Raw genomic sequence first — 72,089 nt, forward strand, 5'->3', positions numbered from 1 at the left:
TTCAATGAAGTTCTATCACCCTCGGACCGTGGCAGTCAGATCATTGATCACATTAGTTCCCAGCATTTCCATGATTTCATTAATAAGCTTCAATTGATTGAAATCTCCCCATCCGAAGGATGGTACACTTGGTTCAGGGGGACTTCAATGAGTAAATTGGATCGGGTATTCGTGCAGACAGAATGGGTGTCCAGATTTCCCTCACTCAATGCAAAACTTCTTAATAGAAGAATATCAGACCATTGTCCTCTCCTAACCAAGTCTTGTGACTTCGAATGGAGTCCTAGACCGTTTCGGTTCCAAGATGTATGGCTCACGAATCCGGGATGCTTGGAAACGATAAAAACATCATGGGCAATGTCTAAGGACTTGCCGATCATGGAGAAATTAAGAAAGGTGAAAGTAGACTTGAAGGAATGGAATAAGAGGGACTTTGGTAACATTGAAACCAACATCTCTCATTTAGAGGCAGATATTCAAAGGTGGGATAATTTAACTAATTCTCGAACCTTAACTGTTGACGAAGCTAAGGAAAGATCTTCCTCGCAATTGGAGCTTTGGAGTTGGCTCAGAAAAAAGGAAATTTACTGGGCTCAAAACTCACGGGTGCAGTGGTTAAAATTGGGGGACAAAAACTCGAAATTCTTTCACACTCTTGCTTCCTTGAGAAGAAGCAGGAATATGATAACATCACTGAACATTGATGGATCAAAAATTACTGAGCCTGAGACAATTAAAATAGAGGCTGTGAAATTCTATGAAGCACTTTTCTCGGAAGAATCACATATCAGACCTACTTTCCAAGGTCTGGACTTCAAAAAGCTTTCGGAGGAGCAAGCTCGAGATTTAATAGCCCCAATTACAACCCAGGAGATTGATAATGCGGTGGCTACTTGTAATCCATCAAAATCCCCAGGACCTGATGGATTTAATTTCAGATTTATCAAGTCCTCATGGGAGATTATAAAAGAGGAGATTTACTCGATTGTTACGGAATTCTGGAAATCGGGAAAGCTTCCAAAAGGAAGCAACATTGCCTTCATCGCGCTCATCGCCAAATCAGCAAAACCTATGGGCCTACAAGACTACAGGCCAATCAGTATGGTTGGAAGTATTTACAAAATCATCACTAAAATCTTAGCACACAGACTCAAGCAGGTAATGAACTGGCTGGTTGGTCCCCAACAAACTTCCTTCATAGCGGGAAGACAAATTCTCGACAGTGTGCTCATTGCAGAGGAACTTCTTGAATCTTGTAATCGATCAAAAGTACCGGCTATTCTTTTGAAATTAGACTTCCACAAAGCATTTGACTCGGTCTCATGGTCTTTCCTCACCTGGGTGCTAGAACAAATGGGTTTCCCACCACTCTGGGTTATATGGATTCGCTCATGCATCTCCTCAGCAGCAGCGTCGATTTTATTAATGGTTCCCCACAAAGCCTTTAAACTGCAAAGGGGCCTCCGGCAAGGAGACCCCCTGTCACCCTTCCTCTTTGTACTCATAGTAGAGGTACTGAACCTGTTGATAAAGAAGGCGACCGACTTGAATCTCTGGAAAGGAATCGCGGCGTGCAAAAACGGCCCTGTCATCTCTCACCTCCAGTTTGCGGATGACACGGTCCTATTCTCCTCCCCGGATATTGCTGCTCTTAAAAACATCAAGAAGATTCTCATATTATTCCAAGTAGCCTCTGGCCTTCAGATTAACTTTCACAAGAGTGAGATTATAGGGATAAATGTTGATGAATCAAGAATGCAATGCCTCGCAACTCATCTCTGTTGCAAAGTGGGCAAATTCCCCATAACTTATTTGGGCCTCCCTATTGGAGGGAATACATCCAAGCTCTCAATCTGGGATCCACTTCTCGAAAAGATGAATAAAAAAACTAGCAGGGTGGAAAAGCAAACTACTATCTATGGGGGGAAGACTAACCTTAATCAAAGCCTCCCTCTCGAATCTACCAATCTACTACATGTCACTCTACCCCATGCCTCAGGGAGTGATTGAAAAAATCACCAAAATTCAAAGAAGATTTCTTTGGAACGGGGAAGTGGACAAGAGGGCTCTTGCCTTAATCAAATGGGAGATAATTCAACTACCTCAAGCAATGGGTGGCCTAAATGTGAGTAATCTCCTCCTGAGAAATATTGGTCTTCTATTCAAATGGGTTTGGAGATATGTGCAAGAACCCAAGTCTCTCTGGAGACTAACCATTCAAGCAAAATATGGCTATCCCTCAACCTTTCGAATGAAAGACATGGACTCACTTCCTAAAGGAGGCCCATGGAAGAAAATTTGTAACCACCTGTTGAAACATGAGAAAGCAAAGAACCTCCTAAAAACTGGGTCCAAGATTACTATTGGGAATGGGGAACACACCTCTTTTTGGTATGATGTATGGCTACTGGACGAAGCCCTTAAAGACTCCTTCCCAAGGCTTTTTAGAATTGCATCATCGCCCTCTGCATCAGTGGCTTCTTCGGGGCAGTGGGTAAATTCAGAATGGGTCTGGGGCATCTCATGGATCAGAAATCTAAGACCACAAGACAAGAATGAATGGGCTCAATTGTTGAACCTGCTTCAGCACTTCTCTATCTCAAAGGAGAAAAAAGACTGTTGGATATGGACCCCCAGCAACTCTGGGGTTTTCTCGGTCAAATCATGCTACCTTGCCCTTATAAATGGGCCTGAACCTCTATTGCAAACTGTCTTAAACAAGCTATGGGCTGGGCTTGTACCGTATCGCATCGAAATATTCTTCTGGCTGGCACTATTAGACCGAATCAACACCCGCAAGAACTTGGTAGCCCGCAACATCATATCAGCAGCCGAGGCCTTGTGCCCATTTTGCAACATGGTAATTGAAGATTCGGCCCATCTTTTATTCACTGTTATTTTGCACAATCTATCTGGTGCTGGTGGCTCAAAATATGGAATCTCTCCTGGGTTTGGCCCTCAAACTTGGAGAGAGCTTTTGCTCAGTGGTCATTTTCTGGAAAAAGCAGATTCTTCAAAAAAGTGTGGATTGCTTCCTTCCAAGTGATTTTGTGGTCACTTTGGAAAGAAAGGAATGATAGAATCTTCAATCATGTCTCCAGCTCTTCTCAGTCAGTACAGAATATGGTTATCCTCCGCCTTTGTTAGTGGATAAAAGGATGGAAAGAGCCATTCCCCTATTCACCTGAAGAAGTCATGAGGAACCCATTGTGCCTTTTTGGCGTCAACCGCGCCCACTTCATCCCCCTCAAATACCTCTAATACTTCCCCTACCGAACCCACCCGGCTTAAAATGGGCGGTGGAAGCTTCCCTTTTCCCCCGTCAAAGTAGATCTGTCATTGGTGGCGCTCTCCGTGACGAAAATGGAGCTCTCCTCTGTCTCTTCTCAGGATCAACACCACTCATGGACATAAACTCAGCTAACATTCTGGCAATCCACAGATCAATCCAAATCACACTAAATAATAACCGCTTCAAATGTCAGCCTCTGGAAATTGAATCCGAATCATACGTCGCTGTGAATTGGTGCTCCAACTCAACTGGTGGACCCGGAAACCTAAATCTCCTTCTCAATTTCATCAGATCAACGCATGGGAGAGGCCTCAAAGCCTCCTTCTCCCACAAACCCCGGCGCCAGGAACCAGTCTCAGTCACCATAGCCAAAATGAAGCTCTTTAGAAACTCTGATTTTGTAGTTTGGTTGTAATTTTATTTCATCTCTCACACATGTATTAGCTCTCTCAATTCTCCCAATCCCCTTCTCATTTAATTTTGTCAATTTATGATGTACCAGTATGTGATGTACTGTCTGTAGGTGCTGTACCTTCCTCTAAATCGGGTGTACTAAGTACTATGAAAGTTTCCCTTTCTGAAGGGAATACCTGGTTTTTTGATAGAGGGTACTTCACCTTTATTGGATATGAATAAAATGCAAATTATCAAAAAAAAAAAGATCTGCGTAATTGATGAATCATTTGCATCGGATGTTCAATAGGATCCGACACAAATCGCCTGCTGCACCAGGCTGGGATTTGGGTGATTTGCGTCGAACCTTTATCCCAACCGACGTAAATCATTCACTTTATTATAAAAAAATACAAATGGTGCGACGAAGATGCGTGATTTGCGTCGCACCATTGGCTATGTGCGACGCAAATTTCCCTTCTTTGTTGGGCTGGGGAAAGCCATCTGCGTCGCACCGTATACAAGGTGCGACGCAAATAGCTAAACGATCTGCGTCGTTTCCGCATACGACGCAGATCAATTATAGGTCATCTGCGTCGAGACCTGTGCCGTCGGACCCATGTTCGATGCAAATAGGGGTCTCAGGTCCGATGCAAATCGACGTTTCTCTACTAGTGGTACCCCATCCCAACTCTGATGAACCCTTTTGTGCTTGGTGTGTGGAATGATGACAATTGACGACCTTTGAGGCAATACCTAAAACATAAAAACATAAAAAGGGGTGCATTACTAAGCTCTTAAATATAGCCAAAATGCTAATGAATAAAAGGGTTACTATTATGAACGAACGAAGTTATCGTATGAATAAACCTGGTTACTCTAGCGAATGAGATTAAAGGGTCATCATATCATTAAATGTGGTCTTCCCTAACGGATGAGGTTACTCTTAAAAATAAAAGGGATTACTCTAATAAACACACGGGGTTACTTTTATAACAAAAGGAAATATTAATTAGTTTACTCTTATGAACGAACGTGTTACTAATATGAATAAATGCAATTATTTTTGTGAACATTTGGGTTACTCGTCTGATTAATTGAGGTTATTGATATGAATAAATGAGTTTTTTTTATTAAATAGGGATACTCGTAAGATTGAATGAGGTCACTTATATGATTAAACGAAGTTACTCGTATGATGAAACGAGGTTACTCCAAAAAAAACTTGGGGTTATTCATATAATATATTTAAAGTTACTCATAACAATTAAAAGAGGTTTACTCTTATAAATAAATAGGGTTACTTTCATAAACAAAAGGGCATACTAATAAGCTTACTCTCATAAACAAATCGAGTTACTCGTATGATTAAACGTAGTTACCTTTGATGGATGAGGTTACTCTTAACAATAAAAGGGGTTACTCTTGTAAACAAACAAATTGGATCAACTTCAAATGAACATTTCTCACAACATACTCAACATTCTTGGAAGATCCAAGTTAGATATATCAAGGATGTCTTGGCCTAGTGGTTAAGATTGAGGTATTGTGAATGATAAGTCACACCGTCACAGGTTCAAATTTCCCCTTCCCTTCTTTGTACTTTGTACCACCTTCGTGGATCATATGGATAAAAAAAAAATAGATTCAAGTTGGTGATAAAAATTTGACTCGATATCTTTTCAACTTCAGATCCAAAACTCAATTATGATAAAAAAAACACAAACAAGATATGACCTTTTAAAAATAAGCCGAAAGTACCCACGCAGCCCAAAAACCACTTGTAACCCAATTACTAAACTTCACAATTAAATATCAAAAAAAAAACTAAACTTCACAATTTCCCTTTTATATTAAAACGTCAAAAAAAAAAAAAATCAATCAACAAACAAACATAGTTAGGGTTTTACAGACTAAATTAAAATTCCGCCGTCGAGTGTGAAATTCCTCCATTGTTAGGGTTTATCAAGCTTCCATAACAATGGTTTGTGTTTCTCAAATCTCTCTCCATCTTTTTACTCTTTTTTAAATTGTAATTTCATCTTTTTCTTGATTTTAATATTTCTTTTTCTGTGTTTTGATCAGACTGTCAAGAGGAGAAATGGAGGTCGCAACAAACATGGTCGTGGTCATGTCAATTTCATTCGTTGCTCCAATTGCGGAAAATGTTGTCCTAAGGTATTATGAAATTAAATTTTCTCTCAATTTTGCTAAATTTTGATGTTTATATCATATTTATAGTTCTTTTTAATTGATTATCAATGTTGTTTGTGAAATTTTACTTAACTTTCATGTGATTGTTACTGATTTTGTTTAAATTGGATGGTTTAGAGAAATATTTAGATTATCAAGGTGAATTTTTGTAGTCTAATTTGGTTTCTTTGATCGAAAAATCTAGTATTTTTTGTGGAAATTATAGTTTTGAGAACCCTAGATGAGATTAAAAATTAGTCTTTATGTGAAAGGAATTGATTTCTGTAAAAATTGGTGACCTGATGAAAATTTTCGTGTCAATAGAACTAATAAGAATTTGAGTTATGGTGAATGGTATTTTGCTTAGTTCATAATGGATATAAACAATATTTGTTCATAGCATTTTCTGAAGTGGATATTTCATTAAAAACGTTGTGTATATTAAATTACGAATGTTATATAAAGAAATCGAAATTGACACTGTTTCAATGTAGCATATAGATGAATTGATACCTTAAATTGTACATATAACATTTGTGATTCCGCATAGTATAATACGACTCAATGTAGCTGAAATTGTAGCTGAAATTGTAGCTTATAGATGAATTGATACCTTATAGATGAATTGATGCCTTAAATTGTATATATAACATTTGATTCTGCATAGTATAATACAACTCAATATTCAATACTAATTGCCGGATGTACAATCAGAAAATGTTTTGAACGAAAAAAGGTTCATAATCCTTATGAGTTAGGAATTTCCTTGTAATGGTTACCTTTGGGTAGCTTAGTCAGCAATCAATTTCTAGAGTACTTTAGCTATGTGAGTTGGTTGATAACGCAGTGATAGTAATTTCTTTTTGAAATTGTTTCCTCTTGGGATTAAAGGACAAGGCTATCAAGAGGTTTCTTGTGAGGAACATTGTGGAGCAAGCTGCAGTTAGGGATGTTCAGGAAGCCTGTGTTTATGACGGTAACAAGTTTGCATCAAGTTTTTTATCTTTTGGTTTCATCTCTTTGCAAGTTATGTCACTCTTAAAGGTATGGTTCTTTTGATGCGACGTATCTTTTTTGTAGGTTACGTACTTCCTAAGCTCTACACCAAGATGCAATATTGTGTCTCCTGTGCCATCCACTCACATGTTGTTAGGGTTCGCTCAACTGAGAATAGAAGGGTTCGTGAGCCACCACAACGTTTCAAGCGTCGGGTATTTGTCTAACTGAGTCTTTAGCTTTCGAGTAGTTTGAAACTGCTGCAATTTGCTTGAGTTGTGCTCTGATTTTTTTTGTATGATTTTGCAATCTCTTTTCCAATTCTGGCACACTGATCTTATGGCTTCTTTATCGTATTGCTGCATCATCTTTATTATATGTACATGATATTATGTCTGATCTTAGCTACCACTTAGTACCCGTACTGAGCTCATATCCTAGTTAATAGTCCTTGAGATACTGTACTCTTAACATCTTTAATACCTGTCTAATTAGTGGCTGTACCATTTGCGCCAAACCAAATGGGTGTAATAATTGATAGCGAGGTAGCATTTTTTTTTCCGAAGCTAACTGGGCAATTGTAATAGGGTGGAGAAGAGAGTATGAATTGGATGATTAGTACTTTGCTCTCAGTTAACTCCTTATGTTCTTATAAATTGTGGAAGGGTTTCACCCACATTTTCATAATACGAAATAATCATGCTAATTTAATATTTTGATGTTTTGTCATGGTTCCTTTTATGTTTTATCATAGGAGGCTATGGCTCTATAAATCAGCTATTCATGTAGGATATATGAAATAACACATCTATCCTTTTATTTATCAGGAGGACTCAAAGACTGGTCAAGCGCCTCGCCCTGGTGCTACCGGTGGTGCACCCCCTGCTAGAACATGAGCAGTTTTAAGTTCTTATAGGTGAACAGCTGCCTCTAGCAAATTTATATTCTAATCTAAGTTATGAAGCTTGTTAAACTCCTTCATGCTATTAGTTTGAACCATGCTATGGGCTAATATTTTTTTTTTTTAGGAGTAGTCGGTTTTTCTATTAATTTTGGCTCTATACCAAATTTTGTGTTTTAGAAGCGCTATATACATAATACATTCATTTTTTTCTCCTCACGCTTACTACATCCTACAAAGCAGGTATTATTACCATTATTTTCGGATTTGGCATAATTAATCAATTACTAGAAACAAATATTTGTCCTTGTGTGATTAGTATTTGGTGCACCAATGAATGGGGAGCTATAACTCTTTTTTCTTTATTCCAGCGTAGATGTGCATCTATTTGACTTGAAGAGATGCACATATATTTTACTTACACTAGTACATCTATACTAATATATTAAAAGGTGTGCGAGACACCGTCGATGCGCCACGTGGCACCCTCCTCTTATCACCAGAATTTGCCACATGTAGCTGAGTCAAGTGTGTCATTATTTAAAAAAAAAAAAATTCGCTTAAGTCCAGATTCGAACTACTGACTCAGTAGTGAAGAAACCCAAGTGCTTCACCACCTGAGCTAACCTTCTTTGTTGATTTGTGTTTTCATAAATTTATAGGTAAGGGTTTAGTTAATAATGTCAGTTTCAATACTTACTTCCAACTTTCCAAACTTCCATTCATCCCCTCCATTTCCCTTTTGAAATCCACCATGAACATTAAAGTGTTCTTCACCTTCGCAATTAATGGCTTCCGAATATTTGCTTCTAATCCACTCTTATTATTGCTGCTGGAGAATACGAAACAATCAATGGAGTTCAAAGGTCGGATTTTGGAGGGCAACATCATAAAGGTTAGATTGTTAATCTTAGCACAATAATCCCGAATTAATTCACGAATCACTCCTAAATCTCTTAATATTCTCATTGTACATTATTGAAGTTCAATTATACATTCAATTAATGCATAATTTTGTAACTGAAATATCCCCCTATCTCTATATATAAAGAAAAGGGTTAATGTATGATCCTTACATGTATGTTATTTCTCTTCAAAAAGGTATTATGTAATCTGACATTTGTTTTCAGGGATAGATTGAACTTAAATTTTCAGTTCTCTTTTAATTTGGTTATTTAATTAATTGGTTTTCTCTTCGTTTTTTTTTTGGGCAGAGGATTTTTGCAATTACTTAACTTTGCAAGGTATTATTTTCATCTTTTCCTTTGTTTCTTTTGTAGATAAGCGTTCACAAGCTTCATTGATATTGTTAGATAGTTGTGATTGTTGTAATATGTGATTTTTTATGAGTGAAGATGTAGTCAGATTGCTGGTAATTGGATGAATTGTGTCGGTATTATTTTCTCATGTAGGGGGAAGGGGAAGGGGAAGGGGAAGGGGAGGGGGAAATTCATGTGCTGTACAAAGAAGACATATAAAGGACAACTTAATTATAATATAATCTAGATCTTATCATGTAGTAGATGAAATAAGAGTAGAAAACATACTGTCATTCTTAAGAAAAAATGTGGTTAGCTTTGTTGAATGTGTTATGGTTTTTTGAAAAAAAATCTGTAGTATGCTTTTAGTTTAACATGATTAGTGTATATTACAATCATCATCTGACAAGCTTAGTTCTAATGTAACTTCTTTTCTAGGATTGACTGAGTAGAAGTTTAATGGGTTGGTGAGTAACATAGCAAACTGAAAAAACTGGATTATTTGATCAGTCATATGATACTTGTGTACATTGGTGGACTTCCGAATTTCTTGACATTGTAAGTGATAGAGCTCGGTGAGATATTCCTGGCATAGGGATTATAAGTTCGTGTAGAATAATAGATTTTAGGAATGAGTAATTCATAATTGTGTGGTCAGTTATTTTAACTTACCTAGAATTGTATAGGGAAACTATGAGTAGTATGAGAAGAAGTCTCAAGCTCTAGAGGTTAAACCAGATGCTTATGGTTCAAACTTCCAGATGAAGAAGTTCACTGTATTTATACGCTAAGTAATAACTAGAAGGAAACTTCAAGGTGGTAGAATAGTCCATAACTAGCAAAGAAAGTAATTTAGATAACATCACATTGGAAGCCATCAGTGACAACAAACAGGAAATTGAATCTTTACAAATATCATCTACCCTAAACACAAAAATAAATCAGGAAGTGTGTTTTTCACCTTTATAAAAGATAGGTACAAGACTAATCAGTCCAATCATGTGCATAGATAAGGAGTAATCAGGATAAGTTCGGTTCAAATAAGTTTCAAGTGAAGAGAATGCACCCTTAACGAAACATGCTGACACTCTATTCCCAAACCCCCTACCCAATTAGCAAGCCGAAGATTAGACATGGGTGCAGATACTTCATAGATAGAAGAGCTTTCATTTAGTTACCTCTAGCATCTTTTGAAAAAAACACAGGTAAAAGTCAGATGATTTCACACTGAAATTAAGAGAGGATGAGTTTGTACAGCTACCACAAATTCTCTGAGAAGAAATCGGCTTATTGAGCTTAATTAAACCTCTCAGCTTCTTGGATCTTGCTTCATCCCTTTCTGCCCTTCAACAGGTCTCTGCACCAAGAATCATGACAAACAGATTAGCAGGACATGGAAAAATATGTAATATGAACTGCCTCTTCTTGTGTGGTCTTCCAATTTATAGTGATGATTCCTCTGATTCTTCACACACCAATTCTTCCTATTAGAATTCGAGCGATTCGTTCGAGTTCTTCCCAATCTACGATTTCCCACCAATAATAGACCAAATCCTCTTTTGTGGTAAGCCAATTCCAAGTAAAGAACCACCTACTTACCATGATCCTCACAAGCATAGAAAATGAACGCAGCATTTCTTTAGTAAGATCAAGAGTTTTTCTTCTTCTAAAAAAAAGGTTAATGGAAGTTTAGCAAAGAGTAATAGCTATGGCTCGAAATTTAAGTGGTGCTTTTTCATGTTTGGGTTGCAAAGATATTCTGTCTCAACAAAAATGGAGTTAGCTGATATGAAGTTTAGACAAATCAAGAATAATAGCACAAAAACAGTTGAGATGCTAATAAGAAATAGTAGTTGTACTGATAGTAATGATAAAGTAGAAAAAGGTTTATCATACTTGGAAGATCTTTGAGTTGCAAAAGTAAATATTCTCTTAATGTTCTAGATTAGAAGTTCCTTAGAGCTTTATTGTATATAGTAATACTTATGTTAGCTGTTTTTATTTGAATATCTGAGTAAACTTAATTGAAATTATGGGAAATTAGCTTAACGTATTCGGAATATTCTGAACTTATAGTTCCTGAAACTTATTTAATATGGTGAATTGGAAGCACTAAATTTCTTTTGGAGGAAATGTTGGAGATAAGCTTTTGGTTATTGCCCTTATTAGTGGGAGAAAATGTAAAAAGTGAGAACTGAAAATTTTGGTGATGAAATGTGTTCGAGAAACTGAATATGTTGTACAATAAATACACGTAAATAATTGAAAATTCATAGATCTCATAAAATTACTTTTGCTACAGAATTAATAATTTTAGTACTAGAAAAAATAAGTGACCTTTTATGTTTTGCATTATATTCGAAAAATTTGCGAATCTTTTGAGGTGGAAGGCGAATTTGCATTGATGTGGGAGGGAGTATTTATTTAATTATATTGAAATTGTTTTCAATATTAATAACTGGAAAGTTATATATCATTAGAAAAAAAATCACCAAAGCACATATATTTTCATTGTATACGAATAGACACCCATTTAAGATATACTTTCCACACTTTACATTTGATGTAAGTGTTTAGTACACCTAACTATATAAGTAGACAGTTGAAAAATGAAAAAGCATCCAAAGCAACATTATTTGATGCACACTACAAAAATAAGTGCATATAGTTTAATATAGTAATATTAACTAGGTGATATTTTCCAAAGATATGACAACCACCTTTGATGGTATGGAAAAAATAAATTATGAACATTTCGATTTACCTAAATCATTTAAAATAGAATGACATATTAAATTACGAATTTTTCACAATATACCAGTGACTAATTTTGTTTCATCATATTAGATTATACTATTTGGAGTTTTAAAGGGAACAGAAATAAAGGATTGATCCAACCCAATATAGCCTGGTAGGTCTGGCCAAAAAATAACATACAACTAAAATTTTCCAATCCAGTATGATATATACTTCCTTCAATAAGGGAAAAAAAAGTTCAATATTTCATATATTCAAATGGGATGGCTTCATATATTCACTTCACTTATTTAATATGCTGAAACTCTATGAATCAAAGTGGATCCTCAAATGTTCCTCAGAAGTAAACTATAAGGGAGCTTTACCTATAGTTAAAAAAAATGAAGTTTGGATTTTATTTTTATATATGATTAGCAAGTACTTGATTATATTTTGATGATGATTCTCCATCTTTTGGCTTTTTGATGGGTTTTGTTGAGTATAATATGTAAAATTCCAATATTTAATTGAAAGTGTTGTAAATTTGAGTATATGCTATGGAAAAATGCACTAGCATGCGGTTTTTTTGTCCTTTTTGTGTGTTTCAAGGGCTTTGACATGGGGAATTATGCAAAAATGAACTCCTAATAGAGTAGTACTTGGCAATGTCGAACTTGTATTTCTTACATCATGCATATCGTCTCTATAGATTTAGTTCAAATTTCTTAATTAATGATAGTTTATTTATTAAAGTTCATCTATTGTATACTTGAGAGGTTGAGTACTACAACTAGAATATAATACATTCCTTTGAATTTTGAAATTGTTTGAGGTTTAGTCCATGTGTGGATTGGAATTCTACAAAGTTTAGACAATGGTTGCTTTATAAGTTGAACACATTTATCTTATCTTATTGTTTTTTTCTATTTTTTTTACGGTGAATATATAGTGAGAAGTGATAATTTAAATAAGCAAATAAATATAAACAATTGGGTATTTGAGTATGTACTTATTTTTAGTTAATCCAGATTGTATGTAAGAATAATGTTTGCTTCGTACAAAACTTACTATTGATAGGATGTAGATCCACCAAATAAGGTTTGGCATTATGCCTTGAAGGATATGAGATCAAACCCCACAGGCCACTAGAGGTTATTTGGGGATTTTATTTTACTAACTAAAAAAGAATTACGATGTAAATCCTTAACATAAGGGAAGGCCAGTAAGTGGGAAAATTTTGGTTTTCTTTTCCTCTTAGTAACCCACATTATCAGGACAAACTCCTAGCGAGTGTAAATATTGGAAAGATATATCCCTTTTAAGTTTTCATTTGAAAGATACACCTTTTATGTTTTCTGTCCATTTTAATATTGGAAAGATTTGGAATAATGCATTAGGATATAATATTACATGATACATTCAAAGCTAATATATTTATTTGGAGCTTCTGTATTATTATGCTTTTGTTTTTTTTTAGTCACTCCAAATAAAATAAAAAAAAAAATAACCTTAAAAACGATAGTTGTTGAATATAAGTATATGTTCTTATTAGTGTTTCTTGAGTAATTGTATTAGACACACCATGTGATGATAAATATGTTTTAGGAGAAAGATAGAGAAATAATTAAGGGGTGCAAGGAGACTAAAGAGTAAAGAGTTCATATTTTAGGTAATTCTCCACATTTATCGTTACACTTTTATAATTCCAAAACCTAAATGTTATGAAAATTTTCATTAGCATTTCTTTTTTCCACGAAACAATAAATAATTCCTAGCTTCATAGGTAGGTATAAACATGGACCATTTAGAAATTAATAATTTAGAGCCAGATTCCCCATGAACCATACAAGGATGAATTAATAAATTGATAATAAAAAGGGTTATGTGACTTCTAAAATATGCCATGCACACTTTAGGTTCTGGACTCTGTCTTCTTTCTACAGCAAGAAAAAAAATATAATAAACTAGAACATGTGCTTCACTGGATTACTAGAAATTGTGACAAATTCATTTGAACAGCTTCAAATCATGTGTAGTAGTATAAACTAATTAGACGGTTGGATATTTTCACATATTTGTGGAGATTTTTTCTGGCCGAAAGAACTTGTGTTGGTTTGTGAGATAATTTTTCTGTCCTAAATGCGCATTCGGTGATGATCGACTAGGCCCAAATCAGGGGCCAATGTGTTACAATCCTTGTGATTGCATAAGTGGTTGCTAATTTGTGGGAGCAATCACTCACCAGATGATACATCATAGTTGCAGTCGTTGCAGTGTGCAATAAGATTGGCATGAAAATTCAACTTTAGGATTGAAATTCAGCTGCTTTTAATCAATTTATGTTATATTAGATGGTTCAAATATGTCATGATGACATCTGTTGTTGCTCTATGATGTGTATTGAGGTTCGTGTATTTGTGGAGGCTAAAGTATGAGTTCAGAATCATATATGTGAAGTACCATTGTATTATTAGTGTAAAGTAACAACTTATAAAGAGTTTAAAGTCTGATCACGTAATGTGCTACTTGGTACAGACAGTGTAGTGCGATTTAGGAACTGCATTTTGTAATGTCGGATGCAGGTCGGACTATCCAACTCCGATCCTCCTACTCGAAGTTGGATTTTTTAAGACGGATTCGGAGTCGGATTTTATTTTCTCTGATTTGGACCGGAATTTTGTGCTTCTGATCTGGTCGGATTTGGATTTTTTTTGGCCAAGTCATTAGTGTTGGTTATTATAAAAATATTGTAATGAGTGCGACTTTTTGAATACAGGAACTTTGGGTGAATATTAAACACACTAGAAATCAACACACTTTTGGATTCATCAAAAGGTATTTCATTTCCTTGAACTAATATATTTTTTTCCCTTGCTAAAATTATAGTATTGCAAGTATGCCGTATCCCACTCAACTTGCTAGAATATTAAGAACTTTGTTTGCCCAAATTTAAGTTTTGTTTCATACCTAATTAGTTTTTGTTCTTTGGTAATGCCTTAGATTATTACACGAAAAAAACAAATTTGTCATTACGTAGAAAAATCATGATTAAATGACTCAATTGTTTGATTGAATGAAAAACAATAGTTGTCATTGCGTACAAAAATGATGATTGATTAACTATATTATTTCATAATTTTTATTAATTTATCCCATGTCATTTGACAGTTTCAACTATGAATAATCCCACAAAACTATTCACAATAAGTTACACGACTCTTTTAACCACTATCATCAACTGGTATGGTTTACCGCCACCACTGTACAAACAACACTATAGGGAGCGACGACAACAATATGTAGCAACCATAAAGCTGAGAACCACAGAAGACGGTCCGACAACCAAAATAAAGAGCCAAAAATCAAAAGAATTGGTGATTGCTACTGAGCATGCAGCCCAATTAGCTATATTTAAATTGAAGGAGTGCTACCAATTTGAAATAGCTGATTTCAACCTAGAGAGTGTTCGTCGTGAGAGGAAAAAACGTCGTATAGCAGATATTGAACGAATAAAGGAAGAAATGAATTTCGAGACCTTAAAGCAAAACTATATGGATATATGCTGGGAAAACAAAGCCTTAGTTGAAGAGCTACGCAAGGCCAAGGACCTATTGGACTATCAATCTGATGCAACTTCCCAAAAACTATAAAAAGCTCCAGCTTCATGAGGAATGACTTTCATTTGCCGTTGGTTTAGGTCCAATTTTAGAGTTAGAACACAATGAACTTTCTGTAGTTTACGTGGTTCAATTTTATTACCTTATGTATGTTGGCCTAATTAATAAAACAAATGCAAGTTTTATACCAAAAGAACTAAACTTCTGCTAAAAAGAAACTTTGTGTATTTCTAACCGACTAACATCAATGAAAAAGAAATTAGGTATGGATACAAAAGATCAAGCAAGACACAATAGACTACTACGACGCTTCATTCTCATACAAAGAAGAAATAGAGCCACAAATCTTAGCATGAGCCATAATATAACGACAAATTCAAGACCAAAGCATCTACCAATCAGGTGGACAAATGCACCTATGCCCTCAAGATTGATTGAGGTGCAAAGAGCACACCAACCTACAACATTGACAGGTTGGTCAATCATGTACTAAAATAAATGATATATAACAAAAATGGAAGATACCACATAATAACAAAGTTAAATTAAAAATAAATTTGTAGGGGAGACAAGTAAAGGAATCAATAGTGAGATTGGTTCAAGTACGCCAACAAGACGACGTACAAGAACTGACAATAGAGAATCCACATCTTCTTCAAGACGTCGAGTCAATTCTCAAGTACCACCAGATGAAACTATGATGTCTACTAATGAAACACAATCTGACACACCCAGTCACACCCCAACGACCTTAACTAGAGGTACCTTTATTATATTATAGATGCAATATTAAATTTACTTAAACATGTATTAACTAACTAACTGGTTATTAAAAATGTAAAACTGTTATGTAAAACAGTGGATGGTAACACCCAACAAACAACTACAGAACAAGGTGAAACATCAACAACACATGTACTGCTTCAAAGTAAGTCCGAACATCCTAATTTACCGTTGCCAATGACAAAAAAAATTAAAAAAAAAATTTAACCCAAGTTAAGTTCACCCACGTTTTTCTTTTCTACTTCTTAAAAGGAAAGTACACAACACCATGGAACTTTGGTGGCCCCAAACATTTCTGCCTAGATTGCGGTGCAAGGGTTTGGATAGAGGAACGAGTAAAAAGAGAGAGGGCCAAAGACCATCCGAAGTACAATATTTGCTGCCAAAAAGGAAAAGTCAGACTGCCGTTGCTTAAAGAACCACCCCAGTACTTAAAGTCGCTCCTTGACCCTAACAGTGGGACATCAACGAAATTCAAGGATTGCATTAGAGCATATAACTCTATATTTGCATTCACATCAATGGGAGGGGAAGTAGACAGGAAAATTAATCGAGGAAGGGGTCCTTATATATTCAGAATCCTTGGTCAGAACTATCATAAGATTGGGTCTTTGTTACCACCTGATGGAGAACAACCAAGATTCACCCAGCTCTATGTGCATGATCCAAGTAATGAAGTAAGAAACAGGATTAGCTCATTGACGAACAATGCCCCAGGTGATCTCGACCCCCAAATAGTTGAGGGCCTTTCGAGAATGCTAGATGAGCACAATGAACTAGCTAAAGTTTTCAGAATGGCTAAGGAACGGTTCTCCGGTACCGATATGCAACCTGTGCAGGTTCGGTTAATTGCTACCCGTTCTAAAGATGGTAGACAATACAACCTACCAAGTAGCAATGAGTTGGCAGCGTTGATTGTGGGTAACAATGACAATGAAAGAGGGCCCCGAGATGTGATAGTAGAAGAGAAAAGTCATCGTCTCCAAAGGATATCAGAAAATCACCCAAGTTTCATGGCCCTACAATATCCACTCCTTTTTCCATATGGAGAAGATGGGTACAGAATTGACATCCCACACAATGATTCCCACGTCACAACTCGAAAAAAAAAAACAACTGTCACCATGAGAGAGTATTATGCTTTCCGCTTTATGGAAAGACTAAATGAGGCTCGCACACTGATTCTTTGTGGCCGTTTACGTCAACAATTGATAGTCGACGCATTCACATGCTTGCAACAAGTGAGGCTGGATTTTATACGCAACAACCAAACGACAATTAGAAAGGATGTCCTTTGCGGGTTGACTGATTCTGTGTCCAGAGGGGATACAACACCAGCTTCAATAGGGCGCCGAGTTGTCTTACCCTCTTCATTCACTGGAGGTCCTAGATACATGGTGCAAAACTACCAAGACGCGATGGCCATCTGCCGATGGGCTGGACCACCTGACCTATTCATAACATTTACATGTAATCCGAAATGGCAAGAGATTACAGAATTCCTAGCAAGCATACCTGGACAACGACCAGAAGATCGCCCGGATGTGGTGGCTCGAGTTTTTAAAATCAAGCTTGATGAATTAATATGCGATCTCACTGTGAGAGAACACTTTGGAAAGACACTGGCAGGTATTTATTGATAGATACTATGCTACGTAACTATATGAATACATAATTCAAAGTAAACAAAATAACTAACTTTTCAAAAAAATCTTATGACAGTCATATACACCATTGAATTCCAAAAGAGGGGATTGCCGCATGCACACATTCTACTCTTCTTAGATTCAGAAGATAAGCCCTCTACACCTGAAGACATAGACAAAATCATATCTGCAGAGCTACCAGACCCGAAAAATGACCATTTGGGATATGAAATAGTGGTGCAATCAATGATGCATGGACCTTGTGGATCAATGAATGAAAAATCTCCATGTATGCAAAATGGCCAATGTTCCAAATACTACCCAAAATCGTTTCAGGCAAAAACAACGCTCAGTGAAGAGGGTTACCCAATTTATATGAGGCGTGATAATGGTCAAACGGCGACCAAAAATGGTCAAACTTTGGACAATAGGTCTGTCATCCCTTACAACATCGACTTATTGGTGAAATTTCAAGCCCACATTAATGTAGAATGGTGCAACAAAGACCAGTCGCTGAAATACCTGTTCAAGTATATGAACAAGGGGCCTGATATGGCACTTGCAAGGATTGAACAAGTTACAAATAATGATGATGGTCGCACACATAATGAACAAGAGGAAGTCATAGATGAGATTAAGGATTACTTGAAGTGTAGATATGTGTCTGCCTCTGAAGCATGTTGGCGAATTTTTGCATTCAATATTCAATATAAGGATCCCCCAGTACAACGACTAACCTTCCACCTAGAAAATCATCAGGAGATCATTTTTGAGGACCATGAGCGCTTAGATGACGTCCTCGAAAGAGTCGGGACAAAGAAAACAACACTTACAGAATGGATGACAGCTAATAAGGAATTTGAAGAAGCGCACGAATTGACATATGTAGACTTTCCGACAAAGTGGGTATGGGTGAGTGAGAAGAAAAAATGGAAAAAGCGAGAACTGGGAAGAAGCATTGGAAGGATTTACTTTGCTCACCCCGCCTCTTGAGAAAGGTACTACTTGAGGATGCTTCTTAATATTGTGAAAGGGGCCACGTGTTTCAAGGACATCAGAACTGTGGGTGGAATCATCTACCCCACATACAAGGCGGCATGCAATGCCCTCGGACTCCTCGATGGAGATAATGAATGGCATGAAGGACTCTTCCAAGCAGCCACATGGAGTACTGGTGCACAGTTACGCGACCTTTTTGTGACAATCCTACTTTTTTGTGAAGTCTCGGAACCAAAAGATTTATGGGACAGGCATTGGAAAGACTTATCAGATGATATCCTCTTCCGACAACGTCAAAGGCTGGGTATTCCAAACCTAAGTTTAACTGAAGAGCAAATTCAAAACTATGCACTGTTTGAAATAGAACAAATCTTAAACAGGGAAAACAAAACCCTCACCGACTACCACGGAATTCCATTACCAGATGCGGCCTTAATGCAAGATGCTGGAAACAGATTGTTGTTGGAAGAGCTAACATATGCCACTGAATCAATGACTCAAGATTCAGCTGATCTGGAGCAAGGCTTGAATGATGAGCAAAAACAAGTGTATGATAGCATCCTTGAAGCTGTCTACGATAACAGAGGTCAAATCTTCTTTGTCTATGGTAGCGGTGGCACCGGCAAGACTTATTTATGGAGAGCCTTAATGTCAAAGCTACGCTCTCAAAACAACATAGTACTTGCAGTGGCATCATCTGGCATAGCAGCACTTCTATTAGTGGGTGGGAGGACAGCTCATTCCCGGTTCAAGATACCCATTGATCTCAACAACGACTCGTGCTGCAACATTGAGCAAGGATCTGATCTCGCAGAACTCATACGGCAAACAAAACTAATAATATGGGATGAGGCCCCGATGGTACATAGGCATGCATTCGAAGCATTAGACCGTACAATTCGAGATATAATGCAACTATATGACCCATCAGCAAAGGATAAAATATTTGGAGGCAAAACACTCGTCTTAGGAGGCGATTTCCGTCAAACACTACCGGTCGTCCAAAATGGAGGCAGAGAAGAAATAGTTGATGCATCGATTAGCAAATCGACAACCATATGGCCACAATGTACTGTCTACACCTTGAGGACCAACATGCGGCTCAAACAGAGAAACAATAACGAGGATAATAGAGATCTTGCAGACTTCTGCAAATGGGTGCTGGATGTAGGAGATGGAAAGATAAAGGCAACCTCAAAGGAAGATGAGGAGGAACCTATGTGGATAGAAATACCCGAAGATCTATTGATAAAGAGTGATGAAGATCCCATAGTTGCATTAGTGCATGAAGTTTACCCTGGAATATTGGAAAATCACATGGACCCAAAGTACCTCCAACAAAGGGCTATACTAGCTCCTAAAAATGAAACGGTGGACACCATAAACAAACACATTCAAGCACTGATTCCAGGAGAGGAGATGGTGTACAAGAGCGCAGATAGAGTGTGTCGAACAGTCATAAGAGGAAGAAATCTCGAAGCATTGTACCCAACCGAGTTTCTTAATAGCCTTAAGTTCCCGGGGGTACCAAATCATGAGATACACATAAAGGTGGGATGCCCTATTATGTTGTTGAGAAACATCAACCAAAGAGATGGGTTGTGTAATGGCACACGCCTTATTGCCACAAGATTACAACAAAGAGTCATAGAAGCACGCGTCATTACAGGTACAAAGGCAGGGGAGCTGGTAACTATACCAAGGGTGGAAATGTCACTATCTGATCAGAAGTTGCCATTTACCCTAAAGAGGCGTCAATTTCCAATAAAAGTGTGCTTCGCAATGACAATCAACAAGAGCCAAGGGCAAACATTTGATCAAGTGGGTCTGTACTTGCCAGAACCAGTATTCACGCACGGGCAGCTATATGTAGCCGTCTCAAGAGTCACTGCACGTAAAGGATTGAAAATATGCATCCCAAGGACAGATGCTGAAGATCAGCATATTGCAATGACAAAAAATGTAGTCTATAAAGAAATATTTAGAGATGTATAAAAATGAACTTATGTCAGGAGTATCTGTTATATAAAAAGCGATGCCTAAACTACTTTTTCATCAAATCATTCCCAAGTTTGTTTACTATATATTGTCACTCCCATATATACTTATACATCTCCATATTCTTTTCTAAAGTATCCATGTTGTCCAGTTTAGAATTAAACAATTGATAATTCATAATGTTGATACTAACCCTTTCTCATGCAGGAATCAAAACACTGATAAATGGAATCAAAAAGACAACATATTCTTAACTTGAAGCCCACATTCAGAGGGGGACCATTGGTGGCGCTGATAAGAACATGGGATGTGGTGTACAACCAAAGCAACCCAAGTTCGTTTGACATGCTACTTTATGACGAACAGGTAAAAGAAAATTACAGAAAAATAGTACTCTTCCTTAAACACAACATGTTCGGTTGTAATTTATTGAAGTTACGACTAATGAATATGGTCCTACTTTGCGTTCGGGAATTAATGTAATGTGCCAACACGAACTGTACGAGATTGATATTTGAAAAAAGTGAAAAAAAATCCAACGAGTAATTGAAACAAAAAAAACATATTGTTTAATAAAACTATAACTAACATGAACAAAATATACAGGGAGGACTCATTGTAGCAACTGTGAGAAGAGACTTGATACAGGCTTACAAAGATCAAATCTCAGAAGGAAATATACACACTCTAAATAATTTTGAAGTTGCTAGAAACAACAAACAACACTTGCCCGTGAAAAATGACTTAATCATCAGGTTTACACCTTACACGACTATCTTTCGAGAACAAGAAACTCAAGCTACAATCCAGGATGAAGTGTTTATGATACACCCACTTGATCGATTGAACGAGCGAAACAACAAAAGTGACTACAGCATAGGTAATTGTTTATTAATGTACTAATTGTTATGCTAATTAGAAAACTAATCCATTTTACTAACTGCATCTTTAACAACTTATACTTATTGGTTATTGATGTGCAAAATGCAGATGTTGTTGGCTTGCTAACTGGAGTTGAAGAAAAAACTTGGGTCAATGTAGGAGCAAACAAGAGTCCAATAAGAAGAATTTATATCGAAGATCCAAAGTAAGACACCTTCTTCCTATAGTAAAAACAAGGATTTTAAACAAGAAATTCACTACCCTAATGCACTAATCAACTCATACAGCAATTTGAAGGTGACAGTCACTTTGTGGGGACCAAAAGCAGATTTGATTGACATCGAGAAAACAAAAGAGATAACCTGCAAAGTAGTAATCATCACTTCGACAAAAGTGAATATGTACCAAGGTGAAAGAAAGAAAAACACAACCTCTTCATTCTCTATTACTCAAACTTGAAAACCGAAAAATAATCTTTCCATTACATATACTCATCATCTTCCTCCTTATTTATCTTTGATGTTGATATTATTGAGATTTACGAAATTCAAACGGGTGAATGATGAAAATGACGAATACAATTGAACTTAAGATTTTCTAAGTTTTAGTTTTTCTTAGCATTCACATATCTTACAGGAAGATACCAATTGAACTCAACTAGCGCAACAAAAATATACTTCAACAAAGACATTCCGGAATCAGAAGGCTTTAAACAGAGGTACGTCTCAAAAACCCAAAAATCATTCCAAATAATGTATTCTCCAAACAAACATTAATTCACACACAACTAACCAAATCATGCATGCATAAATAGGGGGGATGAAATGGAACCAATTAAAGCATTGCAACCACACCCACATGAACCACCAGAACAAGCCATGTTCCGGAACAGAAAAAAGCTAGAAGACATTTTGCAAAAGGACCCAGGAGAAAAGGTATCATATGACTCATAACATACTAATCTACGATAGTTTAAAAACTTTCTTTACCAAATATCTCAAAAAAAAAATCTCAACTAAAAATCAAAATCTACAGGAAACTTTTACTTGCAGTGCCAAAATTACAAGCATATATCTTCACAAAAAATGGCATTACAACTCGTGCGACGCATGCAAGACCAAGATCGATGAGATTCGACCTGTACCAAGTGTGATGTTGTGGTCAAATACCCAAAGATAAGGTAAACAACCACTAACAAATTGATGGTTGACAATAAACTTTCTTACAGTCTTATCCAAACCATTAAGACGAATTACTACAACATAATGTTAATAACACTTAATAATGCTTTTCTTCATAACTTTATGATCTTATACAATAGTCATTTAACTAATGTTATATGCAAAGTTTGACTTTTCTTGCTTGACCTGCCTCTCCTCTCCAATCCCATGACTGAAAAATTACTATGTTTACCTCCTCACAATTACAGGTATCTTCTAACAGTTGACATCGATGATGGGAGTGCATGTGTTCCACTCGCATTATTCGATAAAGAAGCTGAAAGAGTTATTGGGAGCCCAGTGAACAAGTTGTTGGATTTGCAGAAAAAGGTAATATGAAAATTTAGAAATATCATGCCAAGTTCAAAGATTGTGCGTCTGTGTACTTGGTCTTCGCAACACGAGGAATTCTTGACACATTTGTGATTCAAATAGAAAACTAAGAGAATATACAAAGTATAGAAGAAGTAGACAAAATAGAGGAGACATTTAGAACTTATATTGTGTTTGTTATCTAAATGATCATTACAATGAGTCTTAACTCATATTTATACAATTTAGTAGAGTAAAGCTAAATGTTAAAATAGGAAAAAGTAGTTATAACAGAATTCAACTTTCTATTATGGACTACATTTGGCACCAAAAACCCTTTTGCTTTATTCAGTACTTCTTAAGATACTTATATTTTGTACATGGCCAAATCTTAAAGCTCCATGTTCTACACACTTTTTCATAAACAACCATGATTTATAAACTAATCGACATGTCTATGTAATTGACTAACATAGAATTTTTTAAGAAGTTGGTTGTTAACTTAGTGAGTTTCTTGATTGGTAGGAAAATGGCAATGAGAAGGTGACAGAACGGCTACAAATTTGTATTGGAAAAAATTTTGCGTTCAGAGTCAAGCTCACCACAAGGAGTGAGACAACTGAGCTGATTTGCCAAAGGACATTTGAGACAAACTACCAACTAGAAAAATCATACGAGGAACAACAACACAAAGATATGGCAAGCATTAAAAAAGTATAAACCAACAAAATAAATATTTTTTTTTACCGTAAACGATTAACACATACATGATATTCATAATTGCAGGAGAAAGGACAAGATGCAGACATCATAAATGCAAAAAATCCAACAACGGTCGAAACGGGAAGCCAAGGAAGCCAAGTACTCGATGACAGTGGTGAAGACACAAATATAGAAAGTCAATTCCTTGGTGAACCAACACAAACTGAAGAAGCAGAAAATACCACAAAAAAGAGGAACAGAAACATTGTGTAAGACATTACACTCACAAAATCAATACAAACGATTACCATGACAACCATCGCAAAAACTAACCCATGTATTATACATATAACAAAAATGCAGGGAAGAAGAACAACATGACAACCCAACCGCCAAAAAGTAGCCAACCAAGTATATAGCAAAGCTCAAATCGAAGCAACAACAAAAAAGATTATGATGCTTAGCTACAACAATAAGAGCATTGTCTGCCAAAAAGAAATTGTTATGCACTTTATGATGTTTTTCAGTATTGGTTTAACACACACTTGACATATTTCCACTGTCTCAAAAGTAAGAATGACAATGAATTCTGGTCAAAATTATTCGTGCATAGAGCAACTTACTAACTACATGGTATTACAAATGATAAACACACAAGTTAAACCATATAAACATGTTAACAGTAACCCCGGGGCATCGCCCGGGCCACACACTAGTTATAACATAAAATGCGCAAGCTATGGGCAAATATCTGCTTATTATAATTATTAGCAATAGTGCAATATGAAACAAAATTAAGTAAAACTATGCATGATGGAATTACATTTTAGTTTCTAATTTGCACTATTAGGCTTCCTACAATTTGATCGTATCTCGCCATCGTTCCCGGTCAAAGGATTGATATTGCCCATCTTGATCATTGAATGAGCAAAATGATCAAAGAAAATTTTCTGGTTACTGCTGTAAATCTTGACAAGATCTACAGTAAGAGAATCAGGAGCTGAAAATAAATCTTGATCTGAGATTAGGAGGCCTTTATTTTGCACAAGATTGATGAAATAACTATTATCAAATCTTATGGGGGTTCTGAGATCAAGGCCTATTACACGATCAACATTGCTGTGTTGTGGACAGATTTCTTGCAACTTTGCTAAATATGATGAATTTAGTTCTGGGCTTCCAGAAGGAGCAAAATTGTAGAGTCGAGATTTGATTGTGGAGCAATGAGCAACTCCAATTGTATGACCACCTACACATTCAAATGTGAAAAAAGTTGGCAATAGAACATCTCAAAAAGTATTGGATTGTGACTTCAAGCTAATAGTTGCATTTCTTCATCACTAACTCGACCCGTTTATTTGATAAATTGAGAAATCTAAGTCTCCGATCGAACCAATTTATTAAATGATTCATGACCTGGAACATGGAAATGAGTGTGTTGCTTAATTAACTACTTTAAATGAATTAATTGATCTCTAGATTGTCCTCGCACAGGCTCTTACCCAGAGGCTCAAGCACTTGAAAGAAGGGGGAGTAGTAAGGGGAATTCTCCTCCAACTGCTCCTTACTAGCCACGTGATGTTGATAATAGTTTAGCAAGTAACTTCTTTTATAGTTTCGGGTTTGTGTTTGATAAATTGATCTTAACCTAATCTATTTAGTAACTACTAGTAGTTCATATTGGACAACTTGCTTATTTTCAAATCGTGTCAGTTTTTACCATTGTCATGGTATATCAATAGCCTTTTTGTCATAAATCTTTCTGTAAACTAGCTTTCTTTCTCAATACATGAAATATTGAACATTTTATACTATCTATATACTAATTTTGATGACATTAGTTTTACAGATATATGAAAAACAAATGCTATTATTTAATATTTTGATGGTTTAGTCTCAATGTATATCGTCAAAAATCTAATTTTTGTAATTTTTTTTAAACCAATAACTGAATATTAAGGCCTTGTTTGGTTGTATATAGGAAGTCATACTTCCTAGGAAGTATGACTTCCTAGGAAGTTATTTTTTCCATGTATTTGAAATTCTTAAGAAATGTGAAATTGTGTTTGGTTGATAATGGGAAGTAGAACTTCCTATGGGAAGCTCTACTTACCTAGGGGGACCTAGGTAAGTAACTTCCTCCATTTTGGAGGAAGTAGAACTTCCTAGGAAGTGCAAATTCCCATGGTTTTGTCAACCAAACAACTTCATATACTTCTACTTCCTAGGAATTTGCACTTCCCATGATTTATTTTGTCAACCAAACAAGGCCTAATTAGTCGAAGTGTAGCATTAATATAAGTGAACCTCAATCATTGGACCCGGTTCTTGCTATATCTAGGACAGCTTTCATTATCATCGTTTACTCCATCATGACCATCAAACATCCAAGTATATTATCACTATCAACTACCTGTGAGGACCAAATCTATACAAATATATTAAAGGCGTGTTTGACAATGTATATACGTCACGTGGCAACTCTGTTACTCCATTAGAATTGTGTACATAAATCATGTCAATTAACAAAAGTAAAATTAGCTTGCAACAAGATTTAAATTGATGACCTCTTGTTATTATACATGACACAATTACCATCTCAACCAACTTGTAGTCATGCTTGTGTCTACATTATTATATTTGTACCTTTTAACCGTTGAGTTTCTTTAATACTTCCTCCGTTTCTTAATAAGGGCCTGTTCTCCCCAGCTTATTTTCAGTTCAGTTCAGTTCAGTTCAGTTCAGTTCAGCTCTAATAAGTTCAGTTCAGTTCAGTTCAGCTCCAATAAGTTCAGTTCAGTTCAGTTCAGCTCCAATAAGTTCAGTTCAGTTCAGTTCAGTTCAGATCAGTTCAGTTCAGTTCAGTTCAGCTCTATTCTTTTATAACCATTTTGTTAAATATTATTATTATTATTATGTTGGTATAATTTATTTTACTAATTACTATTATTATTATTATTATTTAAATATATATCATTACTATTAAGTATTATTATTATTATTATTGTTGTTGTTGTTGTTTCTATATATTTTTTTATTATAGCTTTACTAATTATTATTACTATTATTATTAGGAGGAACATGGTTTAGGTCAAAGCACAAATAAACCCACTTTTTTTAGCCCATAAACCAATCAAATCGCGTCAAGACGGTTTATGATTTAATTTTCGCGGTCCAACCCAATCATTATTTTTATTACTAAATATTTTTAAATTATTAAATCTAATTATTAAAATAGTAATATTAATTTACTTCTTAGATATTATTGTTATTATATATCATCGTCAAGTATTAATATATTAATACAAATAATATAAAATAATTATTATTAATTATCATTACTATCATTAATTATTATTATTATTAATTATGATTATTAATATTATTTATTTATAACTATCATTTAAAGATATTCAAAATACTACTATTATTATTATTCATTATTATTACTTATCATTATAATTATTATTTAATATTCATATTATTATTGTTTAAAATATTATTATATATTTATTACATTCAATTTATTTCAAATATAATTCAATTCAATTTAATTCAATTCAATTCAGTTCAGTTCAGTTCAGTTCAGTTCAGTTCAGTTCAGTTCAGTTCAGTTCAGTTCAGCTCTGATAAGTTCAGTTCAGTTCAGTTCAGCTCCGATAAGTTCAGTTCAGTTCAGTTCAGCTTTGATAAGTTCAGTTCAGTTCAGTTCAGTTCAGTTCAGCTGTTTTATGCCGAAGAGAACAGGCCCTAAGTGCAACATAGAGAAAGTGGGGGAATACCAAGAAATGTAGAAAGAGAAAGTTGGGACCACAATAAAGTAAAGTAATTCAAGTGATGAAACAAAAAAGTTGTGGTCCCCTCTTGCTTTTTGGTGGCATATTTGTAATAATATTGAACTTTTTTTTACCATTTTGAGCTTGGTAGCACTTATTGTGACTATTCCAAATAAGGGAAATGTTGCACTTATTAAGAAACGGAGGTAGTATATGTTAATGGAAATGGAAAAAAATACGTATCAAGTTCGGAAAACAATACCAACCCAGAGCAATGTCCGGTCCCAAATACTAGTTTAACTCTCATTAGCAATAACATTTGAGATGGCTCGCTTATGACTAAATTACTATAAACTTACCAGACAATGCAACGAGGTCAGTGAGATTGAGGCCTTTATTTAAGAACTTGGAAGAAAGAGTGGTGAAGTTAGAGAAAGAAGCAGGAAGATCTCTGTTGGCTTCGGCTTGATACGCTGTCGTACTGTCTCTTCTTCCTAACATCACAGTCCATGAAGGCCCTCCTGACTGCAATAGTTAAATTAGTTAGTAACACAAATAATTCGGGGTAAATTTTATATCACTGCGTTTAGTCGCTTTTTACCATACCAAAAAAATATTCAATGGTCAAAAACACAATTTGATTGTAGAGCGAAATAAGTGACAATCTTTTTTTAGGCGTGTCCTAAAATATATAGCAATGGTGATTATTCTTTACAACGTACCAAGGGTTGGAAAATTATTATTTTACTCCTGTTTTAATGTAATAAATCACTTTAATTTATATATATGATAAGTAAGATTTTAAGTTGTCTCATATTAATTCAACGGGTGACTATATTAATTAGTATGGTAGAGATGTAGAACTTTAAACACTAAAGACTATTGTTTCTGGAATCAAGGATGTCTTGGCCTAGTGGTTAAGATTGAGGTGATGTGAACGATAGGTCATAGGTTGGAATCCTTCCTCTCCTTCTTTGTATTGTCTTCGTGGCTCATATGGATATAAAAGACTATTGTTTCTGGAAGAAAATACAAAGAGTAAGAACATCATATATATGCAGTAGTAATACCAAGGAGACCGAACTCTCGGCTGCAAGAGCAATAATATCAGCACAAGAGACAACTCCAGGACAAGAAGCCTCAATGGCATACTTGATCTTGTCAATAACATCGTAATTTTTCCCGAATTTCGTTGTTATCGAATCTTTCTCACTTCGAATGGTGGCACTATTGTCTAGCAGGATTGATGCATCACATCCCTACAACAAGAACATGCAATATGTAATAGACTAACAAAACAAAACATTATCTACTTTCAAAAAGATTGTAATAGAAGTATAGAGCAAAAGTGCACGAACATACATTAACAAAACAATCATGATATTGCTGTCTAAGAAGACCTCCGGCGATGCTAGGATCAGATGACATAACCTCTTGTACCACGTTTCGAACGATCGATTCGACGTGTGGGCAAGAATTAGCATAAAAATCTGGCCTCAGTTGAGCCATTGAAGAAGGTAGTTTGGTAAGTAACATGATCAAAAACACCAACATGTTGATAGAAACAATGGTTACGTAATTGCATGAAGTCCACATCTTTAAAATTGCTTGTATATTAAGATTGTATGTTGAGATTTGAGGATTAATGTTCCTGGTACATATATATAGTTAATTGGATTAATTAAAGTTTGGACGTTTTTGCTGGTAGACAACAAAATTATTTGGTGGGTTAACTGATGATATTCACGGTTTAAGTGCATACAATGCTTGTTCTGGTCTATGTATAAACATCTTGGTGCTATCCCCATAATGTGTCATGTATTTCCACTATGCCAAACTTACTGGAAATTTGAAATGACATGTATGATTAAACTTGTGGAATATGTTACATTGCTACCTGACCACGGAAAACAAAATCTTCGGAATACCTCCTTTTTTTCAAAAAAAACAAAATGATAAGTTAGACATTGGCGGTCTAAAAACTTGATATACGAGCAGTTGATTCCGAGATTAAGTCTCATCTTTTGTAAGAGAGGAATCGCCGATTTCTTTCTCTCCTTGCTAATATACATGATAGAATGTAAAAGGTATTTCCAGAAAAATTATTTTTATGCTTTTCTTGAGTTAATTTGTTAGTACATTTTTACTACACGGTAAATTTATTTATATTTATAAACTAGATGGTATGTATATGGATTTAAAGCAAATAAAGATTGTTTTCAGAGATCTCCATAACATTTATTACAATGACTATGTGAATCTTCAGATTAAATATAAATATTTACATGGATTTGTAGAAATTGCATTTAATTTTCCAAATATTGAACAAATATGATTTTATTGAATGAATAAATGAATTTCCAAAAGTAAAATTTTAACATATGGATTTCCAAACTGAAAGTTTAACATATCAATTTCTGGATTAATTTCATATTTTAAAAATGTTTTATAGTGTTTGCAAAAAGCCAAAAAGGTCTATATTTGATTTGTAACGATATATATTTATATTTGTATCACATATGTTTTTCAAAGGGAAAAAATCATTTGCCAACGTGGTGACATATATGTTTATTCCATGCCTCAATCATCCAACTTCTCACCCGAGTTGCGGAGTTGGAGTCTAATTACTTTCATGGTCCTTTTTCTTTGCATTCATGTCAAAATGAGGAAAATAAAACCCCAAAAATGTCACCATAATGAGACTTTAGCAAGATTTATAATAGGTTTATATAGGCTCAATAAAGACAAATATATATGAATCCAATCTGCCACTACGTGTCGAATTGGGTCGGGCTTGATGGGGTTTACGTCTATTTTGGAAAGGGTCTATATTTATTTAAGTCAATTTTTTAATGTTCAAATTTTCACTAGAAATTGGGCTCATACAAGTGTGAAAAAATTATTTATGAACATTAATATTTTTAAATATCAAATATAAAATTATAATAAAAAATAATATCAATCAGTTATACAATATGATATATATTAAGAAACATATTTAAACAGATTGATTGGTAAAATTTTGGAGATAAAGATTATTAAATTAAAATTTGAAAATAAGAATTATTAATATTTGTGTCAGTTTCTATACATTAATTAGGAGTTTTGCATCCCATATAACCTACTATCATCATCCTCAAGCTCTCTAGAAAGAATGAGTTATATAGAAACAAATTTTGGCAACAGATTTTGAGCAATATAGATTATCTTTTCCGTTACCTATTTAATAGTAATGCTTTTATCACTCTACTTTTCAATTAAATGATGACAAAGAGGCGCAACCAACTAAACTTCGATAAGCCTTCCCCCTCCACCAATCAAAAATTAAAAAAGAATAAAAAAAACTGCAAGCAAAAAAGAAGTAACAAAAAAAAGGACAAATTATAGCCTTTCACAAACTAAATATTTATAATATTCTGAGGATTCTTAACAAAGATTATAGGTTAGTTGAGTATACAAAACCTTTTCCAGCTCCTATGCAAATCCTTATAATAATGATGAGGTCATCTGAGCTATCTTGCATGGTTGTTACTCTTGAGTACTTGTGTTTGACAAGGTACGTATCCAAGTATCCGACTCAGTCATTTACAAAAAAAGTTCCACGATTTCAACCCAAAATGAAGTGTCAAAGTATCCATACTCATGTCAGAATGTCAGGAGTCTAACACCAGTTCTTGAGGAGAAATGTAGAGAGTAGAGTCCACGCGAATATAGCCAGTTCTATGTGAATTCCATTCTACAGCATGTCGATGATTTATGAACAAAGGAATTGCTTACAGGTAACTACAGCTCGAAAGTTGTGCGGATTATTCGACCTTCTCTACTCCACCAGACATATTACTATCTGCAACAGTTTCTCTCACAAACCTGGAACAGAGCAACAAAATCAAACTTCGAAATGAGGATGCCATCTGAGATAGAACTTGGAACATTGATTAGCTCAATGACTGCAAATAGAGAGGCCAGAGGACACTGTACCTTGCAATCTTCTCTTTAGATGATTGCAAAATATAGATTGACAAAGTAACTGATAGCAGAAGACCTGTTCAAAGCACAGAATAAACCATCAATTGCATGACTAGATATTGAGTTGCCCACGCGGTTTTCAATGCACACATTTGACCGTTAATATATGATATTACGTATAATTATATAAAGCTGATGAATATAACAAATCATGTGATGATGTTAAAAAAATTGACATTATTAATGAGCAATATCAATTTAAGCTCTCTAACTTTGACCACAAAAAGGTAACTAAAGAAAAGGAGGGGGTAAGTTTTTAGCGTCATTGATGCATAAAATTCACACCAAAAAGGTACAAGAACTTTACCATCCATTATGAGATTTAGTTTCAGAATGTCTTCATTGAAGATACTAAAAAGCTAGTATAGAAGTTACTTTCCATTACCTAAACAATCCATTGATTTTAAACCAGCCTGCTGCAAGGTAGGTTGGATATAATTTCACAACATTTGGGTTCTAATTTCTTGTTCAAGTGTTCTAATTAGAGAGTTGAGCACTGGAGCTTATACTTCTGCAATACTCGATGAGAATTCACCAAGATAAGGTCATTAGAATAACGTGGTAATTACCTGACCCAAAGAGGAAAAGAAATCCAGAATTGACATCTATCTCTGAGCGTTCTTCCCTGTAATGCATCACAAGACACAGAAATCAGCCAAGAAAGGAGAGACAAATTGAAGCATTCAACGTTACATCCATCCAACCAGACTATCTGCATGGAAGAAAATCTAACTTCTCGAAATCACACCGGAAGGCATCTAACAGGTTTAACACAAAAAGACTACTCCCTCCGTTTCTTTTCACTTCACTCTGGGGGAGAACCAAGGAGGAAGTACAAAAGTATGAGAGAGAAACTGAAAAGTGAGAGAGAGAAACAAAAGAGTGGGTTAAAATATTAAAAAGTGAATGACATGGGTGGAAAAAGAGGAGAAAGTAGATGTGATATGTTACCAAAAATAGAAAAAGCAACAGTGTGTAGATTAAAAAAGAAACAGACTAAAAAGGAAAATGTGTAGATTAAAAAGAAACAGAGGGAGTAGAAAGGAAAAGTGAAATGGGAAAAGTTAAAAGAAAATGGGTATTCTAGGAGCCCACATTGAAATCAAATTGATGAGAATGACTAGAGGTATCCAGTTATATGAGATAGGCTTTAATCGTAGCATATACTAGCATAGGCCTGATAATTATCTTGAATTAATGTACAGTCTAGATAAGTCAAGGAGATAGCAGTATAGCACCACCACATCAGTGCAAAAGTTTCCAAGATATCTAATGCCACAATACTAAGTAATTGAAGACTCATTTCACGTTGTAACAACACCAATAATAAGCTCATAAATGATAGAGTTTAGGTTGTGCTGGGTGCACCGGTCTAAATTGACATCACAAATAGTCTTTGTTCCTTGCATAAGTATATAGGCAACATTCTGCTACCTTAAGTGTTACTAAGAAAGATAACATGACAAGTTTCCATGCCTTCGTGTGTGCTATCAAGTCTTCATGAAACCCTACTATTCTAGTGATCAAGTTCTCATTCTGGTTACTCTATATTACCCTAGTTTTCCTCAGTGGAATATCCAGTACATATGGAGTCACTTCCATTCTTCCATGACAGCAAAGGCTCTCATTGAAAAGAGTTAAAAGTGCCTAATAACACAGAAAGAAATGGCGGAAAATACACTCTAAAGAATGAAGGTCAGAGGAAAGAGAAAGAATGTCCTTGAATGTGTTGTAAAATACTTCCCACAAAAAATTCTAGTAGATCATATTTTCATATCTCCGTCCATACCTCGGTGTAGGTCCGGGATAATCTTCTGTTCGGGGTTATTTCCAACTAGCCAATTAAGAATTCTCGGATGTACTAGCAGTGCATCAAAGATGCAGTCATTGATTTTCCCGAGAGGCTACAATTACCGCGAACATACCCAACTTGGGGGGTTGATGAAATCAACCCGATGAAATCAAACCCCCAACCAAGCAGGAGCTCTACCATTGAGCAATGAGCTCCCACTTAATTCTCTGTTTGCCTAGGGCTTCTTCAATATTATTGCGAATATAGATTCAGTTATTTAAACTAATGACATTTGTTTCTGGAAACTAGATAAAGTAAATGCTGATAATCTGTGGTCAAACTGTAAAATTAAAATGAAAAGCATAAGCATGGGTGCGTTATGAGGAAATTATTTTAAGTTCAGCATCCACACTAACCACGTGTATCTGACAAGCACATGTTTTGGCCAATGTTGGGGATCCCAGAACTGCTTACGTATGTCTGGATGAATTTCAACATCTGCAAGGAAAAAGAGACAGGTAAAAAACCAGATCAGCCTCCAGTCCAACCTCCATCTAGTCTGTTTTATGTTGCTCTGATGAAGAAAGCTTTGAAATGCACTATGACAATCTATTAATCCCAACAGTAATCACTGAATGAAAAAATCGGGGTTAGAAGACAAACAGATCATAAGATACTGTAGAGGGGGATCATCAAGGACTGCACTCTCTAAAAATAACAAGAAAAAGGGGGAAAAAAGAAAATGAGAGAGAGAAACTGTTCCGACTACCGAAAGCTCTAAATTCCCATATATAATTTATCTCTTTTAAGTGATGGAGTACAATACACAATGCTCTTTTGGCGAAAATTAGAAGTGAAAGTTTTGCATCACGATCTGACACGCAGGCCGCAGCAGCAGACAGTTTAATCTGATGTTCTATTTGCAACACTTTCAAAACACAAGCTCACTAAAGCACAATTGTTGTAGAATCAAATTATATCTCACCCAGATCCTTCTCCTATAGGATTAAGAAATACTCCCATTGTTCCCCAAATAATAGGCCACAACTTATTGACAGCTATGTAGGAAGATTTGAGTTAAGTCACAGCAACCATCCTACACAATTTCAAGCTTTACATCCCTATCAATGTAGTCTTTCTTTAGAACTCTTCATTGATGGTATCATGAAGGATAATACCAAAAACTTCAAAATTTTAACTTACTAATTTTACAAAGTGGCCTACCATAATGAAGTGTTCATCAAAATGTATATAAGTTCAACATACATAACAAACAGGATACTTTTGGAAAAAAGATACTTGGACATAATGCGGACTTCAGATAAAAAAACAAAAGTTAGGGTGCTAGAAAACAGATAAAGTGAGGCAATGAATGTGTATGGATGGGGAAAGTAGGCTTTCGACATATCTCTCCTCTTTTGCATAGTTTCTCTTACTTCTATGAACAAATCTATTTTGGATCTCTATTCCAAGTCTCTTAAGCTAGGTGCTACTGTCTCATGGGATCTTTACTTCAGAGTTCAGAAGGCAAGTTAATAATAGGGAGATAGTCTAGCTATCCTAAGCTTCACCACTAAAATCAAATATCTTCTACGACACATAAACCAGAACTTAACAAAACACAAGAGATGCTAAACAAGAAACTTCATAATGGTGACATAAAACGCATTAAAGGAAAATTTTGCTTCTATTTTTCTAGCCTTGAGACCCTTCCTTGATTGAAATGCGGAAAAAAGGGAAACCTCCTATTAGCACTTCATGAGATTATATTAGGTGGGAAGCTCAAGAGCAATATAAACATCAAAGCGAAAGGCCTATATAAGAAACTCAAACGAGAAGTCAGCATTGATTAATGATACTAGACTTAATGAGCTAAATGTTGTCAAGAAACATGCGAATATATTACTGTCTCCAAGTTATTCAAATGAAGGATGTGTATGATAGATCTTGCTAACCTGAAAAAGATACATTGTCTCATGACACAAAGAATAACAATAAGAGGAATCATCAGTACAAACATACTCTTCTTCCCTAAAGATCAAACAACTTAGGACATCCATTACCAATATGAAAAGTGAAAGGGAGAATGAATCTGTGATGCACAAAGCCACCTAGTAAGCCTAAGACCAAGCCACCATACCGTTATCCCAAAGCCTCCAACAATGCTTCCAGTGAACATAAGAAAAATGTTTGTTAAAGAAGTCCTGTCTCATTTCATGATAAGCCTATACATAATCTAACTCAGAAAAATTTTCCACCTAATATCAATTACCACCTTATAATCTGTTGAAGCTGCATTGAAAAACTTGCAGACCTCCAGATACCCACTTTCTTGCAAAGAAATAATTATGGTAAGCATAAAAAGAAGCCAAATTGAAAGCACTTTGACCATAATCTTGTACACATCCAAAATTGAGACTTATAGGTCCGAAAATTTGGACCACAATGACAGTCACTTAGTAACAACTAACAAGATCACTGAAGTGAAGTTTGTACTCATATCCAGTTACTAACTATTCCATTATAATTCATAAAACAGACTTCATCCTTTGAAACACTATAGACTCCTAAACTTGTCATGTTTAGACAACATTTCCATCTCTCTATCAAAAACAACTTCTATGATCTTTTGTCTGAAAGGCCTCTCTCTCCCTCATCCTATACCTCTCAAAGATGGAGCTACAATCAAAACCATCTCAACATATGTTATTCATCAAGCTCAAACAAATTATTCTTATTTTAAAAGGTGAATCGACCTAAATTACCCTTTTCCATCCAATTCAACCAATCATCATCTTTAAGCTCTAAGTCTAAGCATGGATTATAAAAGACACTGTCATCCAAAAATGAAAGAAGCATCTCCAGCAACTATATCTAGTTCATCTTTTGCTAAAAGATTCTTCTATTTTTCAGAACCAAGTACTCCAAAATATTCTTAAAGCAAGTCCACTTTCCCTCAATCTCGTTATTTACAAAGCCTCATCTTCATTCACTAATCATTGGTCATGGTTCCTCCTTTAGTGATCTAACATCACCAACACTGCCACAAGTCCACTTTAACTCCCTCCGGCCAACCTGAAATATCACAGTTATTTTAACCAAAGAAAATTCTTGTAATTGGTTTATGAGGCTGCTATAAGGTTTCAAGTCATAGCAACGCTAATCTTAGTGATACCCAACTTCGCACAACGGATGCTTCTAGGATTAAAATTAGTGTAGATTTCCATGAAATAGTAACTTCTTAGCTTCTATAGCATCAAAGTTGTTTTGTTTACTTTATTGAGTTCCTGTGTAGGAAGCCCTCACCTTCGTTAAGGTGTTTCAGGGTATCTTCTGATTGGCCTTGAATTTTTCTTTTGCTTGACAAAAACTGCTTTTTCCGGCTAAATTAATTACGAAAGAAGTCATACTCTACCTATTCTACATGCCAATCGTCTTCCCTTTTTTCTTATTTATTAACCTTCCCTTGCTTCCTTCCGCACCTCCTAATCTCTGGCTATTGCTTCAACTCGCTAGCCTATATTTTCTATTTGTAGGACAGACCTAGGGTTTTCAAATCCAAAGAGCTATGGTTGGTCGATAGCCTTTGCTTTCGCGTTTCGGTCTTAGTTTCCTCATCTCCACCCTGCAGCCATTCAGTTTGCAGCTATCTAAGATAAGAGAAAGGCTGCTTTTAGGAGTTCTCTTTCCCTAAGACATTGCTAAATGCTAACCCCCCAAAAACAAAGGTTTCTACTAAAATGGTAAGTGCTAAGTGTCAATAGCAAATTATTGTAATTGAAAAATAGTCCTACTTAGAGCTACAATATAGCATATATCTAGGAAGAAATGATCACAGCTAGCTAACTTGGACCATACACTTGTCAATATAATCTCCCTCATCCCGTAGAGTCTGCCAGACTGAACAAAACAGACCTATAAAGAAACTAGTAAAATAAAAGAGATAGACATTTATCTCCTTTAGTGGTTTTTAAATAATAAACATGAACTGCTCCAGATTTATTTCCATGAAATTCACAACTATGGATAAATTAATACCCACGCTAGTGAAGACCACAGAAAGAAGACAATGTATTTGACATTATATAAGTGGAAAGTATGTGAACGTGTTACATCCTAAAATGAACAATGAATAAATACATCCTAAAATGAACAATGAATAAACATTATGGGACACAGGGATTATTGAGTTGTAATGTGAATTATCCTTGGTACATCTACCCTGAGGAAGTAACTCCCCAATACTATTAATTATAGTCATTACTTGGATAGATTGAGAAAATAGCAGCAAAAGCTATAGCTTTGAGCTTGACCATAAAAGTCGAATGTGGCCCACAGATTGCAATGGAGGGAGTATGTTGGTAAACGAAAGGCACAATAAGTGTTCGGGAAATCAACTCTAACTCACCCTTTGAATACCATGACACAAGCTCCTGTTTCCTATTTTATGTTTCCAAGAGCATGCCACCTCAAAACAAGAGTCAATGATTACAACAAGGCGTTACCATGCAATTTTGGTATGAATTATTCACATTTCAGCATGTGTCTTTGCATAAGTCAATATCCTATTCTCTTCAATCGATGGACAATTTAAAGTTTTGACATGTGAATAGGCCTTCAAGATTCAACAAGGTGCATGGCTACTGAAACACTGCTTGGCTGGCCTCCATGAAATACAACTGGCAGAATGGTGATAAATTGAAAGACACTATACATTGAGAGTTGATACTAGTCCTTATAGAGTTGCATATAAGCAATCCTTCTTGCATGAGCCTGGCCCTCACGTGGCTAGCTAAAGCTGGGTTAAATCAGTAGCCAAATAGGACTAAGAGGAGACTATAAGAAGATTTATTTTCCACTTCACAAACACAGCTATGAATAAAGAATCAAAGAATACGAATTTACAGAGACACAAAGGCGCAGCACCTGGTGCACCGTGCACCAAGCTGAAAATATAAAGAAAGCACAAGACAAGCCTCAATCTGTATCCTTTCTGGTTAAAAAAGGCGAAATGGGAAATCAGAGCCAAATACTTAACTGTTCCAGATTCTTTATGCTAACCAACTTTGTCACATAATGGGCTTACAGCAAGATCATCCAATTTTAAAATATAAAGGAATCACTTGTATAGTTGTATGCAATTTGAAGAATTTGCTACAAAACATCATTATCGAAAGAAAATAGGGCAATATAATCAACTCAGCACAAAATTATAAGGATATAGTTGATAGAGAAATATAACATACAACGGTGAGGCATATCAACAACCCTTGCCGTTACACCAAGCAAATCACCTCCAGAGTATCTCTGCAGCAGATATTATCAGGAAGAAAAAGTCAAAGATCCAATTAACAAGATTCCGTATATAAGAACTTGAAGTTGCAAAACCACATATGACCAAACACTAGACTTTTCTTTCACCAATTATGATAGGGAAAAGAATTGGAACGTGTGTTTAGTTTGCTTTCGTTATTGTTTTAAGTTTTATTGAATTTGTTGTAGGTGTTTTGGGGCTTTTAAATTCCAAGGTGTAAAACTTCATTATCGGGCTACTATAACTTTTTAATTAATTCTCTAGGTATGCTATTATTCGACTATTATTTTGTTAGGTTAGTTTTAAAAACTTTTTTCTTGTTGGCGTACGGAGCAAGAAACTCTAGCTATATAATAGACCTAGGTTGTACAATAAAGTTTGAGATCGATTTTGATAATTATTGAGTTGAGCTTTTGGCTTGCTTATCTTCCAAGTATTCTTCCGCGAATACTTATCGTGGCTTGTGCGCTTCAAAACCCTCTAAACCTGCACATTTAGGTTCTATCTTCATTTTTATTAGGGTCATTTAGATCCTATTATCAACTTACTGAAGTATAATCCCACATGCAACTTTAAGCTTAACTGCTTAAGATGTACTCCATCTTTTACTTTCTGACTAGTAAACTAATTTTTTCCATTCCACATTAATTATCCCTTGAAACATCAAAGGAATAATATTTGTTCTCTTAAAAAATTCAATGTACTATTACTTGTCAATTTGTGCACCTCCTAAAGGTTGGTACATAATTGACAGTTAATATGGAATGAAGGAAGCACCGAAAAACAAAGGTGAATGTTAAAGACAACCAGACCCAAACAACATACAAAAAGACCAGGTTTTGGTAGAGACTTTCAATCTAATTAATCGAATGAGTTCACTCTATGCACTCATTCATTACATAATTAGGGCTGGACCTATTTGCATACAAGGCCTGAAGACAATATATAGATGAATGTGAAAGTTGGCAAGACTAATAAGCAGTGCTAAAGACGTCTTATGCTAAGCTTGTACATTCAGAAGTCATGCAAACAATAAAATTTGATTTAGAAAAAATTAAATCATAGATAATTGAACAGGAAAGGCTTCGTAACCTATTCAATAAACAGGTCACATATCCCATGAAATAACTATGTTTCGTTTAGGTTAAGTGATTTCCAACTCCATTGTCAAAACAAACAAAAGGAGGTCCATTATGCAACCTATTTACGAGCTTCAAGTCTATTATAAGAGAACAAATGCTGCTTGATATGCATAAGAGTAGAACTTTCGTGCCACTAGAAAGAGAAACAACACAAAAATTTGTTTGCCATATAACATAAGACTATATAAATGTCTAACTAAGCTTTCGTCTATTTTCTTCTTGTTCAATGGCAGCCAAGCTATGCCTTCACAACCCCGAGAAATATTAACACTTACCAAATGCATGACAATCATTGGGACCTCAGAACTCTTTCGATTGATGATGTAAAGCCAAGGAATCAAGAATTTTTCCCTACCAACTTGGAGCGTTCTACAGAGAGAGGAAATAGGTCAAATTGGTGTAAACTCCAATTCTCCAAGCTATAAAACAGTTAGTATCCTCTACAAGAGAACACCGATGCAGAATGTACAGAAGAGCCAATAACCAACAATATGTGAATTCAAAAATGATAAAGCAGGCCTATTGTGCTGTATCAAAAAGAAACCTTTTGTTCCCATCATCCCATTATATTATTCCCACATACACCTGAGTATATAAAAATAAAAAGCCCAATTCAGCCGAATATAGCATGCATCAAAGAGAACACTGTTCCTGGACAAGAGTTCCAGAATTTTAGCTGCATAGACAAATCAGCAGCCCTACAGTCTTAGGCTCTCTTATATTCACCTTAAAATAATCATTTTCAATAACAGTAAGTTCAGTTACGTAAAAATCAGTAAATAAGAGGAAATACGAAATCAGTAAAAAAAAGTTCAGTTCCACAAAAATAAGTTAGGGGGGGTTTGGTTAATGCACAGGTTACGGAGTTAAGTGCCTTGAGCTGTCAACTACCCCGATTAGAACATTTTATTAAGGTTAAGATCAAGAAGGTGTTCATCCAAAGATGCCTCACAAAAAATTGCATATTTCACAGAGGCGCTCATGGTTCCAACGGGGACAGAATCAAAACACAATATATCTTGAATCCTTAAACAGCTATAACTTCTAATAGAAACAAAGCCCGTCACTGCATCATTCTGCATTTATCAGGTTACCCGAATACTTAGACGAGTAAACATAACTTGGGACACCGAAAAAGCAAAATACTATTCCCTGCATCCTAAAAAAAATTTAAATGCTTCCCTCTTCCAATGGTCCCAAAATAGTTTCAATACTTCGTTTTTTGGAATGGTCCCACCAATTTATTTATTTTTTGGCAATTGGCTCCACCAAATTTTTACTATCCTTATTTCCTTACCTCTATTTGCTATCTGATTTCACATATATTTTACCATCAAAATACAATACATATACTCGTATTCTCTCCTATCACATCTTTTCTACTAAAATGATGAATGGTAATCTAATAACAACTTATATTTCTACAACTTTATGCCTTGATAAATATGGGATGGAGGGGGTATCAACAATAATCTGTGCAAGTAAGACTTGAGTACCCATGTCCAACAGGTACAAATCTAAGTGTCCGAATTTTATGAAGTTTTTCCTTGGCCCAAAAGGAACTGTCGAAGTATCCATACCCATGTCGGAATGTCAAGCACCTCGCATGGGTAGGTGAGGTAAAATCAAGAGTCCAAATACAATTTCTAAACATATGAAACATAGACTTCCAAATTCCAATGATAGATAATAAATATCCATCCCACGTTTACTTTTAAGGCTGCTTGTGCTTCCAAGTTTCAAAAGTTTCAGCACGGTTTACAGCAGAACAAAATCCTCCCTGCCTTGCATTGCAACTACTAACTTGGTCATTTACCTATCTCTCAAGCTTATTAGCTATTAGCTGATTATAATGGCTTTTACGAAGCCACTACGAAGATAGTAAAGAATTACGGGGGAAGATGATAGAAGAAGGCCCAAATTTCATCCATCTTAATCATAAAACTCTATACACAAACGCTATATAGCTTTTCAAAGACTAAACAAATGACAACTCAGTCCCTGCAATCTTAACAATATGGCATATACTAACAAACTCATGACCATGGACATCTTGACAGATCCAATTGAGCTATAAAGCAGACTCATTTTCCACTGAACATAATCCAGCGACAAGGAGAATTCCTACCCAGAGAGAATCCATCAATTGTATACTCTTTAAAGTCTCATTAAAGACTAAGGTCCAAGCATAGGAAGTTTGATATCAACACATGTCAATAAGAAAAAAATACATTAATCTATTCTCAAAATGCTCAGAATCAATGACCCGAAAACAATCCCTCGCTCCCACTCACACACACACATACACAAAAAAAGAGAAAATGGGTATCCTAAAGTTGTAAAGCTAGAGGATATATGTCCCCTAAAATTCCTCTTTTATTTTCCCCCATCAAAATATTCTGATCTTACTAACTAAAGGCTTCACTCTAAACCTTATCAACCATTTATCCACCCAAATTTACTCATAGAATCCAACTGTATTGATATTTGCAAGAAAAGGACACAAATTGCTAAACAGAACAAATCCAACCCACAAGAATCTCACGTTCCACTCAAATTAAAATTGCTCAAAGAATGGAATAAAGAAAGATAAGCTCCATATTCGAAAATTTCAAAAATATCTAAACATATTTATTTTATTCATAAAAAACCAAAAAAAAAAACTTACATTTTATAAGGATCAGCACCAGTGTATCCAGTTGGTTTAGGTATAGGGATTAAAACCTAAGCAACACTAAAATCAGTGAGCTTCAAAATCAATCAAAGTAAAAAGAAAACCCTAATTCTGAAATCAATTGAAGAACAAATAACAAGAAAATCACCTCTCGATTTACGGCAAAAATTGGGCAATGACGACCAACAATATCATGCCAAACAGTTCTCGACTGCAACAAAATCAATCACAATCATTCAATCCAGAAAAAACAAAAGAAAATTTGAGAAATTTACAGTAACTTCGACATAGAATAAGAGAGAGAGAACATACGGAGTGATATTGACCCATCCTGCTCATAGGAACAATGTCGCCTGGTCTATATGCAGTAGAAATGGAAGCCATTGATAACAAAAACACCATTGATATTGTAGCGAAGATCGCAGCTCCATTGATCGCCATTGTTGCGTTATATGGAGCTGTTTTGGCTCTTCTTCTCACTTCTTTTTAAGTTTTTGCCCAATTTTGGCTTTCTCCAAGCTAAATGAGTAAAAGACCAAAGAGTTGAGGCAATCACTCTTGGATGATGATAAAAGCTTCATTTAGCTTTATTCTACTTCTATAGTTCTATATACCTACTAGCTAGCGAGCAACTTGAACTCGACTCCTCAATGTTCGGTCAAAATTCAACTTGTGTTAGCTCGACACACGTTGACTCGGCACGAAATTTTAACGAGCACGACTTTAGCATAATTCTGCTTGACTCTTTAAGCTCGCGAATAGCTCGATAATTTTTATTATATACTTTTTTTCTTAAATTTATTCTATTTAATAAAAAAAGTTTATTTAAAACTAGAGATATAGGGATCAACTTACCAAGTCCAATAAAATTTTAATTTAAGATCCTTGAATATATTTTTATTGTTTAGGTAATTGTTATAGTAAATCTAATATTTTTTCAAAAGAAAAAATTAAGAAAATCAAGGTAAACCTAATTTTCCATTATAACTCTTAACGAATTAGCGAGCTCAAGTCAAGTTTCGAGCCGAGTTGCAAAACAAATTAACGAGCACGAGTCCAACAAGGGTTTAACGAGTTTCTGAGTCGAGTCGAGCAAGGTTTTCAGATTTTCGAATCGAGACAAATAGGGACTTGCTCGCGATCGACTCGATCGATTAGCAACCGTGTATGTAAGTTAGACTATCTATTTAACGGGTTGAGGATATGTGTTTTATACTTCTACCTTATCCCCCCTTTATTGCCTTATGTTCATGATTTGTCGTTTACAAATTGATTATGGTGATTGTTGTTTGATGTATTGGAGGTTTAATTGTGTTCAAATAATGTTGATTAGGAGTTTTTAAAAGAGAGGGAGAGATAGTAAAAATGAAGTGAAAGTAAATGTGGTAAGTGATCGTATGTTTGGAGGAGTTGGGATTTGAGAATAAGTATGGACGAATGACACATATAAGTTATGAGCCATAAACATCAACAAAGCTTAGGTGGCAGAGTTCACAATCATTTATTGTGAATTCAAAATAAGTATGTATCACACGAAAATGAATTATATAAAAAATTGACTATATCATATAAAATTTACCATATCAAATGAATATAACTATCACACAATACTTGGTGCATAATAAGTTATTGTGCACTAGATCCATTGAAGTTTTTTGTTTTACCCTAAACATACCTATTTTTTGTAAAAAAAATCGTATATGGGAGATGGTTGAAGTTTTTTTGGTCGAAGATATGGAGGAGTAAAAGAGGATCGAGAGAGTAGTATGTGAGTAGAACAAAAAAGAAGCAAGTCGTTTTATGGATCACAAAAGTTGATTTTTACGAGACAAACCATTGCAAACTTTTAATTTGAATAGTACTGGTTATTAAATATTGCGATTGTTTTTTTGTTTGATGTGCCGCAATATGTCTGATATCCTTATGATGTTTAATTTGTTGGTTCTATAAATAACATGTTGTGGTGGTTTGTTGATCAAATCGCCACGAATAAGTTTGAATTTTTAAATGATAATTGGCGACTGAATATCCTAGCAATATGTTATTTAGAATTTTATTGTTGGCCCAACTACTATTTACAAAGACCGCTAAAAATAAGACGCTGTAATAATTTTTGTTTGTGATTTTGTAACAAAATTATATTTTTTTTATATAAAGTATGATCAACTTTACGCAATAGTGTAAACTATGTTTAATTTTATTAAGTTCATGTACTAAGTAGTATAAAATGTTTTTAATTTTGATAAATTCAAGTACTAAGTTAGCCTAATGAATTTCTAATTAAGAACTCGATACGAGTTTTGTCAATTTATTGATTTTGGTCAATATCTTAGAAAATGATTTTTATTGCTTTTGTGATATCCTTTAAAAAAAATTCCACCCCTTTTCCTCGGCACGATACAAACTATCTTGCTTCGTCCTCTCTTTGCCATTTGTGATATCCTTTTTATTTTTAGTTTCTCTTATCGAAATCCTCCAAAAAAATCTTGGTTTTGCAATTCAAGTATTACCCATCTCAATTCAAGTATTGCCCATCTCAATACAAGTGCGTGCCCATGTCGAAAATGACTTATTCAACACCGAAAATTTTGTTAAGGTTTCATCTTGCAAAACAAAAAATCAATTTAAGATATTAACTTGCAAAAAGAATTATAAAAGGTTATTTATGACAAAAAAAATCACAAAATGTTGTTGCCGGCAAATTTTTAATTGAGTCAATGCCGGAAAAATATTGGTTAACACCGGAATGACGTCATCAAGGTTCTTTTGACAAAGTTTTTTAGGTTTAAGGTTTCTTTATTTTGACAAAAAAAATTAAAAAGGTTGGTTCTCATAAAAAACTTCCTAATAAACGATTCTTTATAATAAATTCTCCTAAAAGATTTAAAATTATAATATATGGTACAACTAATAACGATTAAAAAGTAAGTTTCTCGTTTTTTCTCTCAACTCTTTCACTCTTCTAAAACTCCAGATCATGAACAATCACGACAAATTTTCTGAAACGAAAAGAGTAAAATTACATACTACAATGAAGAAATCAAAGTAGTTTGTTGCAACTTGTGAGAACTTGACAATCCACAACAATAATCCAATAACCGTTGCTAGGGTATACATCAGTTAAAGTTGAGATTTTTGTCAATTACTTTAGTTAGCTTTAAAATTACTACATACATACTAGTATAACATACATACATAACTACCAAAATTTATCCTGATTAAGATGCGTCAACATTCAACAGCATTTGACCAAAAAGCGGTGGATGGCAATATGGCATAACCAAACAAAAAATAAACCCATCAAACTAAAGGATCATAGGAATGGGCTTGGTAGGTGGGGAGAACAAAACATACTGCTTACTGCATATCTGCATTACCGCAGGCGCAATTACATTTACATAGCTTTGTCCAATTTATTTATTATTATTGGATATCAATAATCTTGTTCATATCAACTACTCTCTTCGTCCCAAATAGACCTGATCAAATCAGCCCGATCTGATTTTTAGGCAGGTTTTTTTGACCTGATTCGACCTTTTTTTTTCTTTGAGCAAGTCAAAAATGACTTTCTAGCCTATTTTTTGGCCCGGCCTGATTTTGGCCCGAAAAGCCCGCTCATTTTGGCCATAAATAGCGGGTTTTGGGAATGAAATTTCGGCCTGAAATCTGACCCGACCCAACCAATTGACATATTTTTTAAGGCCCGACCCATGATCACCTCTAATCCCAAAATATAGTTCTCATTTCCCTTTTTTCACGGTAATGTATGCAAGTAAAATCTAAGAGGGATAATAAAGATTTGTTGTTTATTTAAATAAGAGTTATGCTAAGGGCTGCATATAAGACATAAATAAACTACTTAAAATGGAAATAAGTTGTGACTTTATGGAAAAATTTTGCATCAACCGATGTAATAAATGATCAATTAATGCAACTTATTTTCATTTTTAGCTTCTTATATACAGCTCTTAGGGCTGCATATAGCTTTTTCCTTTAAATAAATATTATATGGATAAAGATGATTTTAGGAGAGAAAATGGAGAATAATAGGTGAAAGTGCATTAGTTATAACATTTTGGTTAAATAAACAAAGGAAAAAACAAAATTTAAGAAGCAGATAAATGATGGGACATGGTTTTTCTAGACAAATTACGAAAAAATGTGGAACTAAATATAGAAATGTGAACTATATTTTGAGACACTCAAAATGAAAATGAGAACTATGTTTTAAGATGAAAAGAGTAGTAAATAAGTTGTAAATTAAACAAGAAGTATTTTTTACTCATTTAAATCTCTCAACATTAATAAATTTTGCTCATTTATGTAGTGGTTCTTCAATGAGCAATGATGAGAAAACCTTTGGATATATCAAGTCATGATACTATAGGGTGTTAGTACTAAGTACTTACTACAGTGTAAAGTTGCATGAAACCTTTGTTCTATTCAACTTATTTTTGATAAAATAAGTTTAAATTAGTTAAGATATTTTAGATGAGATAAGATAAGTTCAAATAATATAATATAAGATAAGAATAAGATAAGGTAAGATACATTTATATAAAATAAAATAAGTTTATATAAAACAATAAGTTCTGATAAGTTTAATAAATAGAATAGAACGAACCCTAGTGTTATACTATATACTAGTTTTCATATTCCTCATTAGAAAGAAAATTTGGTTTTTGTATACTAAACTAACATTTTTAATTTAGTATATACCACTTATATGGAAAAAAATTCCACCAAAACTTAATACAAACATAATAAATCGATTTATGAATCAAGGTTAACCGACCCTAATTGCTTAGAGACCCTCTTTTCAACCCTATGACAAGGGTCTGATTATTATAAACCTCTAACAAGTAGATGTATCCAACCCAATTTACATACACGAATAATGTTTGCTATATACACAAACAATATTTGTTACACGAAAAATTGTGTCTAACATAACTATCATACCTCAATTTTTCCCACTTACGAGAAATCTTATCTTATCTTAAAAAAACTAACACATAAAAAAATATTATTTATTATAACAAATATGAACCTGGCTCAAAGTTGTAATTAATTACTAACATTAATTATTAATTATAAATGGAGTACTTATTATTATACTAATCTATGTTCATCTGTTACAATTATAAAGAAAAAATAAAAATAAAATTGGTAGTGCTAGTCAAAAAGAAAACACAAAAACCAGAAAAATCTTGATGGTGTGAAAATGGGACAATAGAGGAAAAACAGGAACATATGACCAAATTAAAGAGAGCAAATTAACAAAAACAACAAAAAAAACAACAAAAGTTTGGAGGAGAGAGAAGAGGAGAATCGAAAGAGAAGAGGAGATTCGAGACAGACTGATGGGATTTGTATGCTGATGATGAGTTTGGAAAATTAGAGATTCCACAATTTACTCCTAAAAAAAGAGAGAAAATAAACAAATTAAAAATCCCATTTTTATTGATTTTCAGATTCCAAAATTCCTTTTTTTTTTTCTTTTCTTTTCTTTTGGGGTTTAATTTTTTTTTTTTGTTTCCTCTCATTTTTTTTTTCTTCAGTTTGGGTAATAAATTGACATTTAAGCTAGTGCCCAGATTCGGATTCGTTCAAAATTCCCTATTTTGCATCAAACCCTTATCCAAAAATCTGATTTTTGATTGACCCAGTTGAGAAATTTGATTGAAAAACTTATGAATTTTTGTGGGTTTGTTGTGTTTTTTCATTTTGTGGGTTTGAGTTTTTTGTAGGTTTTTTTTTTTTTGTTTTTGTTTTTGTTTTTGTTTTTGTTTTTGTGGGAGGTGCATAACAATAAAGGCACTGATTGAATGGGTGATTTTAGGGAACCAAACGGTGTCGTATTGGAAGAATCATCAGTGCCATCATCATCTTTTTCTCTCTCCTCTTTTAGCCCGGAAGTGTGGGCCCGGGCCGAGCAGACAACCCATGAAATTATCCGGCAGGTTCAACCAACTGTTGTGTCTGAGGAGAGAAGAAGAGATGTTGTTGATTATGTTCAGAGGCTTCTTAAAGGTTATCTTGGTTGTGAGGTTAGAACAAAGTATATTATTAAGTAATTATATGTTTTTAACTGCATTTTTCATTTGTTTAATTCCTACATTTTGATTGTTGTAAGCTAAAGATTACTTCTTGTTTATTATGTTGTTGTTTTTATTGTTGTTGTTGTTGTTGTTGTTGCTCAATTTGTTTGGTGTTTGGAAGTGTTGGATAATAGTTTGAGTGATGGTTTATGAGAAGGTTGGTAATGATAAGAAGTTTAAGTAGTTTAAAGTATGTATGCATTATTTAGTTAAAACACACCAAAAGGATATTTAGGGTTGTAGTTTAGCATTTCCTGAACTTTCTTGGATGTATTTTGAGGTTTCTTTAAGTTTCTTGATTTAAAGATGCAATTTTTAATGTGTTTTAATGGTGATAATCGAGATCTTGATGAATAAACAGCAATGAAGCTAAGAATGAGAGCAAAGATATTGATGAACTATGACTAATCCAAGACAAAGATCAACTAGGTTTGTGGATTCACTCGTGAAACGATTTGGAATCTCTCCATAAAACAATAATTCACCAAGGAATTAAGCTAAAACACACCTCCCTTATTATTGATGGCCATAATTCAACCACCCGCCTAAGTATTAAAACACTCCTAATGTAGATCAAACTCTTAAAACAAGAAGTAAAGTAATAATTAAAACACCTAAATTACATAGAATTCTAATAGAACTAGAATACTACATAATTATCATTTCTCTTCCATATCAATACTGTCAATGACATGCTTTCCTGTACTAGAAATGTGCGTTCATGAGTTTATGTACATTAACAAGTGTTTTAGCAAAAGAGGGAGATCGTCTTGCATCTTCAAACATAGTTACTAAGATTTTTGAAAGGGAAACTTTTTGTCTGAATGCAACTACTAAGACATTCATGTTCTGTCAGTCCTTTTGTTATCCACCTTTGATTATTGGCTGATGACTATGCATCAGATATCACGGTAGTGTTCAGTTGGTGGAGATTGCTGAAATACTTTTTTTTAATCTTTACCCCATATGAACCTTACTGCAGCCTCATGTGTGTCCCATAGAAATTCACTTCATAAAGAATACCAGAGTTTTAGATGGTTTTTTGAAGAATCTCTCAGCCTGTCCAGGAAGACTGATGATTGGCTTTGTAAAAGGTCTGTTCACAGAAGATGGAAACTACTCTTTTCACCCCATTTTCGTGATGGAAACATCAATCTACTTTTTTTTGTTGTCCTTGGCACTATAGCATAGTTCTACACAAAAGATATCTTAGAGGTTTGGCTTGATGTTGAGAGTTCCACATAGTATCTAGCTTGAGAGAAGCTATAATACTGTATTCAATTTATAATGTATTGATACATGCAGTTTGATGATAACTCATAAGATGATTGGGTTTTGAGGAAGTGAAGGATAATTGGTATTTTTTGCTGAAGGATGAATGCAATCTTCTTGTATTATATAGTTTGTCAGAATTTCTTTTTTATTTTAATGGATTTTATATTCCAACAAAGTAAAAATCATTGCCACTCCTGTTCATAGAGAAATCCTACTTATCTTCTTGTAGATTGCTTCCCTGAAACACCTGTTTAGAATTCCATTCATCATGAATATTCACGGCCTTTGGGTGGTGAGGAATTTCTACCCGAACCTCAATAATGACATTATTGTGTTTGATGTCAGTTATTCCAATATGTATTTATCTTCTACCTTTTGGTTCGAGTTAATTATAATTTACAGAGTTCATTAAATGTTCTTGTCTAATCATGTCAATATCAACTGTGACAAAAAGTTACTGATAGGTTTTTGGAAATAACAAAAAAAAGGTGTGGCAAGTAGTTGTGGCTTGGACTGAACATTATTGCGGAACATTTAGATAAATGAAATGACACTAACAATGTTGGAGGGATCAGTGAATGTGACTTGGTTAATATTAGGGTTAAGGCAGGATTTGAGTATAATAACAGTGAAAATCAAAATAGTACTGAAATCCATTCTCAAATACATATTACGGGCTATCAATTCATTTGGTGCCATCTTTTATCGACAATCGGTGATTAGAATTTCATGTATATCAGTATATGTGATGAAAAGCTGTCCCTAGAAACTAGAAAAAGTTAATAAGTGGCTTAAACCCATGAAACTTTTTACTCACTAAAACATTGTTAATCTGTCATGAATATTCTCGAACTTTGGGAAATTTACTCATTTAGTAAAACGATTGGGTTTGATGAGGTCTTTGAATGTGAATATTGTTAACCTATGTGTGACTGAGGCTTTACCAACTAAATGGATCAGCCACAAAATCATTGCTAGAGAAAATTACCACTGAAAATTCATGAAATATTATTAAAGATTTTATATCGGCGCCTGGCAACCCGAGCTACCTTACACTCTTCTAAATGTCTTCTGCTTTCCTCCTTCATTCACTTTCCTTTTTATTGGTACTGGGGTGGGGCCGTGGAGGCGAGTTTCTAATGAAGCAGAATTTAATTTAATCTCTTGCCCTTCATTTGTAGAAGAGGCAACTATTATTTCTCAACTCTTTTTGGTACTTGTGGAAATCTCTGCTGCATTTTGTAGTACTGGTGTTTTCGTGCTTGATAATTGATCAAATCAGATTGAGGCTTGTTACTACATACAATCTATCATTCTATGTTCATCCTATAGATGATTCATGATAATGAGAACCTATTGTTTGAGGGAGGGGGAGAACTTTAATATTTGAGGTTGAATTCATTAGCGGAGGAGAGCATAATATGAGAGGCTCAATTACAAACTGGAACACTAGGTTTAAGAGAAAATATTTGGGATATTGAGTATTATAAATCAGAAGATTACTTGTAGAACGAGAATCTATGTTTTATATTTACAATTAAAATGAGTGTACTCATTAAGAAAGTAAGATAGTAATGGCTGACAGTACCTCTAATTTACGATTTTCTCAAGAAGGCGAAGGTCCATTCAGCACAGGAGTATGGTATTACATTGGAGTAAATGATAATACCTATTCTCATCCGAAAGGATGATATGGGCTATTTTTGTTTTTAAAAAATTGTAATCATGTTGTTTGATTTATTTTTAGGGTTTTTTGTCCCAAACTACCTTCAACTTTTATATTTTTGCGAGAAACTACCTTATAAAAAAATTGTTGTCCCAAACTACCTTACTTTATACCATTTTTGTTTTGACAACTACCTTAGGCCGGTTTCCGACGTTGACTTTTGTTTTTTCTGCTTTTTTATTGTCACATTATATCACTTGACCTCTTCAAACCCTTTTTTTAATTTTCCCCACCCTAATTTCCTCATTTCCGGTGTGCGCGCGCTCTCTCCCTCATATCTATGTGACACTTTGTACCACCAATCTACCATTAAATTCCTCTTCTACTTAAACTAAAATTGAAACAAGCACCCTCCTCAATTCCCACAAGGGTAATTTTGTTTTCCCACAATTTTGAACTGAAAAAACAAAAGTCAACGCCGGAAACCGGCATAAGGTAGCTGTCAACAACAAAATTGTAAAGTAAGGTAGTTTAGGACAACAATTTTTTTATAAGGTAGTTTCTCGCAAAAACTTGAAAATTAAAGGTAGTTTAGGACAAAAAATCCTTATTTTTACAATACATGCACTCTTTTTTGTTTTTGGTTATTTAATTCTTCTTCTATAGAAGCAAAAAGAATAGCATATTTTAAGTATCCCAGAAGGCCTACACAGGAGCCTACACAACTCTTTTTGTTCAAATTGCGTGGTACTTAAATTATTATGAGCATTTTATGCATGCATGCCTGAATTGTATCATTTTTTTAAATATTGGAAACATCACTCGCATTGTTTGCTAAAGCTGCAATACAACGACAGCAATGTAGTTATTTAGAGGTAACAAATGATTTTTGATGCTGTCAGATTTATCCTTTCGGATCAGTACCATTGAAGACTTATCTTCCTGATGGAGACATTGATCTTACCGCATTTTGTGGTTTTAATCTTGAGGAAGCTTTTGCAAATGATGTGTTCTCTGTCCTAGAAGCAGAAGATCACAACCCTGCTGCTGAATTTGTTGTAAAGGATGTGCAGTACATTCGTGCAGAGGTTTATCTTCTAACCTATATTTGTTTTCTATGGCCATATTCAAAAGTGAATTTTGTTGCTTTTCAGTAGTCCTTTTGGTCCTCTCAGGTGAAAAGGATATAGGTGTAATGATCTGTGCTATGCGTTGGACAAAGCTATGCCCTATGGATTTTTTGCCTTTTCCTCTAATTCTACTGATTACATTGGTGCAGGGGAGAATGTTGGTTCTGGTACTAAGTTGTAATTTGCTCAACAGTTTGCATATATGTTCACTCATATCCTTACTGTCCATGCTCAATCCCTGGCTGGTTAAACTCAAGCACAATTTCTTCATTTTATATTTCGTCCAAATTATGTGTTGATAATTATCGTGCTTTGTCTTTTTTCTGTATTCTTATGCCTGTGATTTGCTATTTATTCTCAACCAAGTGTGAAAGATTATTTCAATTACGTATGATGAAACAAAAACAAAACAATAAAAGAAACGGAGGAAAAAGCCTGTTTGATCACCATGCTTCTTTATAGTGGATGTGCAACTTTCAACATGAGATTTTGCATCTTTTCTGGATTTTTTTTGGTTATTGCAAGTTTGCAACCACGCCTAAGTTTGGATTTTTTTTGGTTGGTATCTTGTAGTTATAAGTTGTCTTTAATAGAGATGCTGTGTTTTTCTTTTTTCCTATGGTTGGATCATGGTAAATTGGATTTGTTTGATGGAATAAAAAGGTTATATTAAACAATTTTATGGATGAAGTTAAAGAGAAACAAGATTAGCTATGTTTTAATGTATCTTTGAGGTGATAAATGATGTCTTTGTTCTGCAAGACCTTTGAAAGAGAACTTTGCAGTTGATAATCAAACATTCCCACTTAACAAAAATTTAACTGCTGCTTTTGGTGTTGCAATCTGTAATTTACTTTAGAATATGTGAAGGGAACTATGAAGTGTCTTTTTTCTGAAGGTATACATGGAAGGATTCTGTACTGCATTCTTTTGTTCTCTAGAGACGCCATGTGTTAGCAGTTCCGAGAAGGATCGAGAGCTTGCTTATCCTTTTTGGTCTCCCCCTTTGTTGTGCTATGCATTGAGGCTTTTTCCTCAGTTTTACCTTATATATGCATTATAATTGGGATGAAGCTATCATGATTTTAACTACTAGTAATAGAAAAGGTTTTTTTTATATTGTGTTGTTATAGTGATAAAGTTTGGAGGAATAGAACACTAAATATTTGTCTCCGCATAGTTTGCGATATTGGTATTATACCTTATATATGCATTGTAATTGTGATGAAGCTATCATGATTTTAACTACTAGTAATAGAAAAAGTTTTTTGTATTGTGTTGTTACAGTGATAAAGTTTGGAGGAATAGAACACTAAATATTTATCTCCGCATAGTTTGCGATATTGGTACCATAATTTTCTATAGAATGAGGAATTGTTTAGGCAGTTTGAACTGTGAAGCCTATGCTAACAATGTTAGACAATTGAAAAAAGATAATAGCATCTTTTCCCTTTTAATGCATGCTAGCGGATTTGCATTAGCAATATGTAATTTCTGATTTAGAAAATTCCTTCAACTTCAACCTGAAATTCCAGATTTTGCTTTAATATTTAAATATGATACCCTTTGCTTTTTTTTTATGGCTTGGAATTTGTGATTGCAGGTTAAGCTTGTAAAATGCCTGGTACAGAATATTGTTGTAGACATATCGTTTAATCAGATAGGAGGGTTGTGCGCGCTGTGTTTTCTCGAGGAGGTCTGCTTTTCTAAAACTTTGAGATTTTCAATGTTTAATGAGTCTGGATATGCAGAGTTCAAATGTTCCATTACTGAAGAAATTTTTGTTTGAAAAGTGTGTCTTTGAGGATTCCATTCCAAGACTTCCATTTTATCAATTTGAAGTTTATTATCACTTTCTTTTAAAGGTCCTTGAAAATATTAGTTTTTCAGGGGCTAAGGTTGCATACATCTTCTCGAGACTTCAAAATTAGCATTGTCCATAGGTGTATTTTTGCAACCATTTGGTTTGCCTTGAAACTAGAGTTGGCTGATAAGTTTTGTGGTGTTGAATTATTTCTCATCAGAAACAAAGGGGGTTGAAAACCTTTGGCACTAACCCAACCGACTTATTTAAATGGGTCAAAACATTTGGCACTAATCCGATCGGGAATCCGGGATAATTAATGGGCTAGTCGTGTTGACCTATCTAACATTTATAAGTTGAAATATCAAGAATTTTTCCTATAATAAAAAACTGTCTAAAGTTTTTTTTTCTTGTACATATCGAAGTGTTTAAGTAACCTATAATTCTTTAATACTACCTTCGTTTCACAATACATGCACCATTTGCTTTTTCACATACTCCCAACATTTAATCTCTAATTGCGTATATGTAAAAAATATAAACTAGTTGATATTTGGAATCCTCGCATTGAGACAAGTTCAACAAGATCCCACTTGACTATGTTTTTTCTTACATAATGGTGAGAAAAAGATTGTCAAAGTTGGTTGATGAATAGTGCCCAAATGATAATTGGTTCATGTACTGTGAGGTAGTATATTGGATATATGAAGGTGTGTTAGTTTCGAATTGAAAATAGCAACATTAACCTGACTTATACAATAAACGGTTAAACTCGTATTGACCCACTTAGATAATCAGGTGATAAGATCTCAATATGAAACCTCTTATTTTGTATGTGTTGTGTTGTTGTGTTGTTGTGTCGGATCAAGTTTTGCTATCTCTACTTGAATCACTAATGAATGATATCGACCTACATAGTGGCATTTTTTTGTATTAAACCATTCCTAATATAGCTAATGAGATCAATTTGTATATTCCCTCCATCCCATATTAATCGATAGACGTCCTATTTTCGTTCGTCCCATATCAATTGATAAACTTCCTAAAATGGCATGGTCTTACCTATGTATTTCTCTCTTCATGGGTTACCTAACAATAATAAAGAAACAGCACCCACACTAACTTAAAAAAATTGAGGTTCCACAATAAACTAACTATAATTATAAAACAAATTCCCAACTACCAACTACCAACTACCAATAATAAAATATAGAAGTCAAAGAAAGTTCTTAAATCTCTCCGCCAGTCAAATTGTATTGATTAATATGGGACGGAGGGAGTAATATCCTCAGAAGATTTGGTGAAATATGCACAGTTATGTTTTTCACCTTTTGTGTCTAAGGTATGTGATCTATTTTAATGAAATATTGAAGATGCAACTATTAGATTTCTGCATACTTCTTAAGTATCCAATTTCAAATTTAAGGTGTTCAATTATAATGAATTACATTTTTTTTTTCGTATAGGATTTTCATGCCATTATTGGGCCTCATGATTTGCTGCAATGTAGTGGACATCATTAATTTTGCTTTCTTTGCAGGTTGATCGTTTAATTGGCAAAGATCATCTTTTTAAGCGCAGTATCATTTTAATCAAGGCCTGGTGTTATTATGAGAGTCGTATACTGGGTGCACATCATGGTTTAATATCTACATATGCCTTAGAGACGCTGGTTTTGTATATTTTCCATCTCTTCCATTCATCTTTGAGTGGTCCTTTGGCAGTAAGTTATCACGGATTAACTGTTGGTTTGGGAACTGCCTTGTGGTGCATACTTAATTATTTCGTATGTTCTAGGTTCTACATAAATTTCTGGACTACTTCAGCAAATTTGATTGGGAAACTTTTTGTGTGAGCTTAAATGGTCCAGTCCATGTATCCTCATTGCCAGAAATTGTGGGTAAGAAGTCACAATTGTGTGCTTTGTTATCTATGAATGTATCAGGTCATTATGATGCTAATTTTCGTATAATGTTGGACTTTGCAGCCGAGAGACCTGAAAGCAGTGGGGGAGATTTGTTGCTTACTGATGATTTTATGAGAGAATGTGTGAAAAAATACTCTGTTCCTTCTAGAGGAAATGACACAAATTACAGGACATTTATGCAGAAGCATCTTAACATAGTCGATCCACTAAAAGAGAACAACAACCTTGGTCGCAGTGTCAGTAAAGGTATAGGACTTGCTCTGCTAGTTCAGTTCTTTTACTTCACTCAGCTGAATGGTGTGAAATTCAGTCTAATCACTGTAGATCCACAGCTAGTTTACTTATTCATAAGTTTCTGCTAATGTACTTATATAGAAATTAGAGCCATCTAAATTAACATTCTCATTACGAAAAAACAAAGTTAATGTACTCCCACTTTCTTTGTTGGCTTAAATACCCGGATTGTTTGACGAGCTCTAGAGCACAAGTAGGGCTAAACCATTGACTTTTGGTGTACCAATCTGAGAAGCTTAGCTGTAAAACTATAGGACTCATGAAAAACATTAGCATGCACATTGCATACAAGTAAGTTTAATATGTTGACTTCATATTGAGGGGTTGCTTCGGCTTACCTGGAGTTGATGGGTTTAGATTTCTGAAAATGCTTAAAAAGATGTGTGTGGATTCTTCTGTCTCCTTTTTCTGCTAGTTTTTTATTATAATATACCTGCTCATTCGTGCACAGGAAACTTCTTTCGTATAAGGAGTGCCTTTTCATATGGAGCTCGGAAATTGGGTCAAATTTTGTTGCAGCCTCGGGAGAATATAGCTGAAGAAGTTCGTAAGTTTTTTACTAACACACTGGATAGACATGGAAAAGGACAGAGACCTGATGTTCAGGATCTTCTGCTAACATCTGGGTGCAATGGGTTTGCTCCTGACATTTTTATTTGTGGATCTGAACCTGTATTAGATGATAAGTGTGCTCATGAAGAAGATTTTATCGACTCTATCAACCGAGCGAGTGAACATAGTGTAGGTTTTGGGGATACAAGGCAGGGAGGGGTCAGTAAGTTCAGAGAGCCTGGAACCTATTTGGATGGAACTGAAATGGAACATCCTAGAGGTATAAATAGATCAGTTTCTTCAAGAACTTCGCCAGCAGCTCAGTTATCTGAGGATGATGTTTCTTCTTCTGCCAGCCGTCTTTCTGGGGATGCGATTGATCTTGCAACGTATGGGATCCAGGATCTGAGATTAGCAGATTACAGAGATAAACCTTCTCCATATTCGGAAGAGGATAGAAAATCTCCATTACCTAACATAGCTCATGTGTCTAATTTAAATCTTTCACAACCCTTAGAAAATGGGAAGATGGTCAATGGAGATTTAGATGATGAGCGACCCACAGATTCTTCTTATCTCACTCTCACTGGGCATCATCACACATGCCATGATGGTAGCAACTTCACATTTGGGAAGGAGGAAAATAATCAGCTATGCAATAACTTGGACTCAAACTGCTTGCGAGATTCACAATCTATTTGTTTGAATGATCTTTCCTCTAAGACAGCTGGAAGCCATGAAACAGAAAACATTCACCCTGATCTCTCAGGGGATGTTGATTGTCATTTTAACAATTTACAACATGGCCGATGGTGGTATGATCATGGGTTGCAAATGACCATCCAGCCCATACATCTGACCTTGCCTCCTGTGTTCCAACAAAAAAGTCCGTGGGACACAATCCGGCAGTTCAGGCAGGATGTCATCCCTCGAATGAATGTTCCAAGACATGCCTTCTTGCCCTTAAATCCTCCAGTTGTACATGGTGCCTTTAATGTGGATGAGATGCCAAAGGCTCGTGGGACTGGAACATACTTTCCCGTTACGGTATACACATGTTTGCTATTGAAAATGATGTTTGTTTGATTTGCTATATTAGGCCATAACTTCACCAATATGAATGTCATCCTCTACTTGTTTTTCTTGGTTTGTTGAATTGATCTCAACTTTATCATTTTGCAGAACCATCATGCATACAGGGATAGATCCAATGTAGCAAAGGGAAGGTCTCAGGGACAGTTGAAATCTCCTCGGACCAATGGCCGAGGTCCAACACCTGTAGATAGAAACCCACAGGTACAATCTCCTGGTCGTCATGGTGTTGGGAGGCCCAAGTCTCTGGACTCCTTTGAAAGTTCACCTAGAGGCAAGGTCTACAAAGAAGTTAATGGATTTATTCATTCTTCTGAGAAAGCTGTTGAATGTGGGCCACCTGGGCACCCTTCACTGGAACCACCCTTTCAAGAGCGAGAAAATTGCATGCCTCTCGATTCAGTCCCCTCTCCTGGAAGCCAAAAAGAGGAGTCTGTGGTTGCTGTGAATGGTGACAGGTATTCTAAACTCTTATAACAAAAGCAAAACTTAGGGTTTCCCGACTTTTTTTTTGTTTCCGGTTTATGGAAACTTGAGAAATTAGCCTCCAGCTTTATGTTGTCAGTTTCCATAATAGACATGATTACTTTGAATATGACTAACGTCAAGTTTATTATACAAACTATATGACTTGACTTCAAAATCTTAAAATCAAAAAACTGGAAACTGGCAGTGATACTGAACATACCCTTAGTTTTTTGTTAAGAAGTTTACTGTTAATATGTTTTTCGTTTCCTGTGTTGGAATATGTAGGTTCTCTCTACAGTCATATCGCCTTAAAGATGACGAGGACTTCCCGCCATTGTCTGTTTGAAAGAAGTCCAGCAAAAGGCTTGAAACCACATAGCAGAAACTAGAAGTTTTCAGATTAAACCAGGGGTTTAGAGGCATTTTTGTACATTTTCTAAAGTTGTGTTACATTATGTTCAGCTTTATAGCTTACAGCTGAGGAGTTAATGTTGCTCCTAGGAACCTAGTTGATGATTCTAACACGGTTTTTGGTAATCCTTGTTGCATCTGTAGATAAATTTTGAAATGCAAATCTTGTAGATTTCTAGTGTAACTTTATAAGTATATCAAAAGAGTGTATTCTTTCTTAGTGTTTATAGAGCCCTTGAGCATTTTGCTGATTGTGGCGCCACTTTCTTGGGCATTAACCAGGTTTTCTGTAGTTCTCTTCCATATGCTGTAATAGAAAATTGCGGTTTTGTTTTTTTACAATAAATTATTGTGTGAGACAGTCTCATATTAACTTAATATTATTTGGGAGTAAGGTGACCTAGGACTCGGGGCCTGTTCTCTTTGGCATAAAACAACTGAATTAAACTGAATTGAACTGAAATGAATAGTGATATGTGAGAGACTGAGAGTAAAGGTATTGTCCAAAGTTGAATTGAATTGAACTGAAAATAAGTTGGGGAGAACATACCCTCATCCCATCCAAATTCCTCATTACCTTAACAAGAATCAAACCTATATATTGGGTGCATGCTTCAATAGTCAAGTCTTTGCTGGTATCTCCAAATATTGTACATCAAGCAACAATGAAAAGACTCTAAAGAGTGTCAATAAAAAATAACTTATAAGTGAGCTCTCATTGGAGAGAAAGATCTTCATATGGATTGCATTTTAAAAGTCAAACAATGTACTTTTAAGGCTTGTGATAGATTTATCATATACGTTCATATATCTTTAATAATTAGTGAACGAAATCGATTCATTTATTAACTGTCTAAGCAATCATTCAAAACGCCAAATTTTGTTGAGTTTGGTGGAAGGGGAAATGAGTGTCACTCATTCAGAATTCTGATTAATTTCACCAATGGATGAATTACGAAATTTTTAGTGTTTTGGAGTACGTTCTGTTGAACTTGATAAGAAAAAGGTCTTAAGCCTGACCATGTTCGATAAAGTTTAATTAGGTATAGATATTGAGAATTTTATAGCTTATCAGGATTAATTAGGTATAATGAATTCAGTTCATATAAGTTTAGGTGAAATGAACATGTCTTTGATAGACATCAAAGATATAATGTACAATTACGTGTTATAAAATCATTAAAAAAACGTTGTATAATTTTCAAAAAATCAAGAGTAACTCTTGCATCATTTAATAAATAGGAAATGCCTCATCAAAATTCCATGAATCTAATATCATTAATTAAATCCACTTGAGATGCTGCCACTAATCGTTGAATTAATCATGATTCATGAACACCATCTTAATTATATCCATGACTTCATTTTATCAATCTGTGATGTGGCGAGACTATTGGTCGAAACACTTAAGTATTCGTCAATCATTGATTATTTTGAACTTTTTATTAGAGGAGTCAAATAGCCAATCAATTATGCGTCCAATGAATTTCTAAACACTTCATATCTTCTCAAACAAAAAGTTCAAAGTGTAAATTGCATTTTCATGTTAATTTCAATGTGGCTTATTTTTGACTAATCTCAAATTTGGTGATACTTGTTCTATGTTGATCAAATCAATCAATTTGAGGGTAAAAAAAAAACCCCACACATAACATGTTTTGAAACTAATTGGTATTTGGGTCCGGGAGTTGCCCCGAGTTGGTATTGTGTTTCCGAACTTGATATGCATTTTTTTCCATTCCTACTAAAATATACTATTAAAGAAAACTCAACATTTAAAAGATACAAATATAATAATGTGGACACTTAAAGCATGATTAAAAGTTGGTTGAGAGGGTAATTGTGTCATGTTATAATAGCAAAAAGTCATGGGTTTAAATCTTGTACTGTTACAAGGTAATTTTAATTTTGTTAATCGACATAACTTAAACTATCATTGTATTCAAAAAGTGGTATGTTCTCTTCTTAATATTGAACTTGAATAGTTGCCTAATTGAGGTTGAGGTGGTGGAGTAGAGGTATCGCTTTCTATCTGTTAATCGACATAGCTTAAACTATTCACTATATTCAAAAAGTGGTATGTTCTCTTTTTAACATTGGACTTGAATAGTTGCCTAATTGAGGTTGAGGTGGTGGAGTAGTGGTATCGCTTCCCATTTGTTGTCCCTGAGGTATAAGGATCAAACATCATAGGATTCATTTGAGTAATTTCCCATATCCCCCTCCCCTCCCCTCAGGCCTCAAGTGAGTCCCTTCATCTTACCAAAAAAAATGCCTAATTTTAAATTGAAATTAGATGGTCTTTTATAAGACCAACTCTTTTTGCACATAGGTCACAATTTTTTAGTTTCTATCTCTTTGCTTTCTTTAATTATTCCACAATCTCCATCAACATCTTACTTATTTTTTAGAATAGATGATGTAAGGTAGTATTAAGGCCTTGTTTGGTTGAGCTTTTTTGGATTTTGGAAACGAATTCAGTAATTCGAATCCGTTACTCCTTGTTTGGTTTGTGTAGTGGGTTAACCATTATCCTTACTTGAGGGTAACTCGAACCCCCAAAATGTTACCCTCCAAATTAGAGGAGTAACAAAATCCATTCCATTCCTTACAAGTGATTCCTTTCCATTGTGGAACCAAACACCCTATAAAAGTAACAATTATTGTTACCATTCCTCTCCTCTACTTGATTCCATTCCCTTTTAATTCCTCTATTTGAACCAAACGCCCCCTAAATGGTAAAGCACTAAAGCTCCTATAATACACAAAAGTTTATATATTATAGATTCGTACATGATACGAGGTTACAATACACTTCCTCCGTTCTTTTTATATTACAATAATTAATATTTTTTGGGTAGTTTCACATCTATTGCAACAATTCCAATTTGGTATAAAAACCAACTTTAATTGACAATATTGCATTTACTTTATCTTATTAAAACCATCATTACTTACTCACTTTGTCTTATAAAATTGCTTTTATTTTCTAAGGATGATTTCTCTCCTACTCCAGTTAATTAAAAAGTTACTTTTATGCTAAACTACTCATTTGTTCCAAATCCTTAAAATCTGTGTCCAAACGCATTGTTCTAATAGAAAAAGAACGGATGTAGTAGTAGTTCGGCTAAATTTTAATCGGATTGGGTCACCTTTAGTTTTTACTACTTATAACCTTCAATTTTGGCTGTTTTTGGGACATTTTTGGACCTCACCGGGCCTGATCATATATTCTCCCGAAACATTCCTAGGAAAGTCAACGTGACTTGTGACGTTGCGCGAGTGCTTGGCACCATTTGTGTTGCCTCGAAAAGCCTCTAAACGTCCCATTTGTTAATTTCTCGTGAAACCCAAAATTACCTCGTAATGAACGTAAATACATCCATATATTCGTTCCAAGCCACATGACTCCTTTGCAATGACCTCCCATGTCCCTAGGAGGCATCCCGTGGAATTCGGAACTTGGGCCCCAATAAAATCCGAAAGCGTGTATTATAACCTTCAATTTTGGCTGTTTTTGAGACATTTTTGGACTTCTCCGGGCCTGGTCATATTTGCTCCCCAAATATTGCTAGGAGTGTCGATGAGACTTGTAACATTGTGCGTGTGCTTGGAACCATTTGTGTTGCCTCGAAAGCCTCTGAACATCCCATTTGTTCATTTCTTGTGAAACCCAAAATTGCCTCAATTTGAACGTAGAAGCATCCATTTCTTCATTCCAAGCCACATGACTCCTATCCAATAACCTCCCATTCCCCTAAGAGGCCTCCCGTGGCGTTCGGAGCTCGTGTTCCAGGAATGTCCGAAATTGTGTATTATAACCTTCAATTATGGATGTTTTTGGACATCTCCGGGCCTGGTCATATTTTAATTTCTCCCGTAATGTTCCTAGGAAAGCCGATGTGACTTGTAGCGTTCCGCGGGTGCTTGGAGCCATTTATGTTGCCTCGAAAAGCCTCTCAACACCTCATTTGTTCATTTCTCGTGAAACCTAAAACTGTCTCGAAATGAACGTAAAGGCATCAACATATTCGTACCAAGCCACATGACTCATTTCCAATGATCTCCCATGCCCCTAGGAGGCATCTCGTGGTATTCGGAGCTCGGACACTCGGAAAATCCGAAAGCGTGTATTATAACCTTCCATGTTGGTTGTTTTTGCGACATTTTTGGACTTTTCCAGCCTGGTCATATTTGCTCCCGAAACGTTCCTATGAAAGCCGACGTGACTTGTAACATTGCGTGAGTGTCTGATACCATTTATGTAGCCTCGAAAAGCCTCTAAACACCTCATCTGTTCATTTCTCGTGAAACCGAAAATTATCTCGAAATAAACGTAAATGCATCTATATACTCGTTCCAAGCCATGTGACTTCTTTCCAATGACCTCCCATGGCCCTAGAAGGTGTACCCGGGCATTCGGAGCTTGGACCCTGAGAAAGTCCGAAAGCGTGTATTATAACCTTCATTTTTGGCTGTTTTTGGGACATTTTTGGACTTTTTTAGGCTTGGTCATATTTTCTCCTGAAATGTTCGTTGGAAAGGTGACGTGACTTGTAACGTTGCACGAGTACTTTGCACCATTTACCTTGACTCGAAAAGCCTCTTAACAACACATTTGTTTATTTCTCGTGAAATTCAAAATTGTCTCGAAATGAACGTAAATGATTCCGCATATTCGTTCCAAGCTATACGACTCCATTCAAATGACGTCTCATGTCCCTAGGAGGCATCCCGTGGCGTTTAGAGCTCGGACCCCAGGAAAGTTTGAAAATGTGTATTATAACCTTCAATTTGGGATATTTTTGGACTTCTTTAGGGTTGGCCATATTTCACCCAAAACATTCCTAGGAAAGCTGAAGTGACGTGTAACGTTGCGCGGGGTGCTTGGCGCCATTAGTGTTCCCTCGAAAAGCCTATAAACACCCCAATTGTTCATTTCTCGTGAAACCTAAAACTGCTTCGAAATGAACCTAAAGACATCTACATATTCGTTGCAGGCCACATGACTCATTTCCAATGACCTCCCATCCCCCTAGGAGACATCCCGTGGCGTTCGGAGCTCGGGTCCCATGAAAACCGAAAACGTGTATTATAACCTTTTAATTTTGCCTGTTTTTGGGACATTATTGGACTTTTTTGGGCATGGTCATATTTTCTCCCGAAACATTCCTAGGAGTGCCAATGTTATGTGTATCGTTGCGAGGATGCTTGGCATAATTTGCATTGCCTCGAAAAGCCTATGAATACCCCATTTGTTTATTTCTATAAAACCCAAAATGCCTCAAAATGATCGTAAAGGTATCCACATATTCGTTCCAAGCCACATGACTCTTTTCCAATGACCTCCCATGTCCCTAGGAGGCATCATGTGGCGTTCGGAGCTCGGTTCCCGGGAAAGTCCGAAAGCGTGTATTATAACCTTCAATTTTGGCTATTTTTGCGACATTTTTGGACTTCTCCGGGCCTAGTCATATTTTCTCCCAAAATATTCCTATGAGTACCAATGTGACTTGTAACGTTGCACGGGTGCTTGACATTATTTGCATTGTCTCGAAAAGCTTCTAAACACCCTATTTTTTCATTTCTCATGAAACCAAAAATTTCGTTGAAATGAATGTAAAAGCATCCACCTATTGGTTCCAAGCCACATAACGCCTTTCCAATGACCTCTCATGTCCCTAGGAGGCATGCTGTGGCGTTTGAAGCTCGAGCCCCGGGAAAATCCGAAAGCGTGTATTATAACCTTTAATTTTGGCTGTATTTGTGACATTTTGTGACTTGTCCGAGTCTGACTATATATTTTCTCCCAAAACGTTCTTAGGAAAGCTGACGTGACTTGTAACGTTGCGCGGGTGCTTGGCACCATTTGTGTTACCTCAAAAAGTCTTTGAACACCCCATTTGTTTATTTCTCGTGAAGCCCAAAATTGTCTCAATATGAACATAAAGGCATCCACATATTCGTTTCAAGCCACATGACTCCTTTCCAATGACCTCCCAGGTCCCTAGGAGGCATCCCGTGGTGTTCGGAGCTCTGATCCCGAAAAAGTTCGAAAGCGTGTATTATAACCTTCAATATTGACTGTTTTTGGGACATTTTTGGACTTCTCCGGGCATGGTCATATTTTCTTGAAACGTTCGTAGGAAAGCCGACATGACTTGTAATGTTGCGCGAATATATTGCACCATTTGCATTGCCTTGAAATGCCTTTGAATGACGCATTTATTCATTTCTAGTGAAACGCAAAATTGCCTCAAAATGAACGTAAATGCATCCATATATTCGTTCCAAGCCATTTGACTCCTATCCAATGACAATCCATGTCCCCAGAAGGCACCCCATGTCGTCCGGATCTCGGGCCACGGGAAAGTACGAAAGCGTGTATTACAACCTTCAATTTTTGTTGTTTCAATTTTTGGACATTTTTGGACTACTTTGGGCCTGGTCATATTTTCTCCCGAAACATTCCTAGGAAAGCCAATGTGACTTGTAACATTGTGCGGGTGCTTGGCTTATTTTTGTTGCCTCGAACAAGCCTCTGAACACCCCATTTGTTCATTTCTCGTGAAATCCAAAATTTAAAATTAAATAACTATTGTTGCATAGAAATCTGTTGAAGTTTTGTTTATTATCGACAAAAGATGTATATAATAGCGCATAGACTATAGATTTAGCTAAGAGATTTTTAGTTGGGAAAATATCATTATATGACTGAAGATCATTGAGGCAGGAAACTCGCTGGTCTTTCATAGAAAATTTGTCCTCTCGAGTTTCGGAAATGGAAAACATGATCTTCATGAGAGTTTCCATGCTAAATAGATTTTTAGATTTTTTTTAATGTTTATTGATTTACACATCCTTACTTCCACTTCTGTAGTTCTGTAAGTGAGGTTTATTTTTTCATAATGCAAAGCGATGGCCTCCGGGTTTATTTTTACCAAGAGGGTTGATTCTCTGGTGGCTTTCTATTGTATTATGTCTTTTCCTAGATGGTAATTTAAATTTTTTATTGTGGACACTTAAAAAACATGATTAAAAGTTGATTGAGATGGTAATTATGTCATGTAATAATAGCAAGAGGTCATAGATTCAAATCTTGTTGCAAGCTAATTTTACTTTTGTTAATCGACACATGACTTATGTACACATTGGACAATTCTAGTGGAGCAACAGAGGTGACACATGACGTGTATACATTGTCACACACGCCTTTTAATATATTTGTATAGATTAGCCATATTGAACTAGTGGATGGAAATGAGAAAGAGGAGGGATTAAAGTAGAAATTGGAACCAATTGGTATCCCAAACACAAATTCTTGGGTGTAAGAACCACAAACCACCGCTTCTTTGTAATAAAAAAAAACTCAAATGACATAATATAAACGACAAAATGATATGAGATTCATGTCATTATCTATATAGTCCATATCATTATTCTTGTTAAAATCTATGTTATTATGTAAGCTGAACAATAAATAATGGTGTAACATGTTGCATCCAAGACGCATTCGAAACGAAATGTAATTTTTCAATCATATAATAAGCCACTAGAGACCATCTAAAAAGGGTATCACCAAATTATTAGTAATCAAATAAATCATATATGGATTAGTATGAAAAGATAATCCCAATATAGAATTTATAGTGACAATTTGATTAACTTAATCCCTATTGTTTATATGTATGGCTACTAGCCTTCATATGCACGCGATGCGTGCGTTAATTTCAAAATTTATTATTGTATTAGATACTCTATTCGTACTTTATTTATGATTAAACTTAAATGTGAAAAATTCAACAGTTAGATGAATTTAGATATATTGATTCGCTAATGTAAAAAAATAAAAAGGTTGTGAGTGATTGTTAACATTAATTTTTTGTGAATAAATATTGAACAAAAAGAAGAAAAATAATGAGTTGGTTTAACTGAATTAAAGAGTATCAAAGGTTACGGGCTTGTCCTCCCCAGCTTATTTTCAGTTCAGTTCAGTTTAGCTGCAATAAGTTCAGTTCAGTTCAGCTCCAATAAGTTCAGTTCAGTTCAGCTCAGCTCCATTCTTTTATAATCATTTTGTTAATTATTATTATTATGTTGGTATAATTTATTTTACTAATTACTCTTATTATTATTATTATTATTATCATTATTATTATCATTATTATTATTATTATTATTATTATTATTATTATTATTATTATTATTATTATTATCATTATCATTACTATTAAGTATTATTATTGTTGTTGTTGTTTCTATATATTATTTTGTTTATTATACATTTACTCATTATTATTAGGAGGAACATGGTTTAGGTCAAAGCACAAATAAACCCACTTTTTTTAGCCCATAAACCAATCAAATCGCGTCAAGACGTTTTATGATGTAATTTTCGCGGTCCAACCCAGTTATTATTTTTATTACTAAATATTTTTATATTATTAAATCTAATTATTAAAATAGTAATATTAATTTACTTCTTAGATATTATTGTTATTATATATATCATCAAGTATTAATATATTAATACAAATAATATAAATAATTATTATTAATTGTCATTATTATCATTAATTATTATTATTATTAATTTATGATTATTAATATTATTTATTTATAACTATCATTTAAAAATATCCAAAATATTATTATTATTATTCATTATTATTTAATATCCATATTATTATTGTTTAAAATATTATTTATATATTTATTACATTCAATTTAATTTAATTCAATTCAATTCAATTCAATTCAATTCAATTCAATTCAATTCAATTCAGTTCAGTTCAGTTCAGTTCAGTTCAGTTTAGTTCAGTTCAACTCCAATAAGTTCAGTTCAGCTCCAATAAGTTCAGTTCAGTTCAGCTGTTTTATGCCGAAGAGAACAGACCCGTAGTGAATGTTCAGACTTTTCATGTGCACGTTATGTATGCCATCTTTTTTATAAGGTATAAATATTTTGTCCATTTAATTTTTTATTGAAGTATTTGATGCATATACCATTTTAAACTTGTTTTAAATGGCAAGTTGGAATGAGAATTTTTAAATGATTTGCTTTTTGTAATTTTTTTCATTCCATTAATTAGATCATTAAGGATATTTTAGTCACTTCAAAAGAGGACACCACACCTCCTCCCTTGACTTATATAATAGAGATATGGTCTTTACTAATTGCTGGACAATATTTGACCTTTTATTTAAACATCCTCACTACATAAAGAAAGGAAATGGTACACTAATAATGCTATTAATTTTTTTGAAGATTTGCCCATATTCTCTCGAAAGTTTGACAAGTTCATCTATTCTGAGATTAATAATATTTGACCTTCAAAAAAAAGAAATATATAAGCTCATAAATCTCAAGGCGTCCCTTTCTGGAAATCAAATATTCCTCTTTCTTTTTCTTTTTCTCCTCTATTTAGTATATATTTAGTACACTTTATCATCAATCAAAGATAGTAGGATATTAGTAAAATAATTAATCATGCATTATTACGTGTTTTTAATACACTTGATTATGATATAGGGCTCGATTTGAATGGGTATATATGTGCTTAATCCCATAATTGAGGAGACAAGAGTATATACTTATATGAGAGAAGCTTTTATAATATTGGTCAATATTACACTAACTATAGTTTTAATGAGAGTATGGTGCAACACTAACTATAATAATGTTGAATGATTATCAACTGGGCTTCCGGTGAGTGCGTGGTTAAGGGCTTCTCACTCCTTAACTAAGATTTCGGGTTCGAACTTTGGGTATGGAAAAATCCCACTTGGGAGGGATGTTGTCCTTTCAGGTATCCATGCAAACTCCCGCGAAAGACTAGACTATTCTTTGAAAGCGGTGGAAAACTACTAGTAGTAGGACAAAAAAAATAATGTTGAATGGCTCAATAGCATAAATTCTGCTCAATTTTGGTTAATCTTTGTACCAAAATAAAAGTGGCTGGAGTGTTCGACAAGTGGAGAATTGACGTAAATCATAGTTATATATATTAATCGGCGAACTAAGTATATTAGTTGATGCTGCCCTCTAATCCCTACATTAGAGTTTGTATTGTTTTATGTACCCACTTTAGGTGGTCTTGCTTTGTACTTCCAAAGCTATAATAAGATGTAATATGACTATTAATTTCATATTGAAATATTTTCCATATCTATCTACAACCATGCTAATATGTAGGTTCACTATAATTCAAAATTGGGGTAAACTTTAATAATTGGTGAAAGTGCAGGTTCTAATTACTACATTGAGAAGTAAAAGAAGTTAATTTGCAATTAAGTAAATTTATTGGGTAATCTGCCATATTTCCCTCCCAATAAGTATTATTAATGGTTAGATATTTTTCCTCGGTATCTAAAATTTAGACTTAGAAAATGTGTCATACACGATTTATTAAATTATTTACAAAAAAAAATACTTGAAAATTCATTAAATAATATAACTATTGATATATCCGAAATTGATATGATGTAAAGAGTATATGTGATTAGTAATTTTAGGTATTTATCACATTCTCTATATTTTTTTTTATTTTACGTGACCATTTACTTTTGCATAGTGCCTAATGCACGTGTTTGGTCATTAATATATTTAGTTAGACATAGTAATTACAAATTATGAAACATCGATATTCTAAAAGCTTATGTACGTTAAATTGAATCCAACAAGATCTTAAGTACATAACTATATATATTCTTTAATGTATTACATAGTACCAATTAAACGTAGTCAAAGTTCATATCGATATTATTATTATTAAGTGCGGACAACACATTCTATCATATACATGTTCTCCTCTATCTTTCAATCAATCTCACTCCACGCCAACCTCATACAATAATAAAAGAAAGTTGAAATATTACAAAGACTTTTTTTACATATATAGTGACTTTGATTTAGAAAGTACATAAAATATCTACATCATACCTATATTGCATATATTCTTCTAAATGCATCGTAGCATTTATGAGCGGGTGGAGTGAGATTAATTTCGCATTTAAAAATCTTTTAGTATGAATTTAATGAAATGGCTACATATATATAATATTACTCCCTCCATTCTCAATTAATTGTTCTAGCTATTAGTCTGAGCATACTTATAAAGAGTAAAAAGTGAGAGAACAATATAAGTTATGTAAGAATAATAAATTAATTGGGTAGGAAAGAGAGTTAATGGAGTCTAGTCAGTGATAGTTAATGAAGATACATAGATCAGATTACATGGGTGAATGGCTAGAGTGAGATAAGTTTCGAATTCAAAAATAAAAGAACAATTGTCTAACGATTAATGACCGGCTGATATAATTAACCACTATTTGAGAACGGATGGAGTATAAAATTCAACGATTATTATTGAGCATGAAAAATTTCACTTTTAGATTCTCCCACCCTAACAAAAGGTTGAAGTATTGTTGCTTGTCAAGCTATCAAGACAAAAGGGTCCAAACACACTTGAAATATCCTATACATAAGTCAAAAACATCACGATAATGCTTTTGAAAAAAAAAATTATGGATAGAAAAAGAAAAAGATTTAGAATTGAACAGTGAAGGAATATAAACCAAACGTGGTGGTTGATTGTAAACTCAGCCAAAGTAGGCCATGTTTGGCATATGTCACATATTAATATATTACTCGAGTGGAGAATACTATTAAATAATATTAATGTTAATTAGTCATTGGCTACTTTATTTTTAGTTTAATATAAGTCACTTGCTACGTGTTAATCATAGTAGTATCCATGTCTATATTCATAGATTCTCTTCCTCTTGATATCATCACAACTAAAGAATTATACATTTGCTAGAGAAAAAAGAAAATTTGGCTCTATTTGATAAAGAGAACATTCCAAATGAAAGGTTTGAATCCACTTTATATAAGTATAATTTACCCACTATATGTTTCTCATCAAAATCAAGAAAATGATGGAAAATTATTGGGGAGAGAAATGAAAAAAAGACAGGGATAAAAAGAGAAAAACAATTTTATAATAAGAGCTGCGTACGTTGAAGTATAAATATACGAGGGAATTTATATTTAAATATAGAATAATAGAAGTGTTTTAATCTTTGTGAAACATATTAAGAGGGTGTTTGGTTCGTTAAAAGGAAAGGAAAAGGGTATGAGAAAGGGTTACAAGGACAATGGAAAGGGTTTTTCCAATTCCTTTCCGATACCTCCCAAGGAAAATCCCGAATTGGATCATTCCAAATTGACGGGTTAGAGATTTTTTCTTTCGACCATATTTCGATTGGTAATACGATATATAAGGACCACTACCACAAAGAGTACTACACCCTTGATCGTGAAATATCGATTGCTTTTTATTAAAAATGTTATTTGGTTAGGAACATCAAAGAAAATAGAAAATTATTATTGTTCTAGTATGGAATAAATGTTTTGGAGTGAACCGGTATCCTTCAAGTTTGCAAGCCAGTTTGGTATCCTGCAAGATAGAACACGTAAACTAACATCGAGGGTTGATCCGAGGAACGCCCCTCCGATGCCTAAGTCAGTAAAGGATGATAGCCGGTATACCTCAGATAGAGTATATTAATGTATGTGAACGTATATATCTTATGACTCAGATCAGGGGTATTTATAGGAGCCGGTAGTGTCCTTGCTAAGATAGGACTCTACTCCCATTGGTTGGATACTATTCTATCCTTTCAATACTTATATTCAGTCCCATAGGAGCATT

The 72,089-nt window shown here is 34.6% G+C and overlaps 6 protein-coding genes across 11 annotated transcripts; 4 read left to right on the forward strand and 2 right to left on the reverse strand.

Annotated features, from left to right (window-relative positions):
* Nucleotides 1-5,504: 5,504 nt before the first annotated feature.
* LOC104898180 (40S ribosomal protein S26) lies at nt 5,505-7,989 on the forward strand. The gene is made up of 5 exons (XM_057390903.1): nt 5,505-5,669; nt 5,771-5,863; nt 6,770-6,854; nt 6,959-7,089; nt 7,702-7,989. Exons 1-5 carry the CDS (start codon nt 5,667-5,669, stop codon nt 7,768-7,770), a joined length of 381 nt encoding a protein of 126 aa, XP_057246886.1. The 5' UTR covers nt 5,505-5,666; the 3' UTR covers nt 7,771-7,989.
* A 151-nt stretch (nt 7,990-8,140) lies between these two features.
* Nucleotides 8,141-18,809, forward strand: LOC104906819 (uncharacterized). Of its 2 annotated transcripts, none has more exons than XM_048647693.2 (8): nt 8,141-8,670; nt 8,990-9,019; nt 14,547-14,605; nt 15,644-15,860; nt 15,951-16,148; nt 16,247-16,315; nt 16,423-17,799; nt 17,893-18,809. In XM_048647693.2, the coding sequence occupies exons 4-8, from the start codon at nt 15,653-15,655 to the stop codon at nt 18,807-18,809; spliced, it is 2,769 nt and encodes a 922-aa protein (XP_048503650.1). In that variant the 5' UTR covers nt 8,141-8,670; nt 8,990-9,019; nt 14,547-14,605; nt 15,644-15,652. The 2 variants fall into 2 exon arrangements, with proteins under 2 accessions (XP_048503650.1, XP_048503649.1); XM_048647692.2 differs by having other exon boundaries at nt 15,651-15,860.
* Nucleotides 18,810-18,827: 18 nt separating this feature from the next.
* Nucleotides 18,828-20,810, forward strand: LOC125491782 (uncharacterized). Its single transcript, XM_048633867.1, has one exon. It carries the CDS (start codon nt 18,828-18,830, stop codon nt 20,808-20,810), a length of 1,983 nt encoding a protein of 660 aa, XP_048489824.1.
* Nucleotides 20,811-23,753: 2,943 nt separating this feature from the next.
* On the reverse strand, nt 23,754-29,320 carry LOC104898181 (peroxidase A2). The gene is made up of 4 exons (XM_010685221.4): nt 29,068-29,320; nt 28,776-28,964; nt 28,065-28,230; nt 23,754-25,178 (listed from the first exon to the last, which is right to left on the reverse strand). The coding sequence occupies exons 1-4, from the start codon at nt 29,299-29,301 to the stop codon at nt 24,763-24,765; spliced, it is 1,005 nt and encodes a 334-aa protein (XP_010683523.2). The 5' UTR covers nt 29,302-29,320; the 3' UTR covers nt 23,754-24,762.
* Nucleotides 29,321-31,067: 1,747 nt separating this feature from the next.
* Nucleotides 31,068-43,231, reverse strand: LOC104898182 (hypothetical protein). 2 transcript variants are annotated; one of them, XM_010685222.4, is made up of 9 exons: nt 42,966-43,229; nt 42,802-42,864; nt 42,648-42,703; nt 40,255-40,348; nt 38,770-38,830; nt 33,940-34,021; nt 32,301-32,356; nt 31,684-31,747; nt 31,068-31,572 (listed from the first exon to the last, which is right to left on the reverse strand). In XM_010685222.4, exons 1-9 carry the CDS (start codon nt 43,092-43,094, stop codon nt 31,512-31,514), a joined length of 666 nt encoding a protein of 221 aa, XP_010683524.1. In that variant the 5' UTR covers nt 43,095-43,229; the 3' UTR covers nt 31,068-31,511. The 2 variants fall into 2 exon arrangements, with proteins under 2 accessions (XP_010683524.1, XP_057252185.1); XM_057396202.1 differs by lacking the exon at nt 32,301-32,356 and having other exon boundaries at nt 42,966-43,231.
* A 4,592-nt stretch (nt 43,232-47,823) lies between these two features.
* Nucleotides 47,824-59,593, forward strand: LOC104898183 (hypothetical protein). Of its 4 annotated transcripts, none has more exons than XM_019250702.3 (9): nt 47,824-48,703; nt 52,598-52,783; nt 54,429-54,521; nt 56,170-56,352; nt 56,427-56,529; nt 56,617-56,802; nt 57,302-58,449; nt 58,585-58,698; nt 59,248-59,593. In XM_019250702.3, the coding sequence occupies exons 1-9, from the start codon at nt 48,482-48,484 to the stop codon at nt 59,272-59,274; spliced, it is 2,262 nt and encodes a 753-aa protein (XP_019106247.2). In that variant the 5' UTR covers nt 47,824-48,481; the 3' UTR covers nt 59,275-59,593. The 4 variants fall into 4 exon arrangements, with proteins under 4 accessions (XP_019106247.2, XP_048490119.1, XP_010683525.2 ...); XM_010685223.4 differs by having other exon boundaries at nt 47,826-48,703; nt 58,585-58,952; XM_048634162.2 differs by lacking the exon at nt 54,429-54,521 and having other exon boundaries at nt 47,825-48,703; nt 58,585-58,952.
* The last annotated feature ends 12,496 nt before the right edge of the window (nt 59,594-72,089 follow it).

This window comes from Beta vulgaris, chromosome 7 (assembly GCF_026745355.1).
Source record: "Beta vulgaris subsp. vulgaris cultivar EL10 chromosome 7, EL10.2, whole genome shotgun sequence".
NCBI classification, from domain to species: Eukaryota; Viridiplantae; Streptophyta; class Magnoliopsida; order Caryophyllales; family Amaranthaceae; genus Beta; species Beta vulgaris.

Bases quoted from the DNA above. Each gene is read 5' to 3' on its own strand.
- LOC104898182 (XM_010685222.4), bottom strand. From the start codon at position 43,094: ATGGCGATCAATGGAGCTGCGATCTTCGCTACAATATCAATGGTGTTT. The intron at 42,704-42,801 runs GTGATTTTCTTG...AGTGTTGCTTAG, and splicing joins TTTTTGCCGTAAATCGAGAG to GTTTTAATCCCTATACCTAA. The intron at 34,022-38,769 runs GTATGTTATATT...TTTTCCTTGCAG, and splicing joins TGTTGATATGCCTCACCGTT to ATGTTGAAATTCATCCAGAC.
- LOC104898181 (XM_010685221.4), bottom strand. From the start codon at position 29,301: ATGTGGACTTCATGCAATTACGTAACCATTGTTTCTATCAACATGTTG. The intron at 28,965-29,067 runs GTATGTTCGTGC...TTCTTGTTGTAG, and splicing joins ATCATGATTGTTTTGTTAAT to GGATGTGATGCATCAATCCT. The intron at 28,231-28,775 runs GTATTACTACTG...TAACTATTGCAG, and splicing joins CCGAGAGTTCGGTCTCCTTG to TCAGGAGGGCCTTCATGGAC.
- LOC104898180 (XM_057390903.1), top strand. The intron at 5,864-6,769 runs GTATTATGAAAT...TTGGGATTAAAG, and splicing joins GCGGAAAATGTTGTCCTAAG to GACAAGGCTATCAAGAGGTT. The intron at 7,090-7,701 runs GTATTTGTCTAA...TTTATTTATCAG, and splicing joins CACAACGTTTCAAGCGTCGG to GAGGACTCAAAGACTGGTCA.
- LOC104898183 (XM_010685223.4), top strand. From the start codon at position 48,482: ATGGGTGATTTTAGGGAACCAAACGGTGTCGTATTGGAAGAATCATCA. The intron at 52,784-54,428 runs GTTTATCTTCTA...TTGTGATTGCAG, and splicing joins TGCAGTACATTCGTGCAGAG to GTTAAGCTTGTAAAATGCCT. The intron at 56,803-57,301 runs GTATAGGACTTG...ATTCGTGCACAG, and splicing joins TGGTCGCAGTGTCAGTAAAG to GAAACTTCTTTCGTATAAGG.
- LOC125491782 (XM_048633867.1), top strand. From the start codon at position 18,828: ATGCTTCTTAATATTGTGAAAGGGGCCACGTGTTTCAAGGACATCAGA.
- LOC104906819 (XM_048647693.2), top strand. From the start codon at position 15,653: ATGGATACAAAAGATCAAGCAAGACACAATAGACTACTACGACGCTTC. The intron at 15,861-15,950 runs GTTGGTCAATCA...ATAAATTTGTAG, and splicing joins CCAACCTACAACATTGACAG to GGGAGACAAGTAAAGGAATC. The intron at 17,800-17,892 runs GTATTTATTGAT...ATCTTATGACAG, and splicing joins CTTTGGAAAGACACTGGCAG to TCATATACACCATTGAATTC.